Here is a 70,386-nt window from a genome sequence, read left to right as displayed (position 1 = left end):
TCCGTGGAATGGGATCCGTCCCCGGCCAGCACTGGTGATATCGAATGATGTCATGCTCGGGCTTAGCATGGCATCCGTCTGGACGACGTGTTAGGAATCATCGCGTATGTTTTCCGCTGCTAAGAACCTTAACTTTAACAGTTGTAATGTTTTCTCTAGATTTAAAATTTCATACTGCTTTTAGAACTCTTGTAATGTAATTCCCTGTGATGTAACATATGATGGTGACTGTATCTCTGGACTCACCTTCGTGTGAGGTAACCTTATTGATCCTGTGTATCGGTGGTTTATCGGGACGTTACCCGACAGGCCAAGGGATTATACCCTACTCATCTTCCGAATATTCCCAGTGACGACTCTTCAACTTGGGAATAGTAAACCTGTATCCGGCCGCTGGTTATTTAACCTCGCAGTAACTTAGGATAAAACCCGTGCTTCCAATCTTCAATCCGCCGAGTAATTTCCGAGTCCCCAATCAGATCCGCGCTCCGTCTTCACCTCCTGTGACAAGCCCCAAGCTAGCCGAATCTCTCCACCCCTTCTCTACAGCCCCCGAGTGCATGCGAGTAAAGCGGCTCATGACAAACAGATCTGAAATGGCACCCAAGAGATCCAACAAGAAGGATGGGAAGGGGAAGGAATCGCAGCCTCCTTCTAGGGAGTGGACTTATAGTAAGTGCTCCAATAACGACCTCCTGAATCTTATTTCTGAGGGTTTGCTTTAGGGGAAAGATCTCGTCAACTGGCGCCCTTCTTTTTGCCAATCCCTTCCCATGGAGAATGTAGACGAAATCGTCTCATTCTACCATTCCGCTGAACGGGGTTTGGCCCTCCCCACTTGTTTCTTCTTCTGTGGCCTTCTTTATTTCTACGGGCTTGAGCTCCATCATCTCAACCCAAACTTGATCTGCCACATTGCTATTTTCTTCCACTTTTGTGAAGCTTTCCTTGAAATTGAACCCCATTGGGATCTTTTTCGCTATCTCTTCTGTGTAAAACCACAACCTACCTCCAAAAATCCATCCATTGTAGGGGGCGCCGGCATTCAGCTTAGGCAACATGCCGGTGACAAATATCTTTCCTACAAATTCCCCTCCAACATCCCTGGATGGAAAAACCATTGGTTCTACATCGGAAACCATGCCCCCCAACTCCCTGAAAGATCGGGTAAGCCCCCTGTCGTGCGGCCGGAATGGAACACCGAGTCCTCCAAGGGGGACATGGACCAAGTCGATGAGCTTCTAGCTCTCATAGCAGCCCATAAGGAAATAGGGGTGACCGACGCATCTGTAATGTTGTCATTTTTCAAACGCCGAATCCAACCCATCGAGCAATGCCATATGTTAGGCTTCAAGTACATGGGTGCTAAAGACCTGTCTCAGATGTGCACAGAGAAATTGACCGACGATGCCACGCTCATCCGGGTCAAGTGGGTGCTGCTGGATGTGAACACGGATCCCTACATCCCGGAGCTGTTCTCCGCACAAAATCCTCTAGAGTGTGTAAGCTTTTGACTACTTGGAATATTTTCTATTGTTCTGGAACTTCCGCTAACTGAGAATGCTCTACAGGGACACACGGTGTTGTATCGGAGTTATCCGCCACAATCCAACATCCCCCGACTGTACCACCTTCTCCCCAGCGTCACAGCTGAAGCGAAAAAGGCTCAATCTTCTGATGATCTGCCCAACGGCGAGACAATCGAGAGCGAGATCCCCCTGGCAGAGAAGGCAGCTGAAGGGAAGGCGAACAAGAACAACTCCCCCGGATCATCCGTGGAGTTGGTAGAAGCCTTGCCATCGGTCCCTCGGGGTTGTCAGGTGGTACGCAAGCGCGAAGCGAACATAGTCGAATCCACTAGGTATGGGACCGCCATCTTGTGGAATTGTCAAGTCTTGTGGTTGTTGGATGCTTACTTTGTCTATGTTGCAGTCCTTCTTCTTCTCCTCCCAACCCCAAGCGCCGAAAGGTGATCGGGACCACATTTGCTGCGGATGATGTTCCAGCAGGTGGTTCTGCAGAAACTGCTAGGATGGACCCGTCGACTACTTCTGCAGGGGTCGTGACTATTGCCGTGTTGGGTGCCTCGCCAGGGCATCTCGCGTCCTCGGCTGGTGTGACCCCGCCACCGGTAATGAGTACCGTGGTTGTAAAACCATGGGTACTGAGGCTTAAGAAGCCCGCCATGAAGAAATCCTCTCTGTGAGTGCAGCTCCTTATTTATAATGTATCTTCTGCTCTTTCGACTTGTTTGATGATATATTTGATTCTGCTTTGTTAGTACTTCGTCTGCTTTGGGGTTGGATGAGCCAGAGCCTATCTCGGCTACTCCAGCCCCTGAGTCACCAGTCGGACAACCTGAAGTGGAAAGCGCACAGCTGCTGCCACCTGGGAATGAGGACGCGACTCTGCCTGACCCACCACCTCCCGAGCCCTAGCAAATCGAATCCAGTGCTGGTGGTGGTGAGAAAGTCGAGGCCACCAATGCAGCTCCTGCGGAAGGCACAGGTAAGTGTCTGACCCCTTGCGGCTAACTGCTTAGATCGTAGGCTTTGTTTATTGAGCGCTTTTCGACTTGCAGGTGCCCCGCAGCCATCAACTGAAGAGGCTGCGGGTACTTCTGGCAACTCTGGAACTCTGTTGATGTCTGGGAGAGGACTCGAGAACATTGTCACCAATGATTTATTGGATGATCCTCTCCTGTCGGTCGACAACATGAGGTATTTCTAGAAGATCTCCAAGGAGATGTACAAGTTTACCCTAGTAAGGCATGACTGCTCTTCTGCCATTATGCTTTGTCGAGTTGTTTTGTCTTCTCAGTCTTCCCCCATATATAGGATGAGGCCAGACGCTCTCAAGAAAAATCTGAGAAAGTGAAGGCAGTCGAGAGTGGCCTCCGGGAGCTCCAAGCGAAGGATCGACGCATCGAGGAAGAAATCTGAAAGAACATCGATCTTCACAAAGAGCTCGACAAGCTGAAGTAGGAGCTGACACGAGAAACATGGGCTCGACAAGCTGAAGTAGGAGCTGACACGAGAAACATGGCTGCTCAAGAATGACATCCGTAATCTTGAGAAGTCCAACTCCGAGCTCCAAGAATAGCTCAAGGAGTAGAAAAAAGCGCATCAAGGCAAGTCCTTTCCTCACTCGAGTACTTTCTCTAGCAGTTGGTCTTGTGTTCTGAAACACTGTCTTCACCGCATAGCTTAAGAAACTCTTAGCTTATAAAGAAGAGTTACTTAGTGACGTGAAGAATATGCTGTATCGACATACAGATGACGTCGAGAAGCTGCAGAAGGTGATCGCCGATACTAAGGGTGGCCGCCCGACAGCTGGTTGAAGTGGTGGATCCGCTGGAAGACGGCACAGCAGATGGGCAATCCCTGTTGGAGTGACTTTGCGGAGCTTCGCAGAAAGTCCTTAGCTTCATCGCCGAGGCCTCCACAACATATGTTAGCCATGCCTTAGGTCTTGTAAACTCATTTTGGCCTAAGGCTCGACTAGAGGTACTCGCACAGGGTGTAGCTGCGGACTGCTCTGAAGAGCAGTTCAGCGAGTACCTTCTAGAGGCCAGGCCTGTTGCTGACAAAATAGTATAGAACTAGATTGAGTTATTGTAAAAACAAGTACTCTTCTCCTTATAATATATCTGTCAGTGCTGTCTATACTATCGTTGCCTTGTGATTTCTAGATTGCCATCCACGTTCATAGGCTAAGTAGTAGACACTACCCCGGGTGCAGCGACTCTGGGAGTAGTCGATATAGCTCCTCAAGTGAGCCCGTCAAACAAGTTAGATTGAATCCAATCGAGCTGATCTAACCTGTTCGGAGTACACGATCCTCATCGCGACGACTATCATGCTCGTAGCAAGTAGTCAATACTACCCCGAGTACAGCAACTCTAGGAGTAGTCGATATAGCTCCTCAAGTGAGCCCATCAAACAAGTTAGATTGAATCCGATTGAGCGGATCTAGCCTGTTTGGAAAAATGCGATCATCATCGCAACGACAGTTATGCTCATGGCAAGAAGTCGATTTATATGAAACTTGAACATGGCTATAGCCTCCAAATTTTATTAGAGAATTTACGTTCCTGATTCTTTGGCACATGGCCTCCAAATTGAATCGGAAGGAAACCGCCTTGGCGCTCGAAGAACAGCTATCGCTACGTGTCTTCTTATGGGTAAAACTTTCATAGGTTCTGTACATTCCAGGAATTTGGGACATCTTGGCCCTCGGGGTATTGTAGTCGCTAAAACCCCGGCCTTGTAATCTGCTTGACAATGAACGGTCCTTCCCATTTCAAATTGAGCTTGTGTAATCCTGACTCATCTCGGATGCGGCGTAGGACCAAATCGCCTATACTGAATGACCGTTCTCCGACGTTGCGGTCGTGATATCGTCGGATCCCCTGTAGGTATCGTGCTGACTGAACAAGAGTAGTGCAGCGAGCTTCTTCAACAGAGTCTTGCTCTAGCTGCCTTGCTTCGTCCGCCTCGCCTTCGTTGTACATTTCAACCCTTGGGGATTTCCACATGATGTCAGCTGGTAAAATTGCTTCGGAGCCGTAGACAAGAAAAAATGGTGTTTGTCCTGTGGCTTTGGACGGCTGAGTTCTGAGCCCCCAAATGACATGTGGCAACTCGTGTATCCACTTTCCCGCCTTTCTTGCTGTTTTCATCATAGAGTCTTTTCTTGAGGCCCTCGATTATCATGCCGTTCGTCCTCTCGACTTGACCGTTGGCTCTTAGGAGTGCAACAGAGACGTATTTGACTTCGATGCATGTATTTTCACAGAACTCCCAGAACTGGTTAGCTGTGAAGTTTGATCCCAGGTTCGTAATGATGGTGTTCGGGAAGTCGAAGCGATGCAGAATGTCAGAGATGAAATCAACAACTCTGTCTGGTGTGAGCTTGGTTATCGGCTTGTACTCGATCCACTTGGTAAACTTGTCGATTGCTACCAATGTGTGGGTAAAACCGCCTGGCGCTGTTGTAAATGGCCCAATCATATCAAGGCTCTAGCAGGCAAACGGCCAGGATGGCGGTATGGTGATAAGATTGTGGGCTGGGACGTGAGATTGCTTGCCAAAGAATTGATAGTTTTGACATCTCCACACGAGGTCTTCAGCGTCTGACACTGCCGTAGTCCCGGGTCTGACACAAATCTCTTGTGTGTTGTACTTATTGCATTTATTGAGTTCTAATTGACCTAGAGTTTGTTTTGTGCCGATCTACATACTCAAGTTGTTATGCTTGCAAAGCTCACTTGAAGAAGTCTCCTAACATCACTACGCAACCTTTGTTTCAGCCAGGTTCTGTAATTTCGAGTTTACTTTTAAATTTCACAAAAAGAACTTCATTTCATCGAAAGTTCTAATCCAGTGTCGGATGTTTTGGTCCATCAGAACTTCCTACACAGTGTCGGAAATTCTGACAGATTTAATTTTTGCGAAGAATTTTTCAGGTTTCTCAGATATGCCTATTCACCCCGCTCTAGGCATCACCAAGATCCTTTCAATCGGTATCAGAGCCTGATCTCTTGATTAAGGCTTAACCGCTAAGGGATATCTCGATGTCTCAAGTTGGGGATGGCACCACTCTACCAGAAGATCCTTTTGCTCAAGCTAGTGGGGGTTTGGGTCTTGAAGGAGGTTCTAGAAAAATTGCTGATCAAACAAGCCGTCCACCCTTCATTCATGACGATGAGTCAAGCTCAAGTGATGAAAGTGAGGGTGAGACCTCGGAAGCAAGAAGAAGGAGAAAAGAGAAGATGAAGGCCGAAATAAAAAAGAAGAAGGTTGAGAAGTTGACGTGGAGAAGAATCAAGGAAGAAAGCGACAAGCATCCTTTCTTCGGGTTACATCAACTACCTCGCAACTATGCATCATCTCAATATCCTTCCTCTCAATTTAATCGGCTCACTTGGGAAAACCTCCTTTCTTTGATGGGATGGATTATCCCAAGTGGTCTGATGACATTAAAATGCACCTCTACGGGCTTCACCCCTCTATTTGGGAAGTTTTCGTTGTAGGTGTGACTCCTCCAAGAAATGGTGTACCCACGGCCGAACAAGCTCAAGACTAATTCCGCAATACGCAAGCCGTGATGATAATCACCAACTTTCTTTTTGCCCAAGAATTCAACAAAAATCCGCAATGTTGAAGTGGCCAAGAAAATTTGGGACACATTGAGAGAGGCTCGTGAGGGGACCGATGAAGTTAGAGAAGGCTAGATTGATTTGTTGCAAGGAGAGTTGGAGCACTTTGTCATGCATGATGAAGAAACTGTGAGGCAAATGTTTGATAGATTAATGATTCTTGTGTCGGACATTAGATCTCTTGGAAGCACGGAGTGGGATGATCACAAAGTGATAAGGAAGTTGCTTAGGGCTTTTACACTAAGGACCCAACCCTTGCAACAATGATTAGAAGAGATCCAAAATTCAAGGTCAAGACACCCAATCACCTTCTTGGTGAAATTTTCCATCAAGAGTTGGTTGAGAGAGAGATGTGGCCAAGTCACTTAGCCACAAGATCAACAGGAATGTTGCACTCAATGCTAACTCAAGTGACAAGGTTGAATCAAGTCTCAAAACTCTCAAGTCAAAAAAGGAAGGTTCAAGTGATGAAGGTTCCACCGATGAAGAAACGGCCTTGGTCTTGAGAAACTCAAGAAGTTCATGAAGAAGAAGTACTATAAGAAAGGTGGTGATGACAAGAAGCCATCACAAAAGGTGCTATGAGTGCAAAGAAGTGGGCCACTACATTGCTGATTGCCCACAATTGAAGAACAAAGAAAAGGAGGAGAAGTGGTACAAGGAGAAAAGCAAGGACTACAAGAACAAATATCAAGGTCATGCTCTTGTTAGTCAAGAGTGGGAGTCTAGTCATGAAGACTCCGATCATGAAGGTATGGCAACTCTAGCCATACCCAAGTCTTCATGGAAACTCTTCAACAACATCTCTGATGATGAAGATGACGCTCCTTTTTATCTCATGGCAAGAGGGACTAATGTACAAGAATCATCCATCTCCTCCTCCCATCTTTCCACCACATCTAGTAGTACACAAAATGATTTTGATGATGAGGAAGAACAACATAGAGTTTATATGATTAAAGAATTTGGAAAGATAGGTTTTAAAGAAATTAAAAAACTGATGGAGAAATTAGAGAAAAAGGAAGAGTGTCTCGATAGGCAAGAAGACTTGCTCATCCTTGAAAAGGAGAGAAATCTTACCTTAGATAAGGCTCTTGCCGAAGAAAAGATTATGGTTGAAAAGTTAGCTATTGACTTGTCCCTAGCTAATGATTCAAATGAGAGGATGTCAAAGAAAAATATTTTGATAAGGGAATCTCTAGCTTCCCTCAAGTCCACTCATAGTGAACTTCAAGAAAGCTTTTCATGCTTAACCGTCAAATACAATGAACTTGAAGTTAACTATAATTTCCTTTGGGAAAGCTCCAAAACCAATTCTAAGGCAACTTGACTCTAAAGCCTCAACAAGTGTAGGTTGCTCAAAGTGTTATAAAGTTGATGTGCAAGCTTGTGTTACAAACTTGGCAAAGCTAGAGAAGTTGATCAAAGCAAAGGATGCTCAACTTAAGAGGTTGAATAAATTGGTAATAAATGGATATGAAGGTGATACCAAGTCCGAGCCTGAGGATATAAACAAGGAAGGGAGATGTTCCCACAAAAAGGATGGGCTTGGTGTAACACCCTAAGGTAAAATTTTGAGATTTATAATGAATTTAATTGGGCTCCAGTAATTTTCTAAGGATTTATTTTGCCTAGTTTGCATTTATTTATAATTTAATTCACAAAGAAATTAAAATTTATTTTAGGTTCAACATGTTTGTGCATTCATGCTGGTGCATAAGTTTTATTTGGTTGAGTGCATAGGAGTTGAATTCAAATTTGAGTTCAATTCAAATAGAATCGAGTTGGTTTGAAAAAGAAAAGAAACAAGAGGAAACAGGAAAGCAGGTCAGTCATTCCTTCTTTTCTCAGTCATTCCTTCTTTTCTCAGTCATTCCTTCTATTCTCAATCATTCCCGTTCTTTTCTCAGGCATTCCTTCTATTCTCAGTCATTCCTGTTCTTTTCTCAGTTATTCCTTCTATTCTCAGTCATTCCTGTTCTTTTCTCAGTCATTCCTTCTTTCTCAGTCATTCCCCCAGCTCGACCCCACCTGTCGGCCCCTTCTTCCTCCTTCCTCTACCGGCCGCGCAACGACCGCCCGAAATCTCCGGCGAGCCCTCGTGCCAGGCCGCATGCCGAGGTTGCCCCATCGCCCCACAAATAGGATCCCCCAACCCCCTGCGCCCTTACCCCTACCCCGCTGCAGCCACCCCGAACCCTAGCACCGCCGCTGCTTGCTCTGCCGCGCAAAGCTTCCTGCTTCATCGTGGATCGGCCGCCCTGCTGCGCCCCAGCCCCAGCCAACCCCCACCTGAGCTTCGCCTCACCGCCAGGAAACTTCCCAAGCTCTTCCCTCGTGACCCCGGCCCATGCACTGGCCGGAATTTGATCGGGACCCACCGCCGGTGAGAAGCTCCGCCATCTCGATTCCTCACCGCCGTTAGCCCTACGACCTTCTTAACCCCCGTTGCACCTCTGCAGGAACACCCCGAGCCAACCGTGGTGATTAGAAGCCAGAGGACCCCCTACAGCAGTCTTCCCCACGAGCACCGCCCGTTTCCGCCGCTCGGACCTCGTCGCCGACCATCTTCCGCTGTCTCACCGGCCCATTCAAGCCCTCGATGAGCATCAGCACGTTCCCCTCTCCCTCTTACGCTAGCAATCATGAACCCAAGGCCACACCCGAAGTCGGAACACCGTCGCCGACGTGCGCCGCCGTGCAGACCCGCCGTCCCCGCGAGCCCAACCAGATCGGACCAGTCCGATCAAGATCGGACCGTCCAAACCCCCGCTGTTCAGATCGGACCGTCCGACCGGAATGCGTCCGAACCGTTCAATTTAGATCCAACCGCCCAGATTAGAAGCCCCGTACCCCTTCGTTCAGAACCCTGGCATTCTTGCTAAGGAGCCCCTGTCTTTTGGAGAAATCAACCCGCAGTATCCTCTAGTTCAAAAGTAATTGTGGTTGAGTCCTGTTTTATGCTTTAAGGCCCCTGAGCTTCCTGGAATTAGTACCGCCGTCCAGCCCTAGGGTTTTTAGCCAGCTAGCCCCTGTGTCTAGCCTTTAATTATGTTTAGACCCTCGGTTTTTGCCCAGAACCCCCTGGAAGCTCTGTTTTCTCGCAGGAAAGCCCCTGGATCTTGTTTCAAGCATAGTTTTCGCGTTCTAACTCCGTTTTTGGTGTTCTTTATATCCACGTGATCGTTGTAACGCGTAGAGTAGTTCTAGCATAGTTTTGTGAGCTATTTCTATGTAATGTTGTACTGTTTCTTATGTTTTGTCCTTGTTTGCATGTATGTGTATATGCTGGACCCTATTTTGGCGTTGCGATCGTGAGTAGACGCGGAGCCTTTGGACCAGTACCAGGAGCCGCCATCTTCTGAGCAGTTTGAGCAGCAGTAGGAGAGTTTCAAGGAAGGCAAGTATAACATAAACCTCCTATCACTTTTTAATACAATTTCATACTGCATTTTAATTCTGTATGCCTATAAGGATTTCCTAGCCACTTTATATCCTTTAAATATATCCTTTGGGTTGCATTTCGGTTAGCTGTGCTAGGTTGCTGCACTACAACACACCTAGTCCATGTTAATTAATTTGATTAATGGTCTTATGCAACTTAATCATGAGAGTGACCCTCTGTGCTGGGTGCTTGAGCGGCTCACGTCTCCTTAAAAGATGTTTTTGTTAGAAACTTGGTTTAGGGGGCCAGCACGGTGCTTAGTGCTTGGTTGGCCACTCTCCATAAGGACCGGTTCATAGAGCGACAACCTGGGACAACCGCGCAACCACAAGACTGGAATGGGACAGTCTTGACTTACTAATTAGGTCATTTTGGTTCGGGAGTAACTTACCTGCGTGGGCAAGAGGGGTGGTAAGGTTCAATGGTCCCTGCTCCTCCGGCTTGGTCTGTGCTGTGTGTCTTGTACCCCCGGAGGTGGGCCCTATCATCGCTGATCCAGAAACCTTAGCGGTTACACCTTACCAACGTGATCCTTTGTAACGGTCTCGTAGTGTGCTTGCTAGCCATCTCACCTAAGGAAGTGTGATGAACAACTAGCGTAGCTCACGACTTGTGGGTAAAGTTGTGCAACCTCTCGAGAGTGTAAAACTGATATATCAGCTGTGCTCACAGTCATGAACGGCCCAGATCCTCCGTCTGATTAGTGGGGTTATCAACCTTTGATTAGGGAGGTTTCCCCGGGTGGTTTTGGTTTGGACGGTTCTCAGTAGTTTTTAATTAATACTGATTAATTTCTTATGCAACTTGGGTTATGGTAATTCATCCACTTATAGTAAATAGTTTTAATAAAAATTGCCAAGACTAAAAGCTAATGCAGTTGAGTCAGCTAGCCTAGAGCCTCATAGTTTGTGTTATACTTGTTGAGTACGAGTTTGTACTCACACTTGCCTCTCCACTCTTCTGTTCTCTTGGATATCTTCGACTGCTGCTCAGTGCCCGGCAACGTGGAGGATTACGTCAACGGCTTCGACGACTTCTAGGCGTTTGTCTCCCAGTCGATGTCCCTGTGGCGCCCAGCTCTACATGTATCTCTTTTACGCTTCCGCAACTCTTGAACCGATTCTTGATTTGGTTGTAATAAAACAATTCATTTACGATTTATATTAATGTTATTCGTGATATGTGTTGTGATATCTTGATGATTCTGTTGTATATATGCGTGACTTGATCCTGGCGCATATATGATTGCTCGATTTATGTTCTTTATAAATTGGGTGTGATAGGATTGGTATCAGAGCCATATCGACTGTAGGACGAAGCCTAGATAGAATTGGTCGAGTTTAGGACTCCTTTTCTCTTGCCTTGCTTCCGCAAATCTTCTAACATCATTCCCTACTTCTATTCCTTGAGTCTTAAGTCCTTGATTTGCTACCTCTCTCCTGTCCTTTCTGAGAAATAGCTCGAGTTTTCCGTAGATGTTGGCCTAAGTGTCTAACCCTATAAGCTATAAGTTTAAGCTATCCCAATGAAAATACGCTAGAACGAGTGTGTTAGTCGAGTAGTGTGATAAACTCGACTAAGTTGTGAATATTGAATGTTTGTTATTGTGCAAATGTTTGATTTGGATTTTTGGTTGATTGCATAGTCTAGTAGTTAAAATTGTTCATGCAAATCAACCCCAACACAACTTGAACTAAATAATAAAATTGAGTTAGAACGTTGGGGTTAAAACCTATATTCCTTCCCCCTCTGTCATATCCTTCCGAAGTTTCATTTCCGCAGCTGCACGATATCTCATTCTCATAAAAATTTCGGTTGTTGCAATCAGATGGTGAACACCAGGCGCACCGGTTCCGGTTCTGACCAGCAGGAGCAGAACAATCAGGGTACTGGTCAGCCGTTGCCGATGCCGCCACCACTGACCCCGGAGCAGTTCTTCCAGCTCCAGATGCAGATGATGGCGACCCTGAACAACACCGTTCAGGCTCTGCAGCAGATCCATGCTCAGCCACCGCCTCCTCCGCCGCCTCAGCCCCGTGACAGGCGTGCGGATTTCTTGAGAGGTCATCCTCCGACCTTCTCTCACGCCATGGATCCACTCCAGGCGGACGACTGGCTTCGTTCGGTGGAGCGCCAGTTGGTTGTTGTGCAGTGCGACGACCGAGAGCGAGTTCTGTACGCAGCAGGGCAGCTGCGAGGCTCCGCTCTTGACTGGTGGGAGTCCTACCCGGCTCAGGACCGTGATGCTCTCACCTGGGTCCAGTTTCGTGAGCGCTTCAGGAACCACCACATTCCTGAGGGGATTATGAAGATGAAGCAGAAGGAGTTCCGTGCCCTTAAGCAGGTAAAATTTGAATAGAGTTATCTGCAATATCTTTTGAGCTTCGATCTATCCTTGATCTCTTCCGTAACCCTGACGCATTGAGCGATTTCTACCCTTGTTATCCGTGTTGTCATTTCAGGGATCTATGACGGTGACGGAGTACCGTGACCGTTTCCTTCAGCTGGCCCGCTATGCCCCTGCTGACGTCGCTCGTGATAGCGATAAGCAGGAGTATTACAAGGAGGGACTGGATGATCACATCCAGTATGCGCTGCTGAACCACCGCTTCGACAGTTTCAACCATTTGGTTGACGCTGCTCTCAACACCGAGCGTAAGCGCCGGGAGATTGAGGATAAGAAGAGGAAGATGGCTCCATCCTCTTCGGGCAGCAACACTCGTCCCCGCTATCAGCAGTAGAGGCCGCCCCAGCAGTACCAGCAGCGGCAGCAGTATCCTCCCCATCCTCAGCAGCAGGCAGGACAGGTTTAGAGGCTTCCAGCGCCTCCGGCTCCACCAGCTTCGAGGCAGGGGGTGCCCACTCCTCCTGCTGGGCAGCAGGCTCCAGCACTCCCTGTAAGTGCAATCAAGCTCTTTGTGGGTTTTGGCGTTGATGACCACCTAATTAGGGAACTAATGAGATTCATCGAGATGATATGCAGGAAATTTAAAAAGAGGATGATGTACAGGTTGGAGGATCCCCCAAATTGATATGATGGCTATCTTGACTCATGAAGGCTTAATTTATTTTATATTTTGAATATTGAGTTTAAGGAAAGCCGTACTATAAAGAGGGATCCAAGAACAACTGTCCAACTGTTGAACCAAATGCTCAAATCCTGAAAACCACATCCTCATACTCAACCAAAACAGCCAGCAAAATTTCTCATTCAGCAGAGTTGTTTTGATGGGTGCGGCAGTGCCGCGCCTTGGTGCGGCAGTGCTGCACTTAATGTACCGCTGGGACCAGAGGGGTATAAATTCCCCAACGGTTACAGACCTTAAAATAGTGCTTCCCAACGTTCATATTCGCAGAAGACAGAACCAGTGCTCTCTCTCTCTCCTCCATTGCTCCCAACTCTCCCCTCAAGCGGATCTCCACATCCCACCACCAAATCTTGAGGGAAAAGGCAGCAAACTTCGATTGGAGAGCGGATCTACTGATTCCCCCACTCAAAAGAGCATTTGGTTCACGTTTGGCCGGCGGATCTAGGGTCTGTTACTCTTGGAGTTCGCTCCTAGCCGGCTAGTGGTCGCCCTCGGGCTTGCCCCTTCGTGTGGCAGCCTTGGGAGGTCTGTAACATTCTCTTGCAGCTAGTAAAATCACCCCTCATCTCAAGAGTTCACCCTCTTGACTTGAGAACGAGGAAGGGCCGACCTTTGTGGTGAAGCCCAAGCCTTTTGTGGCAGCCTCAACAACGTGGACTTAGGCCAGCCTTTGTGGCGACGCCGAACCACGGGATAAATCCTTGTCTTGCGTGCTGATTTACTTTATTGGTTAGTTTCGTTCTTGTTCAAGGTTTGAGGCCGATCTATTTATCTACTGCGGTGTTCCCTGTTCTAGTTCCATATATGTGTTGCTGACACCTGCAGGAAGCCTAGGAATTAACTCGATCTACTTTTGTTTCAGCAGTTTTTGAATTCTGTAATTTGTGTTCTGTCTGAGCACGGCAGTGCCACACTCGGCACGGCATTGCCGCACTCTCCTCTAACAAGAATTTGGAGTTGAGTTTTTGCAGGCCTATTCACCCCCCTCTAGGCCTCTTTACTGGTCCAGTGATCCTACAAGTGGTATCAGAGCCGCGTTGCTTCGTATACGCTTCACCGCGTGAAGTATGGAGACCGGTGGAGGTTCGAGAAAGATCGGTGGCAAGGGAAAAGAAGTTCGCATGGAGGATGTTGGTAGTAGTAGTGAGTTGTCACTATCTACAGCCAGCAACACCACTCTCAAGGATGCTCCCGAAGGAAACACCACCGATGCTACGAGAAGAAAAGAAAGAAAAGAAAGAAGAGAAGCAAAGCTCAAGAAAAGAGAGGAGCGTGAGCAAGAAAAGAAGCTTCAAGAGAAGCTGAGCCGCAAGGAAGCTAGAAGAATCACAAGAGAAGAAAGAGCCAAGAGAAGAGAAGAAAGGGTCAAGAAGGTGTATGAAGCATCATCAAGTGAACTATCATCTAGTTCGGATGATGGTGATGATGATGTATCATACCATGTCTCTAAGGACAGCAAGAAGGGTGAGAAGAAGAAGAAGGATGAGAGCAGCAGCAACAAGAATAAATACTCCGCTGTATCCTTCAATTATTCTTCTTATTTCACTAACCGCGATAAGAAGTCTTTCATTAATGTACACGCGGGCAAGTTGCCTCATTTTGATGGGACCAACTTTGCCAAGTGGAAGCACTTAATGAGAGCCTATCTTATTGGCCTTCACCCCGGTCTTTGGGAAATTGTGTGCAGTGGTTTTGAAGGACCGGAGGATCCCGAAGCTCCCACAAATGATGAGCTAGCTGCTGTCCATCTCAACGGCCAAGCCACAAGCATTCTTCTTAGCGCTTTGGATGGAAATGAGTACAATAGAGTGATGAATGTTGATGTTGCAAAACAGATTTGGGACACTTTGCATCTAGCACATGAAGGTGTTGATAAAGTGAGAAAAGCAAAGATTGATTTGTTGATGGCCAAGCTCAACCGGTTTGTCATTGTTGATGGAGAAGGACCACAAGAGATGTTTGATAGGTTGATGATTTTGGTGGGCAAGATTAGAGGCTATGGTGGTGATGAGCTTGATGACCACAAGGTAGTGAAGATTATGTTAGAAGCTTACTCACCGAGAAATGAGACCGTAGTCACCTTGATTAGAGACAAGAAGAAGTTTGAGCACTTCACTCCCAATGATGTGCTTGGAAGACTTTTGACATTTGATATGCAAAGAGAAGAAGCAAATGAGAGAAGAAAGCTTGGTGAGCTGCAAGCAAGGTTGGATGGCATGAAAATCAAAGATGTAGCTTTCAAGGCCAACAAATCAAGCAAACAAGGCTGTTCAAGCAAGGCAAAGGGCAGCAAGCAAACTTCTACTTCTCAGCCCAAGAAAGAGAAGGAAATGCAACAAAATGATGATCCAACTTCCTCCTCAAGCGAAGAAGAAGACCATGGGGCAGATTTCAAGAAGATAGATGATATGGCACTATTCATCAAGAAGTATCACAAAGGGCTGAAATCAAATGGGTACAAGCTTGTGCAAAGAAGGTTCCCAAACAAGAAGAAACGGACTTGCTATAATTGTGGCAGCACCGAGCACTTCATAGCAAATTGTCCTTATGAGAAGAAAAACAACAACTACAAGAAGGACAATCATGAAGGCAAGCATGAGCACAAACAAGTTTATAAGAGAAAGAAGAAGCCTATGGGAGAGGCACACATTGGGCATGAATGGGATTCGAGTAAGGAGTCAAGTGAAGAGGATGTGAAGATTGCAACCGTAGCCATCCAAAAGACGTCCTCAACACCAAGGCTCTTCAACAACATGTCCGATGATGATGACTACCACTCTCACATTTGTCTTATGGCAAAAGGTGAGAAGGTAAAACTGAAAGCCACATCTCCTCCCTCACCATCTTTTGGTGATATCTCTAGTGAACTTAGTGATAGCTCTAGCGAAGATGATGTCTCTAGTGATGAGGAACTAAATGAGATAACTAGAAAACTAGACCCTTCAACTAAAATCTTCATCATTAAAACTTTGGAGGACTTAGAGAGTGTACAAGCTGAGCTAGCAGCTAGAGATGATGATCTCTTAGCACAAGAAAAGATGTACATTGCTTGCAAGGAAGCTCTTGCATTAGAGAGAAGTGAGGTGTCCTCTTTGCGCAAAGATTTGGCTAATGAGCAAAGAGAACATGCTCTCACAAAGAAGGCAAATATTGCACTCAATGACAAGTATTGTGTCTTAGATGAAAAGCACAAGGACCTTGAGATGCAATATAACCTTCTTTGGGAGAGCACCTCACATCCTTCTAAAGCAAAGGACACCTCTACTCCCTCCACTAGTCAAGATTGTGGAAAATGTCATAATGTTGATTTGAATATCTATTCCACTAACCTTGCAAACATGGAGGCAATGAGAAAGGAGATTATTAGGCTCAATGCTATGCTGAACAAAAGTGGCAAAGATGAACAAAAGAGGCCAAAATACAAGGATGGGAGATTACCTCACATCAAAAATGGACTTGGTCATGAAAGGGGTAACAAAACCAATGGTCGCAAAGTGATCAATGGTTTTGAGTGTGTTCAGTTCATCAGCAAAGGGAAGATAGGTACAGATAGACCTGCACAGTGTGTGACACAAAAGCCAACCCGAGCAGCACAGCCTGTCAAGCGCAGCAGTGCTGCTGTGAAGGGTGGCAGTGTCACAACCCGAAGAAAGGGGAAGGTCACCTACTCTTCCTTTGCTTATGATAAGCCCAAGAAGCAGGTCTACAAAGTGAAGAATGAGCCCCAGAAGTCGAAGAATACCATCTGGGCCATCCCAAACAGATATTCTTATCAACCGAAGGCTCATGCATATAGACAAAGCTTGAGTTCATGCTTTGTGCTGAAGAAAAACAGCAAGGGGGAGGTGTATGCCAAATATGTTGGCAAGGACAGAAATGTTTATATTAACACCTCTATTTGGGTTCCTAAGATTCTTGTTACTAATATGCAAGGCCCCAAAAATATTTGGGGACCTAAATCAAGGAACTAAATCTGTTTTGTAGGCATACTCCTCCGGTGGATCAAGTTGGGTGCTTGACAGCGGATGCACAAATCATATGACCGGAGAAAGGAGTATGTTCTCATCATATTCCCCAACTACAGATTCTAGTGAGAATATTATTTTTGGTGATAACTCAAAGGGGGATGTGATTGGTCTTGGTAAAGTTGCTATTACACTTGAGCATTCAATTTCTGATGTTTTACATGTTGATTCGTTGAGTTACAATTTGTTGTCGGTTTCACAACTTTGTGAGAAAGGCTTCAATTGTCTCTTTACGGATAAGGGTGTGGAAGTCTTTAGTAGGGAGGATTCCTCTATTGTCTTCACAGGCCGCCTCAAGAATAAGCTCTACTTAGTTGATTTCAACAAAAGTGAGCCTACGCTTGAGACCTGTTTAGTGGCAAAATCTAGCATGGGTTGGTTATGGCATCGCCGACTAGCTCATGTTGGGATGAGGAACTTGGCCAAACTACAAAAGGACGACCACATTCTTGGACTAACCAATGTTGATTTTGACAAAGACAGGATTTGTAGCGCTTGCCAAGCCGGAAAGCAAGTAGGCGTACCTCACCCACCAAAGAGCATCATGACCACCACTCAACCTTTGGAGTTGATTCATATGGATCTCTTTGGACCGGTTGCCTACCTTAGCATTGGGGGTAACAAATACGGATTAGTTATTGTTGATGATTATTCCCGTTTCACTTGGGTATTCTTTGTCTTTGATAAGTGCCAGGTACAAGACAAGGTGAAGACATTTACGAGAAGGGCACAAAAGGAATTTGGTCTCCCAATCAAGAAAGTGAGAAGCGACAATGGGACCGAATTTAGAAACACCCAAGTTGAAGAATTTCTTGATGATGAGGGCATCAAGCATGAGTTTTCAACCCCATACACCCCTCAACAAAATGGTGTAGTAGAGAGAAAGAATAGGACACTCATTGATATGGCAAGGACGATGCTTAATGAGTACAAGACGTCGGACATCTTTTGGTGTGAAGCCGTCAACACCGCTTGTCATGCTATCAACCGCCTCTACTTACACAAGAAACTTAAGAAGACTTCAAATGAACTTCTCACCGGTAACAAACCAAAGGTATCATACTTTAGGGTGTTTGGGTGCAAATGTTTCATTCTAAACAAAAGGCCCCGAACCTCTAAATTTGCACCTAAAGTTGATGAAGGCATTCTTCTTGGTTATGGATCAAATGAGCATGCCTATCGTGTCTTCAACAAAACCTTGGGTAGAGTTGAAGTCACAATAGATGTGACATTTGATGAATCTAACGGCTCTCAAGTAGAGCAAGTTGATTCAAGTGTTGTAGGAAAGGAGGATCCACCATGTGAGGCAATCAAGCAATTGGCCATCGGCGATATTAGGCCACAAGAAGTTCAGGCCACAGACGAGGAGGATCCACAAGCTGTTGCTGCACAAGATTCCGCTGACGTACTCGATGACCAAGTGCAGCACACTCCTGCTGGAAATCAGCAGAGCGGCAGTGCCGCACTTAGGAGCGGCAGTGCTGCTCCCTCTACCTCGGCAACAGCTTCACCAACTTCTGCACCACCAATTCAGGGGGTCAATCTTGATCCCATATTTGAAGAAGAAGAAGCTGAAGGTGAAGAAGAAGAAGAAGATATTGAGCATCCTAAACTACGCCAAATCATTCAACGGGATCACCCTATTGACAACATCATTGGAAGCATCCGAAGGGGAGTAACAACAAGATCACATTTGGCAAGTTTCTGCCAACACTACTCTTTTGTGTCACCCAAGGAACCAACCAAGATTGAAGATGCTCTAAAGAATCCAGATTGGGTTTTGGCAATGCAAGAAGAGCTCAACAACTTTGAGAGAAATCAAGTGTGGAGCTTGGTGGAAAGACCCAAGACCAACATCATCGGCACCAAGTGGGTTTTCCGCAACAAGCAAGATGAGAATGGCGTGGTGACAAGGAACAAGGCAAGATTGGTAGCTCAAGGCTTCACTCAAGTTGAGGGCTTGGACTTTGACGAAACATATGCACCGGTGGCAAGGCTTGAAGCAATCCGGATACTCTTAGCCTTTGCTGCTCATCATGACTTCAAGTTATACCAAATGGATGTCAAAAGTGCATTTCTAAATGGCCCAATTCAAGAATTGGTCTATGTGAGGCAGCCACCAGGATTTGAAGATCCCAAGTTCCCCGACCACGTCTTCAAGCTCCATAAGGCGCTCTATGGGCTTAAGCAAGCTCCAAGAGCATGGTATGAATGCCTTAAGGATTTCTTACTCAAACAAGGCTTTGAAATAGGCAAAGCCGATCCTACACTCTTTACACATAAAGTTGGTAATGATTTATTTATGTGCCAAATATATGTCGATGACATAATATTTGGTAGTACTAATCATGTGTATGTTGAAGAGTTTAGTAGGACCATGACAAAGAGATTTGAGATGTCCATGATGGGTGAACTCAAGTTCTTCCTTGGATTTCAAATCAAGCAAATGAAGGAAGGGACATTCATATGCCAAACCAAGTACACCCAAGATATGTTAAAGAAATTTGACATGGTGAATGCAAAACCAATCAAAACTCCCATGCCAAGCAATGGACATCTTGATCTTGATGAAGAAGGAGCACCCGTGGAGACCAAGGTATATCGTTCCATGATAGGTTCTCTACTTTATCTTTGTGCATCTAGGCCCGATATTATGCTTAGTGTGTACATGTGTGCTAGATTTCAAGCTAACCCGAAAGAGTGTCATTTAATGGCCGTTAAGAGAATCTTGAGATATTTAGTGCACACTCCTAACCTTGGCTTGTGGTATCCCAAGGGCTCCAAGTTCAATCTACTTGGGTATTCGGATTCCGATTACGCCGGTTGCAAAGTAGATAGAAAAAGCACTTCGGGGACTTGTCAATTCCTTGGACGGTCCCTAGTGTCTTGGAGCTCTAAGAAGCAAAATTGTGTAGCCCTTTCCACTGCCGAGGCCGAGTATGTTGCAGCCGGTGCATGCTGTGCTCAACTACTTTGGATGAAGCAAACCTTAAAAGATTTCGGATGTCAATACTCAAAAATCCCACTCTTGTGTGACAATGAAAGTGCTATCAAACTTGCAAACAATCCTGTAGCACACTCTCGCACCAAACACATTGACATCCGTCATCACTTCTTGAGAGACCACGAACTTAAAGGAGATATCGAAATTCGCCATGTGAGCACCGAAAAACAACTAGCCGATATCTTCACTAAACCTCTTGATGAGTCAAGGTTTTGTGCTTTGCGCAGTGAGCTAAATATACTTGATTCTCGTAACGTGGTTTGAACTCCTGCCCACCTTTAAGTGATCAACTAGCATGTGTAGGAAAAGAATTTTAAAATAAAACATCATATTGGGTTTCAAAACTAATTGCAAACTAGCTCCAAAGTTTCTGACCATAGCTTGTATTGATTATTTGTTTCTGGTCATGAAATTTGGAAAATATAGGTCCATATCTAAGATAGGAAGAGTCACCTAGATGGTAGCTAAAACTGGTCACACTGGGCAGGTGCGGCAGTGCCGCTCCTAGTGCGGCAGTGCCGCACTTACGGTTTTCTATTAAAAATTTACCCGTGACTTATTCTCTCTGTGGGGGCCCGTTTTTATTCTTTCCTATCTACTCTGGCCCCGCAGTAACTCTTCCTCTCTCTCTCTCTTCTCCCCGTCGCCCGTGACCGTACGCTCTCTCTCCCTCTCGCGCGCACACGGGGTGATGGCCGCCGCGCGCCCTGCCACAGCAGTGCTGCGCCGCCCCTGGGTGTCCTCCTGCTCGACAGCACCCAAGGGCTAGGGTTCCTGGCCGGACCCCTTCTCTCCTTCCCTCCTCATTCCACGCGGGCAGTCAAGGTGAAACCCTAACCAAATCTGTTTATGTTCGATCTGTGCAATGTGATGCTTTGCTCTCGGATTTCTGTTTCTAGATGCAATGTGGGGTATTTAGAATTGATTTTGGTAGTTTAAATCGAATAATTTGGTGTTCCATGATTTGGAAGAAAAAGGGGGAGGGCGACAGTGCTGCCCGAGATAGAACATCAATGTTTCTGTGTTGATTCAAACAGCATAACTTTTAGACTGTGATTCAGAGATTTTGGTAAAGAAAAGATGGAACTTGGAGATGATCAGAGAGGCAAGAGAAAGCCAATTAGAAAGCAGCTTGCTCGCAGAGGCAGGGGGAGGGGATCCAGCAGCAGTGCAGCCCCTCGAGAGTCAGTTGACAGGGAACTCATAGGCAGGACATGCATCAGGAGAATTTCAGCAGCAGATTGGGTACACCATCCCTCCTAAGGTGATCAAGGCACTCCTCTTCACCTTGCAAATGCTAACATTGGATACATGGTCTTAAGAACAGAAGATTTAACCTCACAGCTCCAAAGAATGCAGCAAATCACCGTTTTGAAAGCTATTACAGAAAATTCAAGGAAGTGGCAGATGCTAGAGAGATCAATATTAACAAATCCAAAGAGTCTAGTTGTTGACCATAGATTTTGGGATGGGTTCCATTCCAACTTCTATGCTTCTGTCATTTTGACTGTAAGAAGAGTAAGATTTGCAAGATGCACTATATTGACTGGGCAGCTATGAGAGACAAAAATGAACCCGAGTTCAATGCTGCAATTACACTTGTGAAAATATGAGTTGACTAACATCATGGGTTTCAGGTATAATTGGAATGTGGAAATTCTTGCTCAGTTTCATTCCACATACTTTTGGAACAGAGATTCAGATGAGATCCACTGGATGACTGATGGCAGACATTACCGTGTTAGCTTTATCACTTTCTGTCAGATTCTTGGTTTTGGGCAGATGCACAGGACTTACTCCAGAATTCACCAGGATAATCCTTTCAGGTCAGTGACATTAGCCATTGTTGGAGAGACCCCAACCAGGCAGATGGCAAGAGAAGTGGTCTGAAAAGCTACTATTATGTCATGAACAACCTTCTGAGGAACACCATTGATCCTAAGGATGGAGCAGCTTCAGATATTTGTGGTTTGTGAGGAACTTGCTTGCTCGTTTTCCTGATGGTGAGAAATTCAATGTTGGTAGGTTATTTGGGTGCAGCTAGCTTATGCTATGGATGATGCTAGGAGGAGTCTGCCCTATGCTCCCTACTTATGTTCATGATTGAGAGGGTCTCTGGTTATATTTTTCCTAAGGATGGTTTCCACACCGTCTATAATATTGAGAAGACCCAGTCTTATGCAGCAGCCACAGAGACAGTTGGTGGCACCTCCAGGGGTCGTGAGGACATTCCTGAGAGTTCTCACTCTAGGTCTCGCTCTAGGAGCAGTGGCAGAGGACTGAGTAGCACTGTTAAGGCTTGGATGAGAGCTATCTTTGGACATTGCTCTTATGCTTCTCAGACAGCCTATGACACCAGGATGGAGCTCAGAGAGTCATCAGAAGACCAGAGAGCGTGCTGGGCTTGCACCATTTCCACCTGCTCCTGTCCCACCTCAGTTTGAGTTGCCTGATCTTTCTGGGACAGAGCAGAGCAGTGACTCAGGACAGCATTCCAGTGATGATGATGAGTGATTCCTCTATATTCTCTTCTCTTTTTGGTACTTGATGCCAAAGGGGGAGAAAATTAGAGGGGTCAAACCTTTTTTCGATGATGTGTCCATGCTGCAGCTGCGCTTCATGTCATAACCGATGAGAGCAGATGTTAGGTTGTGAGTTTGAGAGACGATCAAAACTCTATTTGTGTAATATTGCTACCTATTTGACTCCATCTATATCGGTTTGTGTGCTGTAGTGTACTTCATATTTATACTAGGGATATTATCTATCGTACATGTCTTGCTGTGAAATTTTCATGTTGATCTGACTGATGCAAATGAGTGCGGCAGTGCTGCACTTCTGTTCAGCAGTGCTGCACCCCATTGCAACAGCCAGATTCTGTTATGCTCTGAACTGTCACATGCATCACGTATTATTATTTGACACAGTGTTCAGCATCCCACAGCAGGCATGGATGTAGGGGGAGCCCCCAAATCACATCTAAATATATGAACTTTGACCTTTATGTCAAAATTGGAATTCAAATCCAACTCATATATTTAGGGGGAGGCTCCTACATCCATTTCTCGAAAAAGTCTCAGTGTTAGTTTATACTTTTGTAAGCTCTAATTGGGTTGTCATCAATCACCAAAAAGGGGGAGATTGTAAGTGCAATCAAGCTCTTTGTGGGTTTTGGTGTTGATGACCACCTAATTAGGGAACTAATGAGATTCATCGAGATGATATGCAGGAAATTTAAAAAGAGGATGATGTACAGGTTGGAGGATTCCCCAAATTGATATGATGGCTATCTTGACTCATGAAGGCTTAATTTATTTTATATTTTGAATATTGAGTTTAAGGAAAGCCGTACTATAAAGAGGGATCCAAGAACTACTGTCCAACTGTTGAACCAAATGCTCAAATTCTGAAAACCACATCCTCATACTCAACCAAAACAGCCAGCAAAATTTCACATTCAGCAGAGTTGTTTTGATGGGTGCGGCAGTGCTGCACTTAATGTACCGCTGGGACCAGAGGGGTATAAATTCCCCAACGGTTACAGACCTCAAAAGAGTGCTTCCCAACGTTCATATTCGCAGAAGACAGAACCAGAGCTCTTCTCTCTCTCCTCCATTGCTCCCACTCTTCCCCCAAGCGGATCTCCACATCCCACCACCAAATCTTGAGGGAAAAGGCAGCAAACTTCGATTGGAGAGCAGATCTACTGTTTCCCCCACTCAAAAGAGCATTTGGTTCACGTTTGGCCGGCGGATCTAGGGTCTGTTACTCTTGGAGTTCGCTCCTAGCCGGCTAGTGGTCGCCCTCGAGCTTGCCCCTTCGTGTGGCAGCCTTGGGAGGTCTGTAACTTTCCCTTGCAGCTAGTAAAATCACTCCTCATCTCAAGAGTTCACCCTCTTGACTTGAGAACGAGGAAGGGCCGACCTTTGTGGTGAAGCCCAAGCCTTTTGTGGCAGCCTCAACAACGTGGACTTAGGCCAGCCTTTGTGGCGACGCCGAACCACGGGATAAATCCTTGTCTTGCGTGCTGATTTACTTTATTGGTTAGTTTCGTTCTTGTTCAAGGTTTGAGGCCGATCTATTTATCTACTGCCGTGTTCCCTGTTCTAGTTCCATATATGTGTTGCTGACACCTGCAGGAAGCCTAGGAATTAACTCGATCTATTTTTGTTTCAGCAGTTTTTGAATTCTGTAATTTGTGTTCTGTCTGAGCACGGCAGTGCCACACTCGGCACGGCAGTGCCGCACTCTCCTCTAACAAGAATTTGGAGTTGAGTTTTTGCAGGCCTATTCACCCCCCCCCTCTAGGCCTCTTTACTGGTCCAGTGATCCTACAGTTCCGGAGAGCCAGCTCCAGTGTCAGCTGATGCTGCTACCACAGTTTCAGGGTCTCAGGTGTCTCAGCCGTCTGAGCTCACCGCACTTCTGCAGCAGCTGGTCACACAGCAGAGAGAGGACCGCCGTGCACAGGAGGAGGCCAGAAGAGCCCATGAGGCCCAGCTTGCAGAGATACAGAGAGAGGCCGCCCGAGAGCGAGCTGCTACAGAGGAGCGTTTTGTCGGCCTCATTGACAGAGTATCTCAGAGGACAGACGCTCAGTTTCAGCAGATGCAGCAGGGCATGATGGCGATGTTCGGGATGATTTCACAGTTATATTCTCACACCGGACTCGCCCCACAGCAGCCAGGACAGTCAGGCCTTCAGGGCGCTGGAGCACCACCACTTGCAGTTACACCAGCTCCAACCTCCACTGCTCCAGTTTCTTCCGCGACCCCGGAGACCATGTTCTCGTTGTCAGCACTACTTGGGTCTGCGAGTCGTCCACTCTTCTCTCCACTGCCTGCGATCTCACTCTTCCAGGAGTCACCCTCAGCAGTGTAGTCTGCCGGCCTCCCCGTCGTTCCACAGACACTACCTTCAGGGGGAGGAGGAGAGGTCTCTTTGGTTCAGCAGTCGTCACAGCCGGCAGCATCAGCACTCACTACTTCAGATGTTGACACATCTTCTGCTGAGCCGGCTACTACTTCGACGGACCTTCCTCCAGGCAGCGCCAGCACATGAGCCTCCACGACAGCTACTCCTCCAGTCAGCTCAGCGCCTGCCGGCAGTTCAGATCAGCAGCTCCCATCCGTCACCGAGGATCCACCGTCCGACGACGACGACGATGATGATGACCCGGATCGCTTCCTCGCCGTCCCTCGTCAGCCGGATCAGTAGCTCTCCTTTTTTGTGCTTTGATGCCAAAGGGGGAGAGGGAGTGAGAATCAGGGGGAGGGTAGCATTAGAGAGAGCTCGTGATCAGGACCTTGATGTTTCTTATTGATTATATTTGGTGTTAGTTCATGGATATGTACATTTGTCATTTGAGCATGCTGAGCTTTTGAGACATATCTATGGATTTCGTTTGAGCCATTGAGTTCCTTGATTCTCTTTTTTTCGAGTTTGCTTGTGTTTATTCGTACCTTATCTCTCTCGCTCTCTCGTTATTTATGTTTATGTTGTCATCAATCACCAAAAAGGGGGAGATTGTAAGCATCTAGGCCCTCAAGGTATGTTTCGGTGATTAATGACAACCATTATTGTGGCTAATGAGTTTGTGCAGATTTATAGATCATTATCGCTCATTTGGTTATATGTCAGAAGAGGCCCCTAATTTTCATTATTCAAAAAGGCGATATCGGCATTCAACTCAATAATATGTCAAGACTAAGGATCTTTCTAGTCCTAAGTGTCATAAGGTTGAGAAGGACACTTAGGTTAGTATAGGTTTTATAGTTTCGTAGTGATCGCACTATTAAGAGGGGTTTAGGATTAGTAACTTGAGCATGGACATGGTCATTTGAAAATGGATGCACACAATGGTCACTCAGGTTTCTAGAAGCTCAAATAAGTGGTTCTCAACTTATATCTCAAGAAATATTTGGATTTCATTCAAGACTCAAGTCAGAAAAGACAAAATCAGAAAAATCCTTAACACCGGTTTAACCGACGCCTCAAGTTTTCTATACGTCGGTTAAACGAGGTCAGCAGAGTCTGGACAAGTCTATACACCGGTTCAACCGACGATATTTAAATTTAACGTCGGTGCAGTTGTCCAGAAAATTGGTTTTCAGTTGATCAGTGGACAACTACACTCACCGGTTAAACCGACGCTATTTGAAATTGGACGTCGGTGCAGTTGTCCAGTGACTTGGTTTTTCAGTTGTTCAATGGATGACTACACTCACCGGTTAAACCGATGCAACGACGGTTAATCTGCCCAAGCTGTAACGGCTAGTTTTCAGAAGGGGCAGTTTACATTCACCGGTTAAACCGGCGATGGCTATTGGAGGGACGTCGGATTAACCGGCGCTACGCAGTTTTCTGGCAGCTTTTTCTCCAACGGCTCTATTCGTGTGAGCTGCCTATATATACCCCTCCAATGGGTCATTCTACCACTCTTGACACCAGGCAACATCCAAACACTTATACTATAGTCAAGAGCCACATTGAGCTTCATCTTTTCATACACTTGTTCATTCAATCATTCAAGAAGCAAGATTAAGGACTTGAGTAGAGAGAAGCTTGTGTGCATCCGTTCTTGGTGATCGGTTCTTGCTCAAGTGAAAGGCCTTAGCTTGTTACTCTTGGTGATTGGCATCACCTAGGCGATCTTGGTGATCGAGGTGATTCTCGCGGAGCTTGCCAAGGATTGTGGAAGCCCGGAGAAGAAGATTGTACGTGGCTTGATCTCCACCACACCGGGATAGTGAACGGAGACTCTTAGTGAGCGCCCTCGTCTTGGTGACTTGGGAGGTGACAATACTCTTTGTGAGTGTCACAACGTGGATTAGGGGTGTGTGCCAACACATCGATACCACGGGAAAAAATCCGGCTGTCCCTTGTCCATTTTACTTATTCAAGCATTATCTTTCTTGCAAATATTTTCATGTGCTTGATTTAGTGATCATTACTTTGCTCTACCTTGCTAGGCAGTATCTCTTTTATCTTTCCTAGCTTGCATAGGTAGTTTAGTTACCCGGTTGGTGAATTGGTGCCTTTCTATTTTTGCATAGGTTAAGATTGCCTTATCTTGTTTTAAAAATTAAAAAAGGCCCAATTCACCCCCCCTCTTGGTCCATCGATCCTTTCAACCCGAAGCCTCCTGGCGGACAGTCCAGCGGACAGTCCGCCAGGAGCCTTCAGCCAGCAACATTCCTCTCTCATGTAACCTATCCAATTATTCAAATAACTTAGAGAGTATATTGGATGTATGATGTAGGACATTTGGAATATAATACATGTTTTTTCAAGAGAACATCATATAAAAATGATCATGTTAACCAATTCGATCCAAACGATCAAGAGAATTCAACATTTTCACAAACAAGGCATACATTATTTTGAAAATCATTTTGTTTCAAGAAGAAATTCTCCACTAGGCAAGCAGGTGTGTAACATTTCATTCAACACTCCTAGAGTCAATAATGTTTAGCTCATTTCTTAACTCACAAAATCTTTTCTCATCTAAGGGTTTGGTGAATATATCGGCAACTTGGTCGTTTGTTCTCACATGAGAGATCTCTATGTCTCCTTTAAGATTATGATCTCTCAAGAAATGATGCCGGATATCTATGTGTTTGGTTCTAGAATGCTCACATGAATTTTCGGCTATTTTAATGGCGCTCTCATTGTCACATAGGAGAGGAACACGGTTAAAAGTATAACCATAATCCTTTAGAGTTTGTCGCATCCACAAAAGTTGAGCACAACAATGTGCGGCTGCAACATACTCCGCTTCGGCCGTGGAAAGAGCAACGGAATTTTGTTTCTTAGATGCCCATGATACAAGGGACCTACCTAAGAATTGGCAAGTCCCGGATGTGTTTTTTCTATCAATTTTGCATCCGGCATAATCCGCATCGGAATAGCCAACTAGATTGAAATTTGAACCTTTTGCATACCAAAGACCTAGATAAGATGTATGAACTAAATATCTCAAGATTCTTTTAACAGCTCTTAAATGGCATTCCTTAGGATTGGATTGAAATCATGCACACAAACAAACACTAAGCATAATATCGGGCCTAGATGCACAAAGGTAAAGCAGTGAGCCAATCATGGATCGATATACCTTTTGATCCACGGATTTACCTCCAATGTCAAGATTAAGGTGTCCATTTGTTCCCATGGGGGTCTTGATTGGCTTTGCATGCTCCATGTTAAACTTCTTGAGTATGTCATGTGTGTACTTGGTTTGACATAGGAATGTCCCTTCCTTGAGTTGCTTGACTTGAAATCCTAGGAAGAAGTTCAACTCTCCCATCATAGACATCTCAAATCGCTTGATCATTGTTTGACTAAACTCATCACAACAAGATTTGTTAGTAGAACCAAATATAATATCATCAACATATATTTGGCAAACAAATAAATCATTACCAACTTTTCTAGTGAATAAGGTAGAGTCGGCTTTACCAATTTTAAAACCATTTTCAATGAGAAAATCCCTAAGGCATTCATACCAAGCTCTAGGTGCTTGCTTAAGCCCATAGAGCGCCTTGTAGAGTTTGTAAACATGGTTAGGATACGCTTCTTTCTCAAACCCCGGTGATTGCTCTACATATACCTCTTCCTTGATTGGGCCATTTAAAAATGCACTTTTGACGTCCATTTGATAGAGCTTAAAATTATGGTGAGTAGCATAGGCAACAAGAATACAAATTGACTCAAGCCTACCTACGGGAGCAAAATTTTGATCAAAATCCAAACCTTCAACTTGAGAGTAACCTTTTGCCACAAGTCGTGCTTTATTTCTTGTCACCACACCATTTTCATCTTGTTTGTTGCGGAACACCCATTTGGTTCCAACAACATTTTGCTTGAGTCGCTCCACCAATGACCACACTTCATTTCTTTTGAAGTTGTTGAGTTCCTCTTGCATGGCCATTACCCAATCCGCATCTTGTAGAGCATCTTCCACCTTAAGAGGTTCAAAAGAAGAGACAAAAGAGTAATGTTCACAAAAATTAGCAACTCGAGAACGAGTAGTTTCTCCCTTTGCAATGTCACCAAGGATGTTGTCCACGGGGTGATCTCGTTGAATACTTTGATGCACTCTAGGATGTGGCACTTGATTTCTTGACTCCTCTTGTTCGTCATTCTTTTCTTCTTCATTTTGTTCAACACCTCCCCCTTGATTATTGCCATCTTCTTGATGATCGTTATCTTGAGTTGGAGGAGATGCCTTGTTTGAAGATTGTTGATCTTGATCATTGCTTAATTCTTGAGGACGTACATCTCCAATTGACATGTTCCTTACGGCTGCGCTTGGAGCTTTTTCATCATCTAATTCATCAAGATCAACTTGCTCTCCTTGAGAGCCATTAGTCTCATCAAACACCACATCACATGAGATTTCAACACATCCAGAGATTTTGTTGAATACTCGATATGCATGTGAGTTTGAATCATAACCAAGTAAAAAATCTTCCATAGCTTTAGGAGCAAACTTAGAACTCTTATCTTTCTTGTTAAGAATGTAACATTTGCTCCTAAAGACTCTAAAGTATGAAACATTAGGTTTATTACCGGTGAGAAGCTCATAAGGAGTTTTCTTTAGCAGGCGATGAAGATATAGTCGGTTGATGGCGTGACAAGCGGTGTTGACCGCTTCCGCCCAAAACCGGTCGGAGGTCTTGTACTCATCAAGCATTGTCCTTGCCATCTCAATGAGCGTTCGGTTCTTCCTCTCCGCCACCCCATTTTGTTGAGGTGCATAGGGAGCGGAGAACTCATGCTTGATTCCTTCTTCATCCAAGAAGTCATCTACTTGAGTGTTCTTGAACTCGCTCCCATTGTCACTTCTAATCTTCTTGATTCTTAAGTTGAACTCATTTTGAGCTCTCCTTAAGAATTCCTTGAGGACCCCTTGAGTTTCATTTTTATCATACAAAAAGAATACCCAAGTGAAACGTGTATAATCATCAACAATAACTAAGCCATATTTGTTACCGCCGATGCTTATGTAGGCAATAGGACCAAACAAGTCCATATGAAATAGTTCCAATGGTCTACTTGTTGACATGATGTTCTTGGTGGGATGGCTTGACCCAACTTGCTTTCCCGCTTGACATGCTCCACAAGGCCTATCTTTCTCAAACACAACGTTGGTTAGTCCAATGACATGATCACCTTTTAGAAGCTTGTGAAGATTTTTCATACCAACATGGGCTAGGCGGCGGTGCCACAACCAACCCATGTTAGACTTTGTGATTAAGCATGTATCAAGTTGAGCTTTATCATTGGTGAAATCCACTACATAAAGCTTTCCCATTAATACACCCTTACACGCAATTGAACCATCACTCCTTCTAGAGACGGTCACACCCTTATCAGTAAAAATACAATTGTAGCCCATTTTACAAAGTTGTGATACGGATAGCAAGTTGTAGTCCAAGGTTTCAACAAGAAAAACTTTTGAAATAAAATATTCGGAAGATATAGCAATGTTACCGACACCCAATACTCTTCCTTGGCTGTTGTCGCCAAAGGAGATTAAGTCGGTTGGATCGTCATTTTCTTCAAAAGTTGAGAACATGCTTCTTTCTCCGGTCATATAATTTGTGCATCCACTATCAATGATCCACTTCGATCCACCGGAGGCATAGCCCTGCAAAACAGATTTAGACTTGGTTTTTAGATACCCAAACTTGCTTGGGTCCTCTTACATTAGTCACAAGTGATTTGGGCACCCACACACAAGTCTTTAGACTCTTGTGGTGTGGCCCAAAATATTTAGCAAACACTCTTCCAAACTTGTTTCTCATAATCACATAAGATGCATTAAAGTCATAGAAATGATTAGTAGGAAGCTTTGATGCATTGGAAGAAGTGGGGCGGAAGACTGAAAATCTGCCACCCGAGGGTCCCTGGCGGACTGTCCACCGGGTCCTGGCGGACTGTCCACCAGGCACTCTCGGGTGCCCAGTTCCGGGAGCCACTCTCCCACTTTCTTCTTCCTTCACAAACTTAGGGAACTCATGCCCATTGATCTTGACTCTTGCATTATGCTTTTCAAAATGTTGAAAACCAATACCATCCTTGATGTTGGGGCGTCTTGAGTTTAAGTATGCACTTCTTGCATATTTGAGTTTTTCCTCCTCAAGTTCCTTCTTCTTTTGTTGTGCCTCACCTTCTAAGGATGTGATCTTAACTTTCAAGCTTTCAATCAACTTTACATTAGTAGCACAAGCATCAACATCAATATCCTTACATCTAATGCATGATTGTGCTATGGAGAGGCTAATTGATGGATCATGTTGAGATGTTGAGGCATTGGACAAGAGAGTGTCAAATTGCAATTCAAGGCTTTTGTTTAAGCAAATAAGTTCATCTTGAAGTGCAACATTTGCACTCTTGAGACTAGTGTTAGTCTCCTTGCTTTCCGCAAGTTCCTTGTCCAAGGCCTTACATTTTTCTTCTTGCTTAGTTATGAGCTCCTTGAGTTAAAGGTTTCTCTTCTTTTCAAGAATGAGCAAGTCCTCTTGTTTCTCAAAGAGGTCATTCTTCTCATTTAACTCTTCTATGAGTTCGTTAAACTTAGTAATGGCATTTTTATCTAGATTCTTGAGCATGGCAATCATATCAATATCATTATCATTTCCACTAGAGCTACTAAATGAACTTTCATCATCACTAGTGGCGTACTTAGGAGAAGAATATGGGATGGTTTTTACCTTTCTTTTACCTCCCCTTGCCATAAGATAAGTGTGAGTGATGTTTTTCCCATCCTTGAGGTTGGGGAAGAGAGAAGTCTTCTTAAAGGCGAGTGTGGCCACTTTTTCTTCATCCGAGTTGGAGCTCTCATCATCGGAGTCCCACTCCTTGCCAAGATGTGCTTCACCACTTTGTTTCTTTTTGAAGAACTTGTTGTCCTTGGTGAAGTACTCGTTCTCCTTGTTATCCTTCCTCTTCTCTTCCTTGTCCTCTTTCTTCTCATATGGACAATTTGCAATGAAGTGCCAACTTTTGCCACAATTATAGCAATTTCTTTTTATCCTTCTTTTGGAGCTCTCATGCCTCTTGTTGCCCTTATAGTTGCGATTTCTCATCAATTTGCTGAAGTTTTTCATGAGAAGAGCCATGTCATCATCATCAAGACTTGAGCTATCGCTCTCATTGTCACTTGATGAGGACTCTTGGACAACTTTCTTGTTCTTTTCCTTCTTGTTTGCCTTGAGGGCAATGTGTTGTCCTCTTGAGGTTGAGCTTCCCTTCGACAAGCTCTTGACATATTTGGCCTCGCTTTCCATCATCTCATGGTTGATGATCTTGCCAAGAACTTTTTCCGGTATCATCCTCTTGTAGTTAGGGCTTTCCCTTATCATGGTACATAAGCTTATGTTCCTTACCGAAAAAGCCCTAATCATCCTCTTGACCACTTCATGGTCAGTCCACTTCTTGCTTCCAAGATTCCTCACTTGATTGATCATCTTATTGAGCCTTGTGTACATCTCTTGGGGAGTTTCATCATCCAACATGGCAAACCTCCCAAGTTCTTCTTCAATCAACTCAATTCTTGCTTTCCGAATGGTCTTGGTGCCTTCATGTGCCACTTTGAGAGTATCCCATATCTCCTTTGCACTTTGCAATCCATCCACTTTATCAAATTCCTCTTTACTCAAGGATGAAAGGAGGATGGTTGCAGCTTGAGCATTGCGGTGGAACAATTGTCGCATGGTTGGTCCAAAGCTTTCATCATCACTATCCGGCTGCTCAATGCCTACACAAACAATCTCCCAAAGACTAGGGTGAAGAGAAAACAAGTGCCATCTCATGTTAGTCCTCCACTGAGTGTAATTAGTTCCATCAAAGTGGGGGGTTTTCCAAGAGAAACGGAAAGAAAATTATCATTGGAACTCATGTTATCATAGTTGAAAGGAGTGCGAGAGTAGTTAGAAGTAACAGATTTCTTTTTCTTTCTTCTCTTGATGTAGATGGACCCTTCATCACTACTTGATGTTGAGGATGATGATGACTCAATTACTATTCTCTTACTCTTACTCTTGCTCTTACTCTTTTTCTTGTGATCTCCACTCTTCTTGGAGCAATCGGATATATCGAACTTGGCGTTGTCATCTTCCTTGTGCATCTCACCTTCTTTGCCCTTGTTCTTCTCAAGAGTCTTGTGTGAATCTTCTCCGGCCATGATCTCCTCGAGTTGTTAGGCTCAAATTTGAGGAACCACGCTCTGATACCACTTGAAAGTACGCCTAGAGGGGGGGTGAATAGGCGATCGTTGCTTAAAACCTGCACACAAGAATTCAGTCCGAGGCTGCCTGGCGGACTGTCCGCTGGGACTGTCCGCTGGGCACTTCCAATGTCCGCTGGGACGTCTCGGGTAAGAAATGTAACCGATTGAAAACTAAAACTTGTATACAAAATCTATTTGAATAGAAATGCTCTAATACAAGTTAGGAACACTAAATGCGGAAGCAATCTAGCACAAAATAGGTATACAAGTAGATCGGGCAAGAATACTACACGGAGGTACAAAAAGCAAGTATAACAAATGTGCAATAGATGAAGTGAAGTAATCAAACACGAGAGATACAAGATTTTTCACCCGAGATTCGAATCCACTCAAGGATTCTACGTCCCCGTTGAGGAGTCCACAAAGGACCGGGTTCCTCTCAACCCTTTCCTCTCTCAAGCAACCACAAAGGTCAAACTTGAGCTTTTCACTAGAAACAAGGGTAATACAAACTTCTCAATCCAACCACACCACGAGTTGGTTGTTCTTAAGCACCTCTAATCGTCTAGGAGCCAAGCTCCAAGAGTAATAGATGTGGAAAGCGATGGAGAGAGCCAAGAGATGCCCAAGAGAGGTGGATCTCTTGGGGAAAGCTTGAATCTTGCTTGGATCTTGCTCAAACCCAACCCTAGACCAAGGATTTGGAGTGAGGAAGCTAGGGTTTCACTTTGGAGAGCTTTGGAGCGCTTAGAATGTGCTTGAGGCTCAGCTTATGCAGTTTGACCGGTTAATTTCCCGTTGGGGTCGAAGGGGTATATATAGAGCCTCACTAAAAACTAGCCGTTAGGCTGTTTTTAGTGTCCTGGCGGACTGTCCGCCAGGCCTGGCGGACTGTCCGCCAGGACCACTCGGGTTTGAATTTTTCTATTCAAGGTATGGGTTCCGGATTTGGTTTATTTGAGTTCTACCACACACTTTCCACATCCCCCTTGATAGTACGGTATTTCTAGACTCAAGAAAATATAAAACAAAGAATTATCTTCGCTTGAACCACATTTCTTGAACCGGAACCGTTCTCCAATTTTAACGAATCGTCGGAATTGGTTCTTCTTCTTTTCTCCTTTTTGGTTTCTTTGACCCCTGCTCATTATTCTCAATTGAAACATTAGATACACATTTAGGTTGTTATTAATCACCAAAAATAGGTCATTAGGCCTAGATGCACTTTCAGGTCAGCCTCCATTCACAGCACCCAACTTGAGTAGTCCGATGAATCTAATACAAGTGTAAAATAAATTAGCTTAACCAAATGCAAATAGTAATTATAATGACAGCTAGAATATAACATATGTGTAATAACAACACTCAAGATATATTACCTGACTACTTAAACAAAATAGCAGACGAGTAGACATAGCCAATTCACATCCCCGAATCGCTAAGAAACTTGAAAACCCATGACTGAAATGTTACCTCGGATGAGCCTGATAAGAAACTACGCATCCCCTTTTGTTCTTTGAATGCTAGAAATGTTCCTACCATCAGTTTTTGTCAGTAGTTAAAGTCATGTTCTCAAGTCTTTGCCATAATATATTATCAGAGCTCCGCATAGACGGTGGAGGTGGTGGTGGCTTCTTGATTTCATTTTGAAGTTCCAGTAAAGTAGTTGTGATTGCATCTCCTACCCTAGACATGCGGCTCTTTGGTCTCACATCTCTCTTCTGTGCTTTTCCCTCACTTCTTAGACGCTTGACTCCCGAGCTAGATGAGCTTTACTCAGCCACTTGGGATGCCATGCTGGGCTGGCCACTAATAGGAGAAGGTAAAGTGTCTGAATCATCACCTAGATTATCTTCAAGCGGAGCATAGCTGGACAACTCATTGCATAAGTCATTATTATAATCATTATCTTCATCAGCTTGTGTCTCATTGAGACAAGTGTTGGCGTCCATGGTAAGAGAACCATCAGCACTGCTGTTAATGAATAAGTCTTGCATTTCATTGAAAAATTTGATGGGCTTGTGTAACACCCTAAGGTAATTTCCTTAAATTTTAATGAATTTATTTGGGCTTAAATAAATTTTCCAGGGCTTTCCCTAATTTACCTTGCATTTAAAGGTATTTTAAAACGCAAGAAAATAAAATTTATCATAGGATCAACTTGCTTGTGCATTCATGCTGGAGCATTGGTTTTATTCGTGTTGAGTTTATAGAGTTTGAATTCAAATTCATTTGAATTCAAATAGAATTGTTTGAATAGCTTGAGTGTAGGAAAGGAAAAGAAAAGAAGAAGAAGAGGAGAAGAGAACAGCAGCCCAACAGCCCAAACCCCCTCTTTCTCCCCCGTGGGCCCTTTTCCTCTTCTCTCCCTTTCCCCGCGTGGGCCGTGCCCCGGCCCAGTTCAGCCCCGCGCCTCCCCTCTCTCCTCTTTCCCTCCGTGGCCCAGCCCGAGCCAGCTCCCCCTCAGCCGCTCTCCCTCCTCCCTCTCACTGGCAGCGCGGTCCCACCGGTCAGCACCCTTCTCCCCCCTCCTCTTTCTTCCCCGGCGTAACGGCCCCCCCTCCGAGATCTCCGGCGACCTCCCCTGCTCCGGGCCCGCACGCCCAGGTAGCGCCGCCGCCCTACAAAGAGCAGCCCCGACCCCTCCCTCTGAACCCTAACCCTAGCCGCCACTAAGGACCTCCAGCGCCGCCGCTCCTTTTTCCTCCGCCGCGCTACGCCCTCGGCCTCACCGTGGTCCGGGCGCTCCGCCGTGCCTCAGACCGCCACGACCTCCGCGCCCGGTTCCCCTCGCCATCCCGAAGCTCCCCGAGCCTAGCAATTGGATCCGACGCCTTCGTATCGACGGGATTTCGTCACGAAGCCGCCGCCGGTGAGCTGCTCCGCCGTTCCAATTCATCGCCGCCGACGTTCGTGGGTCCCCCTTAACCCCTTGAGCACCTCCATAGGAGTCCTCGGAGCCGATCTACACCAGCCAAGGACCCCGGCCACCCCTGCAGTAGCTTCCTCCGCGAGCGCCGCCCGCCTCCGCCGCACGGCCATCGTCGACGACCATCCTCCGTCGCGTCTCCGGCCCCCACGACGCTTCGGTGAGCAGCACATCATCCCCCTGGTCGCGTTGCACTAGACCCTGTTGCATTTAGACCTCCGCAGTGACCAGAACGCCGCTCGCCGGCGATGTCCTCCGCCCCGAACCATGGAGCGCGAAACCCGAGCCTCTTTAGGCCCAGCTCTAGCCCTAGGTCAACCCCCTAAGCCGCGGTGATGCTTCCCGGCTTGAAGTTGTGAAGATTCGACCCCCGGAGCGGCGGGAACGCCGAGCTCCGGCGAGCCCGAGCCGCGCGCCGCCGAGGAAATGGTCACTGGCGACCAACGCCGCCGCCGGACCCCCCAATTCCCCAGAACCGTTCGATCCGAAGTGGGCGTCCGTGATTAGATCTAGATCAGGACGGATCCGAGCCATCAGATCTCGATCTGACGGTTGATAGTCAAAGATACCGGTTCGGCCTTGCCATCTTGCTAAAGAGTCCCCGGCTTTTCCTGGAATCAACCCGCGCTCCCGTGTAGTTCAAAAGTATTTGCAGTTAAGTCCAGTTTTATTCGTTTAGACCCCTGCGCTTTCAGGTTTTAGTGCCCGCCGTCCATGCCATGAGTATTAGCGCGTTAGACCCCGAGTCTATGCTTTAATTTCGTTTAGGTCCATGGTTTTTGTCCAGAACCCCCTGTAGTCCAGTTTTCTCGCAAATAGGTCCCTGAACCTTGTTTCAAGCGTAGTTTTCGCGTCTTAGCTCCGTTTTAGGTGTTCTTTATGTCCTCGCGATCGTTGTAACGTGTAGAATAGTTCTAGGTCAGTTTTGTGTGCTGTTCTACTGTATTGGTGTACTGTTTTCTTATAGTTTGCTATGTTTGTGCTTGTGTGTATGTGTGGACTATGCTTGATGATCGTGAGTAGACGCGGAGCCTTTGGACCAGTATCAGGACCCACCATCTTCTGAAGCTTTTGAGCAGCAGCAGGAGAACTTCGAGGAAGGCAAGTATAACATGAACATCCTACCACTTTTAAATACAATTTCATACTGCATTTTAATATTGTATGCCTATAAGGATTTCCTAGCCACCTTATATCCTTTATATATATCCTTTGGGTTGCATTTTGGTTAGTTGTGCTAGGTTGCTGCGCTATAATATATCTTGGTCCTTTTTACTTAATTTGATTAATGGTCTTATGCAACTTAATTCTGGAGCCGACCCTCTGTGCTGTGTGCTTGAGTGGTTTGTGCGTCCTTAAAAGATGTTTTCATTAGAAACTTGGTTTAGGGGGCCAGCACGGTGCTTAGTGCTTGGTTGGCCACTCTCCATAAGGACCGGTTCATAAAGCGACAACCTGGGACAACCGCGCAACCACAAGACTGGAATGGGACGGTCTTGACTTATTAATTAGGTCATTTTGGTTCGGGAGTAACTTACCTGCGTGGGCAAGAGGGGTGGTAAGCTTCAATGGTCCCTACTCCTCCGGCTTGGTCTGTGCTGTGTGTCTTGTACCCCCGGAGGTGGGCCCCATCGTTGCTGATCCAGAATGCTTAGCGGTTATACCTTACCAACGTGATCCTTTGTAACGGTCTCGTAGTGTGCTTACTAGCCATCACACCTAAGGAAGTGTGATGAACAACTAGCGTAGCTCACGACTTGTGGGTAAAGTGTGCAACCTCTCGAGAGTATAAAACTGATATATCAGCTGTGCTCACAGTCATGAGCGGACCAGATCCTCCTTTTGATTAGTGGGGTTATCAACCTTTGATTAGAGAGATTTCCCGGGTGGTTGTGGTTTGGATGGTTCTCAATAGTTCTTAATTAATATTGATTAATTTCTTATGCAATTGGGTTATGGTAATTTATCCACTTGTAGTAACTAGCTTTAATAAAATTTTCCAAGACTAAAAACTAATGCAGTTGAGTTAGCTAGCCTAGAGCCTCATAGTTTGTGTTATACTTGTTGAGTACGAGTTTGTACTCACCCTTGCCTCTCTTCTCTTCTGTTCTCTTGGATATCTTCGACTGCTGCTCAGTACCCGGCAACGTGGAGGACTGCGTCAGCGGCTTCGACGACTTCTAGGCGTTTGTCTCCCAGTCGATGTCCCTGTGGCGCCCTTCTCTTCATGTATTTATTTTACGCTTCCGCATTCCTTGAACTGATCCTTGATTCAGTTGTAATAAAGATATTCATTTTATAATTTATACGTTTTTACTCGTGACATGTGTTGTGATATCTTGATAATCTGTTGTATATATGCGTGACTTGATCCTGGCGCATATATGATTGCTCGATTTATGTTCTTATAAATCGGGTGTGACAGCTTGGACAGGAGCCTTCTTGCCCTTACCTGCATACGGTAATATGCTATTTGTTAATAAACAATATTTCATTCATTTAGCAAAATACTAACAACAAAGATTGGAAGAAGAGAATACCTGTAGATTTGCCTTCTCTGATTCAGATATGATAACCATAGATTTTGAGGTGTCAAATGTGTTACCACTCTTGCTTAAAGTTGTTCTAATAAACTTTCAATTTTTCTTGTAATATCTGAAATGCCTCTCAACTTGAGTAGCAGTTACCCCCATATTGAACTGCCTATTCAATGCTTCTGAACACTTGAAGTGATGCTGTTTTTTTATCTTGAAACCAGCATGCTGCTCTTTTATGTAGTCAATGAACCAACCAAGCATATATTTAGTTTGATCCTCATCCCATAGAATGGTCCTCTCTCGAGTAGTGCCCTCACCTTCATCCTTTTCCTTCCCCTTGACCATATCGTTACTCAAGATCAATGTATAACAATATCCCAAAATAGCCACATAATACAATTAAATATGGTGTTAAAACAGCCTTGTAATACAATTAAACAGCAACACAATTCAAATAAATAGGGCCTCAAAACAGCCATATAATACACTTACACAATATCTCAAAATAGCAACACAAATATCTTAAATAGGATCTCAAAACAGCCACATAATAATGTCTCTACATAATTAAATAAGGTCTCAACAAAGCCATACAATACACTTCAACTAAAATATGAAAATAGCAGCACAAGCATCAATTTTGGTCCCACTCATCCCATCTTTGCTGAGCTAACTGATCACGTAGAATTGCCCATTGCTGGTTGTCCCTATTAATATCCCCATGTGAATGATTGCTTCTTGGAAGAGTTTGAAACCATGTCGCAATATCATATACATAAATATCAAGTCCATCATCAATTATAAAGTTATGCAAAGTGCAGCATGCTAAAACTATCTTCACTTGTGTTTTTAAAGGGAAGAATGGTTGACTTGTAAGTATCTTAAATCTGTTTTTCAGTGTGCCAAATGCCCGCTCAATCGTTGTCCTAAGAGAGGAGTAGCGAAGGTTAAACAATTCTCTTGGATTCTCCAGTCGTCTAGTACTCTTAAACTCCTTAAGGTGGTACCAGACACCTCGATATGGAGGTAATATACCAGGTCTAGCAGCATAACCAGCATCGGCTAAAAAGTAGTGACCTACAATTAGATTGAACTACCATTAGCTACTCATTTTGGAAGCTAAAACACGGTATATTAACGACTTGACTTATACCTTCTGGAATTTTTAAGCCTGATGGCCGTGACAATGCATCTTGGAGCACAAAGGAATCATGAGCTGATCCTTCCCATCCGGCCAGCACATAAGTAAACTTAAGGTTAAAATCTACGGCAGCTAAGACATTTTGTGTTGGATAGTGCTTTCTACCCCTAAACCTATCTTGCATATATAGGAACCGATGCCGGTATATGTGTGACATCCAATGCTCCTACACATTTCTAACACAGATAAAAAAAGTGCTCCTGTTAGTGATTACTACAAATTAATGGAAAATAAATTCATTGCATTATATATATATTACCTCAAAATATGGGTAAAATCTTCCCGGGCTGGTGGATATCTTTGGATGTGTTTCCGTAGTTCTCATGACTATAATATCACGAGACAATACACATAAAGCATCCAAAACAGCATTAAAATATCTACTAACAGTCTTTCCGGAGCGTAGGAACTCAAAGCCAACTGATCTATTTGTCCATCTATGATCAACAAACTTCAAGAACATAGCTACTTGTTCCTCAATTGACACATTGATGCTATCCTCCAACAATCCACGGGATCTTAAATGACCACATAACCGGTGAAAAACAACTTTACGCATGAGCAACTCACTAATACAGTTGGCTTCAGTCCCATTATATAAACGGTTTAACCTCTTTTCTCTTTCCAAATCTCTTTCTAATGAAGAAACATATTTGGGCCTCCTCATCAATCTATGTTCTTGTAACTTGTACCACAACATACAAACACAGATAGCTATGCAAATAAGCAACCTTCTTCTTCGAATGTTATAATCATAATAATAATACTCAAGATAATCCTCCATTGCACCCATCTATAAAGATTTAGGAACTACTTTAGAATGCATACAACACATATAACACAAGTAAAATCTAGAAGATAGTTATACCTTAAAGGAGAAGGTGACTATTCTCGCTACAAAAATACCTGAAGAAAGGAACAAAAATATTAGACAATTGCAGAAATGATCAATTGGGGGGGCGGTGGTTGGACAATTGCAGGGGGGCTAGACAAATTTGATCAATTTGGGGGTGGGGGGGTAGACAAATGATCAATTTGGGTGAGGGGGGCGCGGGCTCTGCCCAGGGAGGGGGGCGCGGCCGGCGGCGCCCTGGCGGCGCCCTTCCGCCGGGGGGGGGGGGTGAGGGGGGAGGGGGGGCGACGCGCGGGCTCTGGCCCAGGGAGGGGGGCGCGGCTGGCGGCGCGCGGGCTGTGCCTAGGGAAGGGGGCGCGGCTCTGCCCAGGGAGGGGGCGCGGCCAGCGGCGGCCTGGCGGCGTCCTTCCGCCGGGGGGTGAGGGGGAGGGGGGGCGGCGCGCGGGCTCTGCCCAGGGAGGGGGCGCGGCCAGCGGCGGCCTGGCGGCGTGCGGGCTGTGCCTAGGGAGCGGGACGGAGCGCGGGTTCTGCCCCAGGGAGGGGGGCGCGGCCGGCGGCGCGCGGGCTGTGCCCAGGGAGGGGGGCGCGGCTCTGCCCAGGGAGGGGGCGCGGCCAGCGGCGGCCTGGCGGCGCCCTGGCGGCGTCCTTCCGCCGGGGGGGTGAGGGGGAGGGGGGCGGCGCGCGGGCTCTACCCAGGGAGGGGGGCGCGGCCTGGCGGCGACCTGGCGCGGGGGGTGAGGGGGAGGGAGGGCAGCGGGCTCGGCCCCGGCGGATCCCGGGAGGGGCGGGGCGGCGGCGGATCCACGCGGTGGATCCCGCGAAGGGGAGGGGTGCGGCGCTCGCGGTGGATCCAGGGGGGAGGGGGCGCGATGGGGAGGAGGACCTGGCAGCGCTCGCGGTGGATCTCGGGGGCGGCGGGGATCCGGACCTGGTGGCGCGGACGGGAGGAAGGCGAGAGTGTGGCGCGATTTGAGGGTGCGGCGCCCAAATCGAGCGCCGCACCTGCGGCAATATTTGCTGTGGCGAGCTGGTGGAAACACGCCATAGAAACTGTGGCGCGCTAACCTTAGTACCCTTCCCAAACGGTTGCCTAACATGGTGTGGCACGTCTAAGGTTAGGCTGTGGCGCCTTAGGCATCCTTCCAAACAGGCCCTAGATATTGTCTCGTAATATGGGTGGAGAGAAGGGGGTGATGGCTTGGGAAAGGTGGAGGAGGTCTCACAGAGGGACTCAACAATAGGTGTACCATGGTAGGGGATATTATATCCCCCGCGATGCAGGTAGCCGGATATGATGGCGCCAAGTGTTGTGGCGAAAAATTTCATGACGATGTTAGACTTGGGTCAACCCAGAGTGGTTCTCGGTGAGGGGTTGAAATATATTCATGGATATCAATATCAGGGCGATCTTTTTGGGTGTGTTTGTAGCCACACGATTGCTCATAGATGAAGTTCATGGACGTAAAAATACACTTTCGGAGTTTATGGACCCAAAATGCATTTCTAGAGATCTATAATTTTTAAAGTTTATGGATCTAAGTGACACAAATTACAAGTTGATGGATTTAAAAATGCACTTTTAAAATTCGTGGATCTAAATGATACACACTTACAAGTTGGTGGACCTCCGGTGCATTTTACTCAAAAATATTTACAAAAGTTAAGTGTTCTGTTTTAGCTTTTGGCTTTGGTTTGTCTTAGCCCAAAGTCCAACCTACGCTGTGAAATGTGATGGCTTTGTTGCCATACATGAATCATGAATGTTTTCCATGTTTAAGACTGGGCGGAATAAAATTATTGCCATAGCACTGTAACATGTATTGTACTGTGTCAGGAACAAAAGATTGCCATCTTGAGCTGGTGAAGTTTTTCGTTATACGCAGAGCCTCTTAAATTGGCTGTAGCATTTTGTTTTGTTGCTGCTTTAAAAACTGACTTGATTTGCAACAAGATTTAACCATGGTTCTCTGGCAACATTCTCCACCAAAATGCCCCTATTGATTGTCAATCACCACTGATCTTAGATACACAGTCAAAATGGACAAAAAGAAAGTCAAAGCAAGTACATTAACTTTCTGTACATAAGCGTGCATTGCTAGATTGGTAAAATATTTATCGAATTAATCATGACCCTGAAATAACCACCAGCAGGGGTGAGGAATCCGCACGCACATGCAGGGCCAAATCTAAGGCTTCAATCGATGTGATTATTATCACTCAAAAATTTTGAAGTGTCCATCAACAACAGTTTGAAGGTCTCATGAGCGGTTCAATTTATTGCTGTAGCAGCCATGTAAACGGACATCTTTACTCAGATCCTAAAAATCATCAGCAATGACGTTTTAAATTTCCCTCTAATCCGTATCACCAGAGCATATACTCCAAGTCAAGTCACACGGCCCGCAAGTCGCACGGTCAAACCTTTGCCGGCTCTGGCTCTACCTCCTCCGCGTCACCTGCTCCCGCACCGGCCGGCAAGACCACCGTTGCGGGATCCACGAGTAGCGCGCCGCAGTCGCAGCCGACCTCGCGGCAGCGCTGGAGCATGGACTCGGCCTCCGCCTCCCTCCCCAGGACGCGGTACAGCACGCTTTGGCAGAAGAGAGGGCGGTAGTCGGCGGGGTCCTCCCGCGCGAGCTCCTCGAACGCCGCGATCGCCTCGTCCACCTTGCCGTCCACGAACAGCGCCTGCGCCGCGAGGAGGCGCGCGCAGCTCTCGCCTCCTCCGGCGGCAGACAGGCGGGCGCGCGCAGCCTCCGCGTCGCCGGCGCGCGCGAGCGCGGCGGTCTCGACGATGAGCTGCTCGAACGGGAGGGAGGCGTCCTGGACGGGGTCGTCGGGCTCTGCCGCGGCCGTTAGGGGAGTGGGCGGAGGCGGAGGCGCGGAGGGGGTGCACGCGAGGGCCGGGGAGGTGGCGGCGAGGAGGACGGCAGCGGAGGCGGCCATGCGGAGGGAGGAGAGGATGTGGTGTGCAGAGGTGGCGGACCCGGAGCCGGAGCTGGCCGTGGCTTTGACGGCCGCGGGGAGCACCGAGCGGCGCCCGGAGGAGGCGGCTACGTAGGCGGGGGCGCGGAGGGAGGAGGCGGCGGCCGCGGCGGGAGCGAGGAAGGCCATTGCGGCGGCTAGGGTTTGCGGCGCGGAGCTTGCCACGGCTTTGAGGTTGGAAGGAGGCAAGGAGCAGAGCGGCGGCGGAAGAGCTGAGGTGGGCGGGCGAGCGGGGATACGCGGAGCGGATGGGAATCGAGGGGAGCAGGTTTGTTCCGCTCCCCACCGCATGTATAAAATTGCGAATCGATTCTGTCCGCTCCACAGGAGAAGTAGGCGACGATTTTTGCGTTTGGCAGCGCTCCGCGGAATTCGGCGTGGAGCGGAGCGGAGAGAGCGCCATCGATTTTGTCAGCTCCACAGGAGAAGTAGGCGACGATTTTTAGGTTTGGCAGCGCTCCGCGAAATTCGGCGTGGAGCGGAGCGGAGCGGAGGGAGCACTGCCAAACTGGATCTTTAGTGACGACGATTGGTGGAGATTTTGGAGAGAAAAGAAATGAAACTTCGGTTGGTTCGGCGGCAGCTGGTTGGTGGCATCCGCGTCTCTGCCAGGTGGGCCGGCGTCGGCGGCGCCCGGCGCGGCAGCCGAACCACGAGAAAATATTTCGCTGATGGCCGTCTCATCGAACATCAGCGGCGCAAACCTGGCTTCTAAACAACTTGGGGCTCATATCATTTTCTTTCTCAACACAAGGCAAACGCGATTGACCTTTCTACCAACTGGAGTCGGAGCTGGTGTGGCTTTGGCCACCGGTGAGCAGCAGCGGAGGGTAGGTGATGTTTGACTGGAACTATATTCAGGTAGTGGACACCTCCTTTCTTTCCCCCCTATGCATCACTCGGCGTCGCACGTTCTGAATTTAGAAAGTCGCTCTTCAGCCATTTTTTCCTATCTGAACCCGGCTTCTCCCCGTTTCAGTTCTTGAAACGGAAATCATCCAGTATCGAAATAAGTTCAAATGATCCCGAAGTCTGGCTTGCTGCTCAACTCATCTAGAAAGACTCGCTGCTCTTCACATCTTTCCAGTGTTACAATGTGCTCTCAATACCATTAAGAAACAACTAATTGCATGGGTCAGCATATTCTACACTGAACTAACAGGGTCAGCTACGGGTGGCTACAGGAAAATTTCAGATCGCTACCTGTACAAGTGTTATACAAAGGACTTGGTCTTGCATTGGTATGACTCCGCATCGGCCACCACGGTTTCAGCTCAGAAGATGACAACGCCTCCTCTCTAGCCGCTGCTGAGGAGGTGATACTGCGATAGCTGTAGCTTTGCAGGGATCCTCCTCAGTATGTACAGGACAAGTGATGAAGGTAGAATTTCGACAAGCTGCAGGCGGAGAAGATAAGGACAGTAGATCCTCGAGTTACATGTAGTAGCATAGATACCAATTTGGAGTTACCATGCAGGAGCAGATCATTTCAATTTTTCAATACAAACAGAAGTAAAACTGAGTTTGGTGTTCTTTGCAGAAATGGTACTTACCAGGTAATAGAAGAAATTAAGGATGGGATGATCAAGAACGTCGAGGTCAGCTTCTTTGTTAACCGCATTGAAACACATCTGCAAAGCAAATGCAGCAATGTTGTTGTAAAAGAACTGTGAAAATCAAACTTGCACAACTGCCAGTGAACAGAAATCCTTACCATTATGCACCGTGCCATGAAACAACAGAAACATATACTGGCAACTCTGCCGACCTCTCTCAGCTTTTGTTGCCTCCCTTTTGACTCTAGGGGGAAATATTTCAGCATGAGGAAAAGCCTGCTCAACCAAACCATGAGTCCATTATGTACATATTTTAATGTGGTACGATATCTGTTTAATTGGCTACATCAAAACCTGAACTAATGAACATAAAAAAAGTACTAAAAATTTAATTTTCTTAGATTAGCACTTCAATGGTACATGTTTTGCAGACAACCTAGGCAGTCCGTTTGGCCAACAAGAAGATACAAAATCCTAATGCATCGCAGTTCAGAACTTGGGAAGAAACATCGAGAAGTATTTCGAATCTTACCTCCCTCCGTATAGCAGAAAACCCAATGCAGTGAAAAAGGAAAGGCCTGCGATGAATAACTTCGAAATGACTAGCATAGAATGATTTGGATTCCACCATAAACATAGCCACAGAAAACCCTGAAAGGATGCAGTTTCATCAGTATGTCTTGACTAGCATAATAGGCGGCTGAATATAAACATGCAAGCAATTGAGGTGAGAAGATTCATGCTGAAGATAGACATGAGCAACCATATGTGATATAAATTAATCAATCATTCATAAAAGACAACCAGGAGGTGCTAGCAGATGATCCTTTGACGATCAGAGATACTTCCCTTGACCTCTGTCCATTGTTTCTATCTGCTGCTAAGTGGTACCAACTGCATATTTGTGTTAGTAAACACATCTTTTGACATGAGTGTTTACCAGATTGTAGGAATTTTTTTTTGCTGCCAAATTATAAATTTCAAACTTTCAATTGGCTTCTAAATAATGTGGGATAACATCGCTCCAATGAAAATATTATTTGTGCTTGCATGAACAATCCAAGCAAAATTTGTACAGCTTAAAATAGCAGTGTAGATTTAGAAAGATCCTGCTTTACCTGCAACGCATATACAACACCATTAATGGTGTAGAACCCTGATCGAAGTCGATCCGTCATTAGTCCACGCGCTTGATAAAGTATCTCAGCCCAAAAAAGTGCTAACACTGCATATGTAGTGAAGAATGCAAGCCCCGGAAGGTCAAGGATAACATGCTGCAAGATCTGAAACAGAAATGAACATGAGGCATTTAACTCTTGTTGATCAAATGAAAATTGACATTTATGTTACAGGAGAAAGTTAAGGCATGCAAACCGGAGGGTTCACTTGCTGCACTAGGCGACGGAAAGCAAAGATAGAACATCTGGCTGCAGATTTGCAATGCAGTAAGGTTAGCATCAAGCAGTAGACAGCAGAGCATGTAACATTTTTTTTGCACAAAAGTTTGAAGCATGTACCCCCATTGACCACGAAATTCAGGAACTGGAAGACCTTTTGGATCGTCCATCCATATTCAGGAACTCTGCGCTGTATTCTGGCAACTTGGATCTGTATGGCACATTATAATCATTTTGCCCTCTGTTAATTTGTTCAGCAAACAATGAACATTTACATGGCAATGACAGGTATAAACAAAAATATTTACACTCTTACTTCATGCAAATATTCAAATGCTATGCATAGATTCTTATCCATGAGGTGAGATTTCAATGTTTCAGGAAGAGGAGTACTGACAAGCAACCTCGAGTCCTAGTCCAACTATCAATCTCTATTCCAAATCGCACTTTTCGTCTTGATTGAAACAAATGAGTGCATATATTCGCCCTGGTTATCTCATCTTTGACAAGGTTCGGACGAAAAATACTGGCATGCTCAAGGTACAAAGCAGAAAAACCTCTCTTTATTCCCAACTAAAATTTGCTGATTGTGATATGGCAAATTTATGGTACTCATGTCAAATAGGTAGAAAAAAATCAAGTATCTATTCTCCCGCCATGATATCAAGGCAAACATCACAGGCTTATTCCTTCGACGCTATCACAGCTGAGTAAACAAAATTCAGCAAAGAAGCATCTTTCCTAGCCGGCGTCCATGGCTAAACTAACAGGAGGAGGAGACGAGACGCTTACGAATGAGGCGGCGGCAACGATGCCGTAGAGGACGGCGAGGGCGCAGAAGATCCCGTCCTGACACGCCGGCGAGCCGTTCACGCGCTCCCACCACCCCGCGACGGCCGCCGGCAGGGGCGCCGGCGCTGCCGCCATCGCCGCCCGGCTCGCAGAGAGAGATCCTTGAAAAAAGGACAGGACACCACCAAAAGGGCCTCCTCTCTCCGACCGGAAATCGTGTGCTCGCGGCGGGACTCCGGCGGCGACGGACGGCGTGGATTTATACGGGGCGGGTCGCGACGTCGCGTCGCTTTCGTCGCCCCGCAACAGGGGGGCACAGGTTGGTGCCCGGCTGTGCTGGGCACGGGCCGCTCGCTCTATGCACCCGTGTCCGGATTAATTTACCCGTTAAATTAAATCAATCGAATCAATCGATTAATTAGGTGGCTCAAACTGGATCTCCGCAGCCAATTCGAGTTTGGAAACCGTCGGGTTTTTTTTTTGCGTTGTGGTTGGTTGGGTTGCTGCTGATCGTGATTGGCCCGGTCTGGGGCTTGGTCGACACGGCTGAGATCAGGCTTGGTTTGGGTTTCGTTTTCTATTAATCCAATCCAACGCAGTCATGAGAGGCACGTTTCTCACGAGCAAATTGGACGGCGGCCGGGCTGGAGAGTTGACATCCGCGGAGGTGACGCATTAATCGATCGATTAACGGCGATTCGTTAATTGTTGGATGGATTTCGCGTCTTTATTCTTATTTGTGTGTATAAATTATGTCTGAACAACCATTGAACCTACCACAATGTTACCAACTTACCATGTGCTGTGGTATGGTCAAGCCTGACGAACGAGTATTTGCAAGCAAAATCATATCTTCTGATTGGTATGCTCCGGCGTCTGCGCCTGAGCTGTTGTAGGTGCACTTGCCAGTCCCGGGGGTAGGAGATGGATGGGATGAGATCATGTGTGTTTGGTAAATCGTGAAATTTTCCAAGTCGTTTGGTCACGGGATTACTGAGGTTCGAGAATCAAGAGGCGATTTTAAAGGGTGTTCTGAAAGTTCAGAGGAGGCAATTGGTTGACAGGTTTGTGGATTTGAAAGCAGAACGTGCTTCCCAAATGGATGGTGCAGAGCAGATCAATGCACCTGTCTGCTCCTATCATCGATCCAGTTTCTGATTCCGTGTCATCCTCAGCACAAATTCCCGGACAAAACAACAGACCATGTAGAGAACCAATGAACGCGGATTCCCACGGGGTCGCTTCTATCCTTCTTTTCTTTGTTGTCTATATTAGGGCTCATATCTTCAGACTGTTGCACATAGTATTTCTCAACGTTCATGAATAGTAGTAGCATGTCCTGAAGACAGACAGTCAAATGCCGACTGCACTTTTGCTGTCGGGTACGTGAACGGAGCTGCTAATCCATCATAATGTGTAATTCTGTAATCGGTTCTCAGTTTGTTTCTCTGTTTTAGCGTTTGCTGAAACGCCTTAGCAGCCGCTGTGCTTCTGTTACTTTCATGTAAAACTGGTAACCCCAGTTGTCGCCACTTAGTAAGAACTCATTTGCTTTCTATAAAAGCCGGGTGAACCCTTTTCCTAAATAAAAAATTACCCCGTGCTTGTTGTATAATGCAAGGATAAGGCTGCATGCGTATGGCATAAGATATCTTCCTAGCTCGAACTAGTTTATCATCACTTTTTGGCTGAGCAATTTGACAGCTACAAGAATAGTGCTTCCTTTTTGCTACTCTCCGTGTCGTCCAGTGATTCCAATCCACCGGCGAAAACTACAGATACCTTGCTGACTAATACCAGCCATCGGCTCTGAACAAAGTCAAAGTTTTTCCCAACAACAAATTTTTTACGATGTCCGAAGCAGATTTTTCTTTACGGTGTTCATAGGTAGCAATTTTAATTTGTTATGGATTATCAACCACCTGAGCTGAATTTTTTTAAATAAAGGACTACCTCTCCTTTTCTTCCCGTGAAATTAACTTGTGCACGCTGGTTACGATATTTTCTTCATCAGCTAGAGCTCCGCGCATCTCTCACATTACGGCGCAGGCGTGGACGTTGTCCTCGTGGAAGACGGCGAGCACGTCGTCGCCGACGACGTGCGTGAAGGCGTGGCAGGGGTAGGATCCGATCATCGGGTCGTTGTAGCCGTGGCGGTGGTACCTGTCGGAGGCCACGTAGGTGTCGTCCACCAGGTACTGGATCGCGAACGGGTAGTACTCGCCGTCGTAGGGCCACGGCCAGAACTCCGCCGCCCTGCCGGTCCGCCGCGCCGCGCGCAGCACCTCCCGCCGGTCCACGCGCCCCGTCACCGTCACCTTCTGCCGGTCCATGTCGATCTCCACCGAGCTCACACCTGCACGGCCGCCACACCATTACTACACTTGCAAGCATCCCGTTGCTTCTCAGCAGGACGGTAATGGAGGGCCGTGAGCGTGCCTCGGAGTCGGGACATGGCCTTCTTCACACGCTTCTCGCAGCCGTCGCAGTCCATGTGCACGTTCATCTCCACGATCTTGGTCACGAGAAAAACACAGAAAACTCGAACTGAAGCGGCAGAAACAATACCGGACTTTTTTTTTACTATTCTCAGGAATCAGTTTTACTCACGGATGAGGCATTTGACAAGGTAGAGCTCCTCTGCGTCCTCCAAAACCGCAGCATTTTTCAGGCGCCGTCCGAACGGGGCCGCTGCCGGCGATGGGCGCTGGAGGAGTGCAGGGACGAGGCGTATAAATACTGCGGGAGATCGACATCTATGGCAGATAGATGCCAAAGCACGCGGTTGTGCTACCGGGAGGATTGATGCCTCCCAACACGAGGGGATATGAGCACCGATGCGAGGAGATCAAACATTATTCCTGGGAATTATATCTGCTGGCCTTTGGCCGGGAACGCTTCGACTGTTGAGCTATCTCTTCACTGGCGGATGATTTGAAGCTCATCAAAGTACAGTAATGCAACGCATTTGTTCATTTGATGCTTGAATCAATTGTTGATATATTTTTAGCAGGGAGCAGAAAGGACGAGAAAACTTTAGTCTCCTCTTTTCACGGTGGTTGGGCGTCGTTGGGCATCATTCAGAGAGAGCGAGAGATCACAATACGTATAACATGATCAAGCGAAGAAATGAAGAAAAAGGGAAAACAACTCTGCTTAGATTTGACGGTTTTGAACCGGTCTAGCTCAAATTAGTGATCAGAGACTCAAATTCAGTTGGATTAGCGTCAAAATTGTTGATCTCATTCCACATTGATATTATTTCGATATGATTAGTTAGTTTAACGATTGGTTGAATAGAGCACTAGATTTGAAAGAGGTTTCATCGGTTAAGATAACTGCACTTCCAGTATAAAACAATTGTGGTAGACGGTTAGTTTGAGTGATGAAATAATATCCAATTAAATTGAAAACTTTGTGAGTGGATATGCGATCCAAGATCTATCTGCCAAAACTGCAAATTAACCAGGTGATATGTTAACATTCACTCCCAAAAGCAAAAAGAGAAGAAGAAGCAAGCAGCGCAAAACTACAAAGGCTTTCAACTGTCATTAATACGCAGCTTGTACGTCTCCGTTCAGCGAAGGCGCAAAGCAGAAAACCGTCTCCTACTCCGGTGCTACTGATGAGATTCGGCCGTCCGCTCCCAATTCTGAACTCCCGAAAGGCCGAAACCCCCAAACCCCTCCTCCCCGTCCGGCGGCCGCGCCGTGTCCAACCGCGGAAGATGTCGCTTTCCAAACCTCTCTCGGCGCGCCGCCTCGTGCCGGCGCTCTTCCCGCTCGCGCACGCGGACGCCGCCTCGGCCGCGGCGGCACGCCGCGAGCGCCGCCAGGACACGTTCGTCGCGACGCCCCCCGTCCCCGCGCCCTCCCCGAAGGCCGTGCGCCTCGCGGAGCCGCTCCCCACGCTGGCGCCGTCCCGCCTCGCGCTGCACAACCGGATCCTCGCGCTCCTCTCGGGCCCCCAGGCCGACCTACCGGAGGCGGCGCTCCTCACCCGCCACGCGCTTCACTCCAACTGCCGCCCTTCCTCCTTCACCTGCGCCGCCGTCCTCGCAGCGCTCCTCCGCGCGCGCCGCCTCGACGACTTCTTCGCGCTGCACCGCTTCGCCCTCCAGGCCGCCGTCCCGCCCACCGCCGCCACGCACGTGCTCTACCTCTCCGCGCTCGCAGCGCGCCGCCTCCCTGACGACGCGCTCCATCACCTCCGCCTCCTCGCCAGGCCTGGCTCCCCCGTGCCGCCCTCCCCTACGGCCTATCGCGTCGTCGTCGAGTGCCTGGTGGCCGACCACGGCAGACTCGCGGATGCCGTCCTTCTCAAGGATGAGATGCTCGACTCTGGGGTTGTGGGGCCGGATCCCAAGGTCTACAACCTTCTCATGGCTGGATTCGTGGGTGCTAGGGATGGAGCCAAAGCTGTGGAGCTATACCAAGAGCTCACGGACAAGGTTGGCGGCAAGCCGGTTCTTGATGGCATTGTCTATGGAAGTCTCATGAAGGCGTATTTCCTTATGGGAATGGAGGAGAAGGCTATGGAGTGCTACAAAGAGGTGCTTGGTTTGGAATCGGAGGTGAGGTTTGGGGCTGAGAGCTACAATGAGGTGGTTGAGGCACTTGGACAGCATGGGATGTTGGAGCATGCACTCAATCTGTTCGACAGAATGCTTGGGGAGCATGACCCTCCACTGCGGATTGCAGTTGATCTGAGAAGCTTCAGGGTGATGGTCGATGCCTATTGTGCTGCTGGGAGATTTGAAGATGCAATTGCAGTGTTCAGAAGGATGGGGGAGTGGAAGCTGGAGCCAGATGTTGCATCCTACAATAATTTGATTCGGCATCTGGGCCTTAACCAGTTGATAAGTGAGGCGGAGATGCTCTACAATGAGATGTGCGAGTGTGGTGTTGGCACGAATGAGGAGACACATGTACTACTCATGGAATCATGCTTCAGTGTTGATCGCATTGATGATGGCATCTCTTACTTTGACAAAATGGATGGATTGGAGCTGAAGCCTGATGCGATTGCATATCATAAACTTGTTGGTGGCCTGGTGGGTTTCAGTATGCTTGATAAGGCTCAGGAATATTTTGATCAGATGAAAGGGAAGGGAGTTAGCCCAAGCATCTCAAGCTACGAGACATTGCTGAAGGCATATGTTGCTGCTGGTCAGTTGGATGCTGCAGCCAAGGTTGCAAAAGCTATTCTTTTGGACGAGAAGGTTGTGTTCAGTGACGAAATGAGGGAGCTCTTGGAAGGAGCATTACGTGGAGATGGAAGGGAAGATGATATTACCAAGTTATATGATGATGTGGAGAGGGAAAAAGCTGAGGCAGAAGCCCGTGCTGCGGAAGAGAAGGCGAGGGCAGAGGCTCTTGCCAAGGAAGAGAGGGAGAGAAGGAGGGCAGAGGCTGCTGCTAAGGATGAGGCTGCGGCTAAAGCCAGTGCTGCTGCTATTGAAGCTATCCTAGCCCATAAAAGGAAGATGGAGAATGGAGTATCTCCTGCTCCTGATGCAAACACCCTGGATGGTGGCTTTCTCAGTAAGTTAGGCCTTAGATCAGCTGGAGAAGGCGCACTTCAAGGCACTCCGCAAATTACAGAAGGGATGGGAGACGACGGGCAGGGACAACTGTGATGACCACGAGAAATCCTATACATCCTGACAAGCTACTAAAGTCAGCAGTAGTTCACAGTGCCTCTTATATGTTGTTTTTGTTTGAGGATAAAACATGTAGGAGATGATCTTATATTCAGGCATAGTTGTCCTTAGAACATGAACTGCAGATGGTAGAAGTTGCAGTATATTGTGCCAATTTCTATTTCTGTTACCATGGAACTCATGATTTGCTCAAAAACTTTGAAGTAAAATTATTCCTCTTTGGCATGTCCTTCAAAACAGCACATAAGCAAAGCCTCTGGAGAAAATGGAAGCCGGAGGCACTTGCCACGTTACAGTGAAATATTAGAAAAGTGGAACTTATATTTGACTATGCCATATCTGATGATGTATTACAGACTGGTGAGCATTCATTGCCTGCTGCTTGCATCTCTCGTTCTAGAAGAATGTTACAGTTAATTCATTGCCTGCTGCTTGCATCTCCTAAGTACAATTTTGGTTAAGCTGTGTATGCAGGTTTGCTCTGGTCAGTTTAGTACATTATGGGTATTTCATTTTTCGGATCCTTTTTTTTTTACATTTATACATTGATATAGTTTTAACCCCTTCCATTATAAGGCAGTGAACATTTGTAATTGAGCTTGCAGGTTATAATACCAGGAAAGAACAAAATGTTGTATGTAAGACTATTGGTTCGCATATTCCTGTTCGTTTTGCCAACAGGTTAGAGTATATTTTCTGCCTACAATCATGTGTGTAGCCATTAGCCACTTGGCAGACATTTTTTTATCAGCCTATAGGAAACACTCAAACCTGCACTTTTCATGCTATTTGCTTGCAGTAGTAGATATTGCAAACTAAATTGTTCGACCAAGTATTATATGCATATGCATTCAGTGTTCCACAAATCCAGTTGTTGAATCTGATAGCAATTATTCTTGCAATCGGTGGTTGTTCAATCCCTGTGTTTTGTTCGAGATCATTTTGTGCTAGACTTCATTTGTCTTTGATAAGGCGTGAATTCCTCAAATGTGGTATTCTTAAGGCATACTCCCTCCGTCCCAATATAAGTGTTGTTTTAGCTTGTAATAAGATCCATCTAATTAAAGCAATACCAAGTACCAAGAAAATGTTGTATAGGAAAACGCATAGAGCCAATCAAATACTTAGTAGATGTTACTTTTCTAGTTCCAATGCATATGCATTCATTGAGGATCCAGAAAACCAAATAAATAACACGGTTTTCAATCACAATTGCTAGAAGTAATTAGGGGTAACAAGTTCATTTTTTTAGGATGAGTAATATGTCTGAAATTTTTTAAAACAACACTTATTTTAGGACGGAGTGAGTATTTAATAACCTTTTGTGATGCTTTGTATGTTACAGATAATCTTCCCATTGAATTGGGATTACAAGTACATTCATGATAACAAAATCTGTAGATACTTCCGCACGTAGAATAAGATGCTGGAAGCTGAAAAGAAATTGCTGGCCTTTAAGCTGGTAAGTGTTGATATTGGGGCTTCTTTGGAGCAGGGCACTGTGGGAGTTCATATGAAAAACTCGCTGCTGCAGCTTTGTGCCCTCAGATGGTGTCTGTAGCATACATGTTGCTGAAATGCCTATTCAGTTAACGTTTCTTAACATTTAGTTCGATTTAGAACAAATGCTATGGGCTTCATTCAATAAGGATTTACTACCTGAGTATTTGGGTTTGGAAAATGTTTTTTAGGTGCATTTTATTAGTTAACTTTCGATTAGCAGCCAAACGTGCTGCGTAATCTTTGGCTGTCTGTAATACTTGATGTTTAGGGTCAGAAATGCCATGTCCCATGAGTAGAGCCTGAGCCTTTGTATAGCAGGCTCCATTTGGACCACCATATGAAATAGTCGAGGTTTGAAACATAAATGTCTAAGGCTGCGGATGTGATGCTGCTGACACTCCCTCCCAAATTGTCCATGCTTTAGGTCTTCTATTATCTGCACAGAGAACATCTATGCAACAGTAAAAGCCATCTCCCTCCATTGCGCACGAGTGACTTGGTTCAGTTACCATTCAATAAATCAAATTAGTTGGTGATGTGATTGTGATCTGGATGGCCTGGTTCTTAAGAAATTGATGACAGATATTATCATTTTGAAAAACTCACTCAGGATATTGAGCATCAAAGTATTGGGGATAGGATATTGGGTTTCTTTAGCTATAAGCATCAAAGTGTAGGAGATAATCCAAGCTAAACTAACTTGGTTCTGATCTTCATACCTGGCTTAAACTAACCTGTTTATGTTCTTCCTACCGGCTTTGGCATAATTTTTGACGTACGTTCCTCGTTGTTTTGCAAAGGAGTAGTCCAAAAATATCTGTTTCAGTTTTGCAATCATAATTTGTTTGTATTTCCTCTTTCTTATCTAGAACAATCGTATTAGTCTGCGAATGTATACAAATTTCGACGCAGCAATCATAATGTGTTTGAGTTTCCTCTTTCCTTTACTTCGTTCAACTAACTAAACGTGTTTTAGTCATTTGGTATACATGTGTCTGCTTAAACTTTTATGCATATTATGAATAGTTATCTACTAGCTAAAAACAAAGCAATATACTTTTCTCTTTCCCATTTAATATGATCATTTTCTGATGAGTCGGTCAAACTCTGCTTTGGCCGTCTTAGCAGGGGCCCCTGATGCATAATTCAATGGCGAGCAGAGTACTGCTCCCTTTCCCGGTGGCGAACCGTACTGATGCCAGACCGATATCTGCGTCTGTGGTGTGGGGTTGATCAAAGAACAGGTCCAAAACTTCCAGTCGGAGTAGGCAGCTGGGAACTTCTTGAAGGACCCCAAGTGTCCGTACAAGGGGATGCGCACGCTCTGACCTAACCCACTCGATCTCCTCTTCTTTTTCTAGTTTTGCCTTTCGTTAGTTGCTTCGTGCAAAAGTGGAGTTATAAGAACGCAATTTGTACAGGAATCACTTCCTCTAGTTTGAAAACGCCATTCGCCATGTAGGGGCTTCACGAGAATCTTTTCATTCTTTTGGGCAGGTCGGTCGGACGGCACAAGCAACGGAGCTGATCCGTGACATGCACACCCCCACCGCACACGTGTCGCTAAGCTTCGAGCCAAGACTCGAGCGACACGCGTAACAATTGCGTCATGTGGACCACCTCGCGCGTCAGCAATGGATCGGACTGGGACTGCCACTGAGACGCCAGAGGTGGCGCCCGATCCCGCCCACTGTCAAAGCCAGCGAAGGCGATACGACAGCCAGGCGTCGGATCGTGATCCAACGCCCCAAAGGTAGCATGTGCCGCCACGTGGCTGTCCGAAATATCCAGACGCCTTCACACTCACTCCTGACCGTGACGCCATGGACAAGAGTGAACTCCAGTCGCATCCCGAACGAGCTTCGAGCTATCGAAAAACTAGTTGCTTTGAACGACCAACCAAAAGCAATCCAAATTCTAAAGTCCAACCCAAACTTGAAAAAAAAAAAAGAGAACAACCCCGAATCTCTTCTTCATCAGTCACGACTTGGACGGAGAAATTAAAGTATTTTTTTTTTACAAGGATCCGTGGAACGGAAGCGCCCTCTTGCTTCAGCTTCTCAACGAGGAGGACTGGAGCCTGGAGGAGCCGCGGAGCCGCTGCCGAACCTACAGCAAGCTTTTCCAAGCCCGAGGTCGAAACGACCAGCAAGCTACCAGCGTGGCGGGCCGGGGGGTTTCAGCCGCGTGTGTCGACGTGGAGCGCGTGCGCGGGCGGCGGCGGCGGGAGCGGCGGCGCGGCGAAGGGGAGGCTCCGGAGCATGAGGAAGCGCATGCGGCGCGGGAAGGGCGCGCCGTGGAGCAGCTGCTCCAGCACCCGCGCCACCAGCACCGTGTACTCCTCCATCAGCTCCGCCACGATCGCCACCAGGATCATTATCTCGGGCTCCCGGCCGGCTGGTGAGTGGTGAGGTGATGATTGGTGTGTCCGCCTGACAAGACGGGAGGGGTCGGAAGCGGGGCGCGGGCCTGGGGGTGGATGGGTGATTGCCTGATTGGGGCCTTTAAAAGGGCCGCCGGATTGGGCTGGGTTTCCTGGAAATGGGACCCGAACCGTTTTTGCGTCCGTTCGGTGGGCGCGCGGCTGGTGGTTTGCAGGTCGGCGCACCGGGTGCGCAGTGTGGCGGCCTGGCGGGGGCACGCGACCATGCGGGCTCGCCGGAAGGAGGGAATATGGCTAGGTTCGGGGCACCGAGGAATGTGTGCCCACAGGTCCAGTGACACGATTCGAGGGAGGGTGGAGGATTGAGAAATGGATGGCACCTTATCCGATAAGCTCTGACACTTTTGACGTCACGTGACTGGCCAGCCCAGCCCCAACGGGCCATGGGGCGTGTCCGTGTCCGTCCTCAATGATTTGTAGTTTGGCGGGCCGGGTAGGATCGAAACGCACAGTAAGCGTGCTGGGCCGAAATTTGCCCGATTGAGCTGGGCCAGAAGAACTTGTGCTCCTCGCACTTCGTATTTATTCATGGAGGCCCATGATAATGTTAGGCTTGAATTGCTAGTTGTATTTTTGTTTGAGAAAATTCCCTCCGTAGCCCTATAAATAATGACAGTTCTCTCTATAACTCTGGAAATTTGAAACTCGCTATTTGGCTTATTTTTTTACTCTGGTTTCTTATCTGGCCCTTCCGTTGATTTCTGTCAGTTATCTCGCATGAACAGTAACAAGTGGTTTTTCATCCCTCCTTTCTTTACTAAAATGACCTCCAAAATTCATAAGACCTTTTACGGTGATAAAACTAATGAAGATGAATTCATTTTGCAAAAAACCACATATATAGCGTTTACAATATTAAAATTAAAATTCACCAAATTAGGCTACTTTTTAAGACTATCTAATTTTTTAAGGTATAAAACTACAGTTCAAAAATTAAATAAAATGCCTAATATTTTTAAGATGAGATAAATTAATTTATAAAATTATTTAGTATTAGAAGTTACTTAGAGAATTTAGAATTTATTTAACAAAAATAAATTTAAACTTTCTTTCAAAAAATAAAATTTAAGATAACTTCAAAATTCTCTAAGTAATATGTATTATAAAATAATTTTATAAATTAATATTATTTATTTTTACTCAATTTTTGGACACTATTTTTGTGCCATAAAAGACCAGATACTCTTAAAAGTTAGCCTCATTTGATGAATTTTAATTTTAAGATCCTAAATGTTACACATGTGATTTTTTGCGAAATGGGTTCATTTTCATTAGTTGTGTCACTGTAAAAGGTTTTATGATTTTTGGAGGTGATTTGGAGGTTGTTTTAGTGAAGAAAAGAGGGGTGAAAAATCACAAGTTACCATTCTCGCGAGATAACTGACAGAGTTGCCAGAAGAGCCAAATAAGGAACTAAAGTTAAAAGGAAGGCCAAATAGAGGAGTTACAAATTTTCAGGGCTATGGAGAGAACTGTCATTATTTCTAGGGCCATAGAGAGAATTTTCTCTTTTTGTTTATGGGCCGTGTCTTCTCAACACTGCAGCTCCTGCTTATATTCTGGCAAGAATGCTACTGCTTGCTTGGGTTATGGTCTTTTTCCTACTTTTCCCCGTTACTCGATTTTTTTCATGGCTAGACACTATCAATCATGCTTCATTCTGCCCCATAAGCATAATTGACAAGCGAACACGAACCTGATTTTCAAGGGGGGCGATCGTTTCAGTTGTGGATCGATCGAGTGCCCACCATCCGGGGCTAATATCCGGTCACATGCCAACCAGCGATGTGTGAATGCGTAATGTAATTGCCGTGCGCATATGCAAAACCGTTAGCTCGCCCAGATGCAACTTGACGAATGAAACTACTCCTACCTGGGCACCTGGCAGGAACAGAGCCCGTGGTAACTGTAAGTAGAGCTGTCTGGCACAGCGAGCGGCGGCAGGCGGCAGCAGAGCGAGCCCGTGGTTTGGTGGACCCGGATTTGCTACAGTTTGGAGCTATTCGTGCATTCCATGCCATGCTAGTTCCATCACACATGTAGCTAGTCATCAGCTAGGTCATCCCATACATGTACTGTAGAGATCATCATCAACCACAAACGTCGTCAGAAAATCATACATCCTGGAGATCAGAATGAGCACCATCACAGACGACGCACAATCTTCAGAATTCTTCCTGCTCTGCGTCGTGCTGCAATACAATTTGCACACTGCGCTACTGGATCTATCTATGAATGAAAAAAAGGGGCAGGCAAACGCAAGCAACTGCAAGCGTATGCTCCCATGCCTATTTATACGTCGCCAAGAGGTCTCCACAGTCCACATACTCCAGCTACGTACAATCCTACTCCCCAGATGCGATCCCACTCTCTCCCGGCGCGCGCGGGGACCGGCCGGCCTGCATGTGGATATTCTGCTTCCACGGCTCGGGGCGGCGGTGGGGCAGGCGCGCCGGCCGGGCCGGGGTCAGGGCCATGCATCTGGCGAGAACGAAGATCAGGGCGTCGTTGTCACGGACGGGGACATCCTCCGCGAGCACGCCGCGCGCCCACGGGAGCACATGCGTACGTCGAGGTGGCCGCCGCGACAGGGATGGGGGGAGAGATAAGGCAGCAAGGGAAGGGCCTCGCGCGCGCGCGGCCGGCCGGACTGGAAAGCGACGTGACGAGGGGGGAGCTCAACGGTTTGCTCAGATCTCGGCGTCGTCAGCCGGCCGATCGAGCAGTGCCGCGTGCAGCAGCCGATCGCGGAGGAGGGGGCCGGGGGCCGGGAGCGCGGGGCCGACGTCCCCCCGGCGCCCGGCACCGGCAGGCAGGCATGCGGGCCGGAGGAATTTGTTCGGCCGGGCTCGATCTCTCCCGCCCCGCCTCGCTGGCTCGCCGCTGCCTCGATTCCTCCCGGTCACCCCACGCGTCTCATCATGCAATAATACGAGCGGCCCGGCCGGCGGGAGGGAGGAAGAGCGCCCCGGCCGGCGCTGGATCGATCGATTCCATCGCGGTTTGCTTTATGCTCTCTCTCTCTCTGTCTCTCTCTCTCTCTCTCTCTCTCCTGTTGTAATGCCACACAAAGCCCGGACCATATGAATCTCCCTTTGTCTCTGGAAAAGACAAAGACCCCCGCAGGAATTGCACTGTGTCTGAGCGTGCCTTAATGCACTTGTTTTTTTAATATTTTTTGATGAGGAGAACCTTAATGCACTTGTTGGGTTCTTCTTGGATGCTTCCATCTCACATCACATGCGCCAATAATTTATCTCGCAGGGGGGGTAAAATCTGGGGGACAGGTCAATCCGATCCATTGGCGCAGACGACGCTGGTCGTTGCAGGCGTTATGCTGCGGTGACTACGTAAGCAGCATGCATGGGATTCCAGATCGAGGCCGAGATGTGGAATTAAAATGGAGTACTAGCTATACACAACACGGCGGTTCAAGTGTGACATGTTGAGACCATGAGACTAGCATATATAGGTGGGGGCAGTGGATGTTTGAGATTTCTCAAAAGCATCGTAATAAATATTTGGAAAAACGATTTCATGGATCAAAGTGTTAAAAATGAAAGGTGTTTATTTGCTCCGTGGGAAATATTTAGCCATGTTCATCGTACTCCCTCCTTTTTCTTTTGCAAAGTGGTGCACGTGACTCAAAATTCAAACTTGTTAAGCTTTGACTAACACGTAATCTAAAAAACTTGCAAAGTGGTGTTCATTGTTAAGCTAAAAAACTTGCAAAGTGGTGTTCATTGTTAAGCTTTTAGATTATGGCATATAAATTTGCTATCATGGGATTTATATTTAAAAAATTCATATGATATCATTTTCAGTCATGAGCAAAATAATATATGAGCTATTAATGGTTAGAGTGTGACCATGAACACACCGACCGATCATCTTCAGTGGGGTTTCATTATCAATTTTGGAAACAGTCCAATGAAACCTCCCACTAAGAATGGTGTGTACCTACACAAAAAAGAAAAGGGGAAGGGGAGTATCAAACACTTTCCAAGGCTAAAGAGCACTCATCTTTAAGATCAATGTTGGTAAAACGAAAAACAAACCAATTGATTTCATGCTGAGATGCAAATAGCCCGACGCGTTATTACATTGTTACAACACATAATTAAAGTTCCGTTTCAAAAAACACATAATTAAAGAGAAAACACAGAAAAATTATAAAAAACAATCCCCAAGATGTTGGAAAATAAAAATACCAAGCGTGACATATCATGTTCCTAAGTCTGCCGATTCTTGGCTAATAACTCAAAGCATATACAATATTTGAGTTTCACTCCACCCCTCACACGATTGCCTTTCGCTCAAGAAAGTGGAAAAAAGATACACATAAAACTCCATAATCCGCCAGCTAATAATTAGCCCTGAGTCTTTAGCTAAAAAAATCCTGCTAGCTCGGTCACTGTTCTGTGTAATACTCCTACAAAGTACAGGCCGATAATCATTGATCTGATAATTTCGGTTGCGCCGGAATGAAGGCAATTATGTGGGGGAATAAGGGATGTTGATGGTGACGAGGTTGGACCACGTACGGGTTCCAATTATGGGCTGACAAAGGTCCCGAGCCCTCGAACCCACAAGATGGCTCGGCTCGGGAGCAAGGCTCCTCTGCGCCCAATCAGGCTTGCCGGCCGGCTTGACCTGGTCTGGGCACAGATGGGCGCAGGAGCCATGGCGGCCGGGGCAGGGGAGCGGGCGCGCGCAGCTAGCTAGGAAAGAACGCACGCAGAGACAGGCGCGCAGCACGTCATGTGCGTGTCTTACTTGGTGTGGCGAGCACCGAGGCGTGGGCCTCCCGGCTTCCCTACCCACTCCCGCCCGCATGCAGATCAGACGCCATGCGCGGGGCGGGGCGCCGAGCTCGAGCTAGCCTGCTGCCTGCCTGCCAGCGGCCATGCATGTTTGCTTGTACTCCTCCTTTCTGCAGCCCACGCGCCTCACTGCCGTCTGCGAGGGCCTGATGCCGATCCCGATCAAGAGCTCCGATCGATCCGGCCGGTGCGGCGGCTCAGGGCATGCATGCATGCCGCCACCGTGCCTCAGAAGCCGGCCGCGGCGCATGCATGCCAGTGTGGGCGCGGCGCACGGCCGCCGGCGCGTTGCAAGCCGGGGAATGGTAACCAATTCAATCCGGCAGGCCAGCGGTCGGTCGTCACGCACGGTACCAACGTGCGTACGAGCGAGGTTGATTTGATGCGCGCGCGTATTGATCGAGAGACCGACCGATCGATCGATCGTTCCATTGGAGCTCGCGGCGAGCCGCAGACTCCGCGCTGGTGTACGTTGGGTTGGATCATTAACCAGCACTACATTTTGCTTTCTGCCGGTAGCTAGGTCCATTTCCTCCCTCTCTCTCTCTCAAGTTGCAGATGATAGCATGCATGCATGCCCGATCGTCGCAGCGAGGAGTGATGCCGCCGTGCACCCACGCAGGCATTAACCTGCAGTACTGCGTGCGTGTCGCCGAGCCAACAATCACATGATGGTTTCCGTTGCTCCAGTTATGTTGTGTGGCAGTACACTCTCCCACATGCCGATGCCGAGGGATCAGCGAGCACCCAGCTAACCCCAGTCCGCCGATGAGTAAATCGTTTGTCGCTAGCTGCGATTTGCAGCGGACGGAAGCAATTGTACACCCGGCAGTGATTGCCCCGGCCCTTACATGGCTATTACTGACTTGTGCGATGTGATGCTCACACCATGTTTAATTTGGCGCACATCTGTGTTAGTTGTTCCAAGCAAGCAAGCTAGCAAAAGGTCGGGTGGAGCGACGACAGATCGGAAAGTGTAGGACCAGGCATTGGCATGCTACGCGAGGAGGGATCGATCGATCGATCGGAGATTCGGAGGCGACGAGGGGATCGATCGGTCGAGGAGGGGAGGGGATAGAAAGCGCCTGCCTGTCGCTCTGGGAAAGAGAAGGCAGGCACCTTTTGCTTGCATGTTCTATCGTCTATGATAGCAAAAGGCTGCCGGCCTTCTCTCCAATTGGCCGCCATCAGATTTCGCTTCTCCCTTTCTCGCCAATCGCCGTCGCCCGACGCCCATACGCCCTCCTTCTCGTCTCCGTCTCCGGTCACTACGTGTTGTGCGCGCGGCGGGCGCGCTACCGATTTCTGCAGAGCCGCTCGCGCTCTCGCAGTCGTCGTCGTCGCTGGTCCTGGATAGCTCGAGTTCGTCCTCCCTGTAGGCTGTAGCCTGTACACGCACCGCCCCAACATTGCGGGGGCGAGGAAAATATTAGACATAATGATGCATGTGTCAGGTGTGGAATTAGAAGCCTCCGCAGATCTGAAAGATGCCAAGCGGCATCGACCTTGCACCTGCTCAGTGCTCATCACGCACTGCCATCACTGCAACTGCCCATGGGTGCCAATAAATGCCAACACCATGCATCATCTCTACTGATCTCGATCACGTACGTATACGTAGCGCCCCCAGGTCGCCAGTACTCGTATAGTCGTATTCTTGGCACTTGTATAAAGTCCTGTACGCCGTACTGTCTACGTTGCGTGTACGTCTCAGGTCTACGTGTACGTCTCAGTGTGTGTGGTGTGTGTGCCCCAGGTACTGGTGCAACCACGAGTCCTACTATACCATCGCCGCTGATCGATTTTGGCGAAAAGCTAGCAAGGCAGCTGCTTCAATTCAGAGCGGCGCATGCATGGGTCTGCGTGACGGCATGAATGTGAGCAGTGCCATGCCATGCACCCTGCTCGCTGCTGTCGCGGCAGGCAGCTGACACCTCTTCCTTCCTTGCATTGGACCACGCCGCCCCTCTTCTCTCCTCTCCTCTCTGCGCGGGCGTGGATCGGAGCAGCATGCAGGCGGGCGAGAGCTGTAGCAATGGGCCTGTACGTACTTGCAAAGGGAGCCCGGGCGGCCGTGATTCCGGCCTTTAAAGTCATGTGTTCCCTGCTGAAAAAGACGTGAAAAAAACTTGAGATCTCCCCATGCAAAAGGCTCAAATGATACCCGAGGAGTAGAAGCAGCAGTACCTACTCCATACAGCATGCATCGTGCGTGTCTGCGCAAAGGCGCCCGGTTTGTCCCGTCTAAGAGTGCGTGCTCGCACGCCGGTCTTCTCGATTGCTTTCTTGACGATGATCAGCAGCAGCAGCAGCAGCGCCATGGGCAAGCTTTTAGCTGCAAAAGTTGCGTTGGGTATGCGTACACGCATACGTCGGTCGTTCACAGGCTTTATTTGTTATGAATTTGCAAGTTCCCGCAGGTTACTTCTGCTACTATATATAGGTAGATAGCGGTGGAAGTCGTGCCACTTACATGGACTGGTATATCGTACATGTTGGAGAAGTAGAAGTTCTTTTTTTTTTTCTCTAATCAGCTCATCAGTAACCAAAGGTTGTTCTTGCCATCATCAACATTCTGTTCTGGTAGATGGTGGTGCAGTGCAAAAGTTGTATTAGGATCTTCAAGTTTCAGTTAAACCTTAAATTCTCTGACTGTTTTCAGACGCCTGACGATGACCCCCTACATCTATCTGATACCATGGATTTCTTGGATTTTGCTGTTTGTTTGAATCTTCTTCTCTGCCATAGCTAGTCTGGTCGCGCCTGATGTAGCGTTGTTATGTGTGTAATCGCTTCAGCTTTTACTAGCAAAACCGTGCGCTGCAACTTGGTGCCAGTAGCCGCGCGGTGGTCCTGTGCGTGCTTCACTTTCTATCGCTACGTATGACAACTCAATTATGAGCGTTGCCAAGACAGGTATGGGTTTTTATTGTACCAGGATCGTACGGCCTAAGTATCCTAGCGTGTACGACCATAGTAGTATACGATACACATCCCGGGACAGATGATCTAGCACATAGAGAAGAATATCTCTACCTTTGGTTTAGTGCGCGACAAACGGCCTGTATAGATCAATGTTACCCGTAGGCTTAGCTCTGTCCCCACACAAATGCCTCTCGATTAGTCAATTTGTCACTACCACGCTCAGCTTGACCTTATTAGCCTGGTCAAGCAGAGCTTCAAAACATGATTCCCTTTAAAATATGCATTAGCTTTATCTTTATTTTTCTTTAAAAATAAAAAATGTTACAATAATATTTTTATAGTGGCCCTGCATGTGAACAACTTCGGACATGTTTAGCATGAACTCTTATGGAATTTCATATGAAACAGTTCAATCTCCCCAAAGGAATAACTGGAAAATCAGGTAAGATTATGGAATTAAACTTTAGTCCAGCTGTACCGTGAAATTTCATATTTCTGGTTAAGTAAAAATACAATCGAACCTGCATATTTATGCAAATAATTGTAATCTCGTACAGGTAAAATATAATTACAATTTTCTATATATATCTTGCAGATTATACGATGACCAAGCAGTGACCGGGGTTTAATGTTTCCTGCCACACCCTCCATTACAACTTATAGGCCGTTTTGAATTTTCTAGATACATAGTAAAATTTATGTCTCTTGACGCTGCGTACGTCTAGATGCATAACAAAATTTATGAAAGTGAAAAAGGCAAAACGAATTATAGTTTGGAAGAGAGGAAGTAGATCATTAGGGCCTACAGGCAATAATGTAACTGTGAAGTTGCTACCCACTTGCCCACACCCCTTTGTGATTCAAAAACAATTGTACGTAGTAGGACCGTTACACCCCTAATGTTCATGGGATTCGAACCCTGTTACGTAGTAGTGTCCAGTAGTATGACAAAAAAAATAGTTTTCTTAATATTTTACTGGCTTTTCTTCTACAGACTACAGGCCATGCGTGAAGCACGCTAACTACAGCTAGCGCGCCCAGAGGAAGTGCATCTATGAACACTGCAAAAGACAAACTCCATTGGTTGATCTAATTTCTGGAGAGATATCGTGATGTATACATCATGTGTATGCATGCCCCATGTCGTACGCCAAAACAACGACCCACATGATCTCCCGTCAATAGTCATCTGACGTAATAAGCAAAAACGTGCACAACGTCTGTCTGAAAATCTCTTTCGTCACCTAGCAGGACCAGCCATACATTTAGTCAGAGGTAGCACTAAGAATTAATGGAGTGTTGATCTCAGCTAGCATGCAGGGACCATAAGACAGGCCAGGATGCTCCGATCCAGTTCGCTGGCCTCGAGTCAGCTTAAACAGGATATGAGATGGTGGGCAATGCTATCGTAGTATACATGCAATTTGCAAAGGCAGGTAGCCAGTCCAGCAGTAGCCTGACCCCCTTCAAAATTCAAATTACAAACTCAAATAGTAAGCACAGAAATTTATACATGACAATATATTGGGACAATCAAACAACGGATTGAAGGGTTCCAATCACTACTAAATCAACAACCATTTCAAGTTTTTTTCTTGAATGGCCGATGGTTATTGGTATTCTTTGGAATTTTCTCGAATAGCCAAGGATTTTAAGTATAATTAAGATATGTTTTGATAGTTAATTACCAAGCAGCTGGTTTTTTTTATTGGTAAATATTGTTCGGGTGTTTCTTGGTTACCGATGTGTTTTCCCCCTGGGGATTGTACTAGTTCAACTACAAAAAAACTTGGCCGCTTGTGAACAAAAATATATGAATCCTCGACCATTTGAGACAAAAAATACTCAAGAAATGTTGAATACTGCAGTGAATCGTTGTCGGTACTAAAAGATCCTATGAAGTTTTGGCAACTAACTACCGGAGTACTGCTCTGCTTTGTGTTCACTATCATCAATCTTGTATAGTACTTCAGAGTGACGAGAGCAGCATGCGCTTATTTTAGATAGCTGGTCATCATCTTTAGGTTAATTATGCTGCAAATCATCACTGCTGACTGCTGAGTCCACAGGACCCGCATGGAAACTCTTCATGTTTGTTCGCCTCGTGCGCCAAGCTAGAACATTAATTTTTTTTTAACTTTTTCTTTACGACCACCAGATGTGCATGGTGACAGAATAAGGGTCTGCACAAAGGTCCAGCATCCTGCGCTGCAGTAAACCTGACAGGTGGGCCTGGCTGAAAAGTACTTACCGTACCGTATGATACATGGGCTGTACAGGACCAGTTAGTTACTGATCCATTGCCAGAGTTGATTTTGGAGGACTAGGTGCGTAGTAGGCCTATATCTGCTGCATGCTTGTATTGCATGCTAGTATATATATACATGTACAGATAGCATGGGCACGTGACTCGAATATCATTAATTATCATTCGCGCGCATGCCGTCCTTTGCTGTGCAGTTCTTGAACTCCCCAAGCAGGGCGTAAGTCTCCAACACAGTGAACTCGGATCCGCCTATGCCACTTCAACAGGGACAACACGCGCATGTTTGCATTGTTAAACGAGAGGCTCGACCCCATTGCTCGATTGGTTACGCTAACACCGTACCCAAGTATAATAATGTGTACTGAAAGCCTGTGAAGATAACTGCTTCGTAGGAGTAGTTTAGCTTAGCCTAGAGTATTAGATCCCATGTTGGTAAAGTGGGCGCACCTCAAGTCACATGCCGCTTTACTTCCTTGCCATTTCGAATCACACCATATGAGAAGCATGCATGTTACCTTATCAACCTCTGCCAAGTCTTGAGAGCTGAGAGGCATCTTTTTCTCTGCACAAGTTCTAGGTGAGCTAGGGGGTCCAGCCGTCCAGGGGAGAAGACCGCCCTCCCCGGCCCAACGCCTATCTCACTCCCTGTCAGTCTGTTCTCTTACTTCCAATTTCTCCAACATCTTTTCTCTCTCTCCACGCCACGGCATGCGCACTAAAATGGACCCCATTGTTGAGGAGGGAAAGGATGAAGCACCAGCCTTTGCAGTGTACAATTAGGGTTTGTCTGATGGGGATCGAGATGCCTGCTCAACAAGCTGGGTTTGAAGAAACACTATTCATACTTCTACGCTGGCATGATGGATCTATACCTAACGCCGAAAGATGATGGTTCCACCAAGCCACCAGGACACGCATGCCTGATATAGTTGTTGGATGTTGAGATGTAAAACAAAATTTAAGGGGGGGAATTAAAGAAAGAGGGCGACGCATGGGTAGCAAATGCGTTTCTGTTCCTCTTTTAACGGGTTCATCCCCATGACTTATACTCTCAGAACAGAGATAGATCGACCTCCTTCACTGTCTTATCTTGTAGTTGAGGAAAAAACGTATATAGTACGTTATGTGCACCGTGGGAGATGGTGATTATTGTGCATACTACGTCGCGAACAACCACTTTTGTTGCTCGGTTGGGGTTTGAAGCATTATCAATGCAGTTATGAGAAAAAGGCGATAGGTACTAGCGTTGGAGAGAGAGAGACATTATTCATGGACTATAAATATCTACTGAGCCGATAAATCCAGTTAACAATCTGGAGAAAATAAAATTGCATAACATAGATCTTTGTTTCCTATCCATTTCGACTAAACATTCGTGTGGTGTGACGTTGCTTGAAATCAATAAAACTCCCTTGTCGAAAAAATCTAGTTCGACTAAGACATGCATACACTCGGGGTAAAATCTATCACGCGGGGCTTAGCTTGTAGCTGTACTTGTTTATTTAATGAGTTTTATTAGTTAAAGCAACCTTTATCAAGCGGATAAACTTTTTAATATCTGTACTAGAGTAGGAGGGAACATCTAACAGAATTAAGCAATAATAGTACAAGACACTGCCACTCATCCATCTTTTCCAAGATATGCCCTTCAATCAAAATACTTGGCGTTTCGAACATGACACAGTCTCGAAGTGCATCTGACACTGTTCATAAGGGTTTATCCTCCTTGTTAGGTGAGTTAGGTCTTGATCATCCATAAGTTGCATCCAGATCAACTACCAAGACATTTTTGATTAACTTGAAACATTTTTATCATTAGGATGAAACATTTTTTTCCTTGAGCTGAAAATTATTTTCTCACGTGGTGCATTATATTTCTTAAGTGGAACATTCATAAATTCGAGTGTTGGATAGGCAAAAAAATATTACTCACCTGCTGTGGAGCAAATATTCAGTTAATTCACATGGAAATATTTTCACGAAAGGAAATTAAACAAACAATCCTCATTTTTCCGACCTACTAAATGTTTTTAAATTATTTATTATAACTCGGCAAGTATTGATGCTATCCATCGGCACCCTGTGGTGCGTATACACCTCAGGTCACGATCTCGATGCCAAACCCTCCGTCCTGCCGCAAGCAAGCTCGGTATTAACTGCTGGTCGGAGGAAAAGTTTTCTACCAGGCTCTTCGAGCGATCCTTTTCAGTACACATCATCGGGGCACCGCAAGTGGCCGCCCGAAAATCTCCTTGATGGAAATGGTATTTGCTGGGCCCAGCCTAGGAAGCTAGAGGTCTACAACCCTAGGGCAGCCGGTGGGTGGGTATATATCCCTCGGGCAGGCAGCAAGCCAAGCCCGTCGTCGTAGCGGGCGGGCAGGCAGGCGTGGCGCGCGATTACATTTGATACCCGTATGCATGGTGACAAGGACGATCGCTCACATGAGCCCCAACCCCCGGCGGAAAATCCGTGGGCCCCACACACCCGTCGCCCCTTTATAAAGCTAGCTGCACACCGCACCGTACAGTACGCCCCACCTTTCTCCCCCGGCTCCGTCTACGCTTCTTCCTTTTTCTCCACGAGCAAAAAAAAACATTTTTAGGAGAACTAATTGCTCGAAAAGAAAAATCCAGGAGCTCCGTGCGAGCAGTGGGCGACGACGACCCTGCAGCAGCACTGCAGCACAGTGATGGAAAGGAATGGGAAGCTCGCGCGGTGGCGGAGGGAAATACGGCAGAGCGAGGCGGCACTGCAGCAGCTAGCTACTCTACCACCAGTCGCCTTCCACGAATCTTCTTGCGCAGTCGCCCTCCCCCCTCTACCCGTGCGAAAGGAACACGCACGCACCCGCCGCACGCAGACGGTGCCGCCTGCTGCGGCTGCGCAGGCAGGCAGCTTAGCCGCAGCCCACAGGCCACAGCCACAAATTAACCTCACCACCACCAGCGACACAGCACAGCAGCAGCAGCAGCAGCACCACCTCCATCTATCCGCGCCGCGTCGCCGTCGCCATCCCCATCCCATCTGGCCACATCCCAAAGGCGTCCGCCGCGCTGTGCAGCCGTCAATGCGGACGCCTGCGGCCTAATTCTTCTCTCCCTCCCCGCCGCCTAGCTCGCTCTTTCGCTCCCGTCCTTCCTGTTCCTGCCTGCATTCCCCCTCTCAGGCTGGCCTCCGCTCCCCGCTCCAGAGTAGCATAGCAAGCAACAGCGGCGCGTTCGTACACGCATACACAGGTAGATCCGATCCCGCTCTACGCAGCCCTATAGTAGCGTCGACGTCTGCAGCCTCCGCAACACTGTCTCTTCGCTGGCCACGCCTCCCAGCTAGCTCCAGCCACCAGGGCAGGTTCCAGCTGCTGTCGTCGCAGCGGAACCTAGCAGCAAGTGGAAGGAAGGGAAGGAGGAGGCGCCGGGGGCGACAAGAAATACCGGGGGAACGAAGAAAGCGTAGAGCTTGTGCGTGCCGCTACTGGTGTGTTCGTGGTGGCTATGGATCATCACTTCGCTGCTGCGAGCGGGCGATTCTCTAGGTCGGAGGCGGCGGACGAGGAG

General features: G+C 46.8%; 6 protein-coding genes and 1 long non-coding RNA gene across 7 annotated transcripts in view; 3 read left to right on the top strand and 4 right to left on the bottom strand.

Annotated features, from left to right (window-relative positions):
• Positions 1–42,654: 42,654 nt before the first annotated feature.
• Positions 42,655–43,734, bottom strand: LOC112894888. The gene has a single exon (XM_025962731.1). It carries the CDS (start codon positions 43,589–43,591, stop codon positions 42,893–42,895), a length of 699 nt encoding a protein of 232 aa, XP_025818516.1. The 5' UTR covers positions 43,592–43,734; the 3' UTR covers positions 42,655–42,892.
• A 764-nt stretch (positions 43,735–44,498) lies between these two features.
• Positions 44,499–47,550, bottom strand: LOC112894895 (tobamovirus multiplication protein 3-like). Its single transcript, XM_025962743.1, has 8 exons — positions 47,208–47,550; positions 46,536–46,626; positions 46,393–46,445; positions 46,137–46,301; positions 45,551–45,669; positions 45,177–45,294; positions 45,016–45,093; positions 44,499–44,859 (listed from the first exon to the last, which is right to left on the bottom strand). Exons 1-8 carry the CDS (start codon positions 47,340–47,342, stop codon positions 44,761–44,763), a joined length of 858 nt encoding a protein of 285 aa, XP_025818528.1. The 5' UTR covers positions 47,343–47,550; the 3' UTR covers positions 44,499–44,760.
• LOC112894905 lies at positions 46,228–47,198 on the top strand. The gene is made up of 4 exons (XR_003229086.1): positions 46,228–46,468; positions 46,558–46,703; positions 46,797–46,955; positions 47,041–47,198. It is a non-coding gene; the product is annotated as an uncharacterized LOC112894905 (long non-coding RNA).
• A 1,690-nt stretch (positions 47,551–49,240) lies between the features above and the next one.
• Positions 49,241–49,897, bottom strand: LOC112893867 (heavy metal-associated isoprenylated plant protein 45-like). The gene is made up of 3 exons (XM_025961388.1): positions 49,818–49,897; positions 49,647–49,722; positions 49,241–49,563 (listed from the first exon to the last, which is right to left on the bottom strand). Exons 1-3 carry the CDS (start codon positions 49,869–49,871, stop codon positions 49,241–49,243), a joined length of 453 nt encoding a protein of 150 aa, XP_025817173.1. The 5' UTR covers positions 49,872–49,897.
• Positions 49,898–50,866: 969 nt separating this feature from the next.
• On the top strand, positions 50,867–53,094 carry LOC112893857 (pentatricopeptide repeat-containing protein At3g49240, mitochondrial-like). Its single transcript, XM_025961376.1, has one exon. The coding sequence runs from the start codon at positions 50,935–50,937 to the stop codon at positions 52,843–52,845; it is 1,911 nt and encodes a 636-aa protein (XP_025817161.1). The 5' UTR covers positions 50,867–50,934; the 3' UTR covers positions 52,846–53,094.
• A 3,213-nt stretch (positions 53,095–56,307) lies between these two features.
• On the bottom strand, positions 56,308–57,153 carry LOC112893874. The gene has a single exon (XM_025961401.1). The coding sequence runs from the start codon at positions 56,747–56,749 to the stop codon at positions 56,552–56,554; it is 198 nt and encodes a 65-aa protein (XP_025817186.1). The 5' UTR covers positions 56,750–57,153; the 3' UTR covers positions 56,308–56,551.
• A 12,712-nt stretch (positions 57,154–69,865) lies between these two features.
• The window catches only part of LOC112875150 (B3 domain-containing protein Os02g0683500-like), a 1,915-nt gene continuing 1,394 nt past the window's right edge, over positions 69,866–70,386 (top strand). Inside the window, exon 1 of the mRNA XM_025938923.1 lies at positions 69,866–70,386. This exon is cut by the window's right edge and continues 1,394 nt beyond it. Within this exon, the coding sequence (XP_025794708.1) occupies positions 70,324–70,386 (63 nt within the window). The 5' untranslated portion in view covers positions 69,866–70,323.

Source organism: Panicum hallii, chromosome 1 (genome assembly GCF_002211085.1).
Source record: "Panicum hallii strain FIL2 chromosome 1, PHallii_v3.1, whole genome shotgun sequence".
Classification (NCBI taxonomy): domain Eukaryota; kingdom Viridiplantae; phylum Streptophyta; class Magnoliopsida; order Poales; family Poaceae; genus Panicum; species Panicum hallii.
The sequence above is the reverse complement of the archived record's forward strand: the minus strand, read 5'-3'. Positions and strand labels throughout refer to the sequence as shown.

Coding starts and splice junctions, on each gene's coding strand:
- LOC112894888 (XM_025962731.1), bottom strand. CDS start 43,591: ATGGCCTTCCTCGCTCCCGCCGCGGCCGCCGCCTCCTCCCTCCGCGCC.
- LOC112894895 (XM_025962743.1), bottom strand. CDS start 47,342: ATGGCGGCAGCGCCGGCGCCCCTGCCGGCGGCCGTCGCGGGGTGGTGG. Junction 46,302..46,392: donor TGCAGCAAGTGAACCCTCCG/GTTTGCATGCCT, acceptor TTTCTGTTTCAG/ATCTTGCAGCATGTTATCCT. Junction 45,670..46,136: donor GTGTTGTATATGCGTTGCAG/GTAAAGCAGGAT, acceptor GCATCCTTTCAG/GGTTTTCTGTGGCTATGTTT.
- LOC112893867 (XM_025961388.1), bottom strand. CDS start 49,871: ATGCTGCGGTTTTGGAGGACGCAGAGGAGCTCTACCTTGTCAAATGCC. Junction 49,723..49,817: donor CCTTGTCAAATGCCTCATCC/GTGAGTAAAACT, acceptor CTCGTGACCAAG/ATCGTGGAGATGAACGTGCA. Junction 49,564..49,646: donor GGCCATGTCCCGACTCCGAG/GCACGCTCACGG, acceptor GCGGCCGTGCAG/GTGTGAGCTCGGTGGAGATC.
- LOC112893857 (XM_025961376.1), top strand. CDS start 50,935: ATGTCGCTTTCCAAACCTCTCTCGGCGCGCCGCCTCGTGCCGGCGCTC.
- LOC112893874 (XM_025961401.1), bottom strand. CDS start 56,749: ATGATCCTGGTGGCGATCGTGGCGGAGCTGATGGAGGAGTACACGGTG.